Below are 72089 nucleotides of genomic sequence, written 5' to 3' on the forward strand. Positions count from 1 at the left end.
ATACTTAAATTAATTAATTAATAATTAATTAATTAATTAATTGACTACTACAACTTAATTAATTGGATCTGTCTATGTTTTTTCATGGAGAAAAGTCCCAAATCTCCCCTGATGAAAAGTGTGTGAGTTGTGGCGTGCAGACCTAGCATTCGTTTATAATATTGTAGCTGTAGAGTTTCTGATGAATTTGCCACTTCTAGGCCCCATACTTTCCCTCCATAGTGTATATTAGTTGTGCTTTTCAAAAATAATAATAACGAATGTTGTCGTGTAGAAAAGCTAGTATTTATTAGTATTATTTTAATCATATTTACAATTTTATGTTTTTATATAATTATATAATAGTAAATATACAGTATTTACTATTTTGATTTTTACTATTTTGACATTTAATTATATTTACTTTTATTTATTTTTATTATTATTATTTCTTTAATTACTGTGTTTATTAGGATAGCTAATTAAAGTAAAATAATATTTATTTTCCTTCCAGCACATGATCAAGTACAGATACATCCCGTTTACAACTGGCAAGCCAAAGTATGCCACTCCCTCTAGTGGATTGAAATAAGTGTAATCCGAAATTTAGACCTATTTTTTTAATTGTATAGACAGTAGCCTAGCTTTTGAGAAAAGAGGATGGATGTGGTTCAGGATTCTAGTCCTGTTGGAGGAATTCAATAGATACTTATTTGGTTTGACGTTGCAGAGTGAACATGCCATCCTACCTTAGTCTCTAATAGTATGAAAATTGGAGTTGACAGTGCTTTAAATTATTTTAAGGTGTGTTTTTACAGTGTTCCTCTTTGTGAATAAGGAAATAAATGAAATTTGATTCTCGGTTTTTTCAGCATGTACAAGACGAGTTTTTCTACGTGCCATCTAGTATATGACGATTTCTTGGTATTTTCAGTGCAATGATAAAGTAAATTAGTGTAATGATTCGTTCAGACACATGGAAAAACCGATCGGTACAAGGGGAAGCATTCAAACGATACGTGAAAAATTTTTGCTAAAAATCACAGGTAACATGGACTTGTACAAGCCAAGCCTCTAAGCCAAGTATCTTCCTCTATCACGTTAGTTTTATACAAAGCATTGCCTGTTTTGGATAAAACCAATGATTCTGGATAAGGATCAACAAATCTTGAACTTTCACTTGCTTAACGGTAGACAGGCTTTCCACTTTTGCTCACGACACACGAAAAACATCGTTACCATAGGGAAACTTAAAAAAATTCCTAGCCCCAAAACGGACCGGTCCTATGGGAAACACCATTGGTTTTCGAGCGTTTCCCCACGCATCTGAGCGGGTTATAACCGCCAAAATTACTGTAGTAATAAGTGTCTGATCTCACTTTATAAGAAAAATAGAATTAAGAAGCATGAAAATGCCAGAAAAGGCGAAAGGCTAGATGGCGTTGGTGATTTCTCTTTTGTCGCCGAGGTCCACTTTATAATTTACTCCTACTCTTTTGGATCGACTACAATATTTAAAAAACCTCACAGTTTGACCAGGATTGCCACCCTTAATGACTTATAACTATTTTTTGTGGTTTTTTATGCTGCCTAGCGTCTTTTTTTTCTTATCATTTCTAGTGATTTTTTTTCTAAAACTAGTAATTTTTTGTCAAATTTAACGATTTCTCACGATATAACGTGCAAATTCATGATTCAATCGAATAAATCATACAGGAAGGTAATTAATAGAAAAAAAAACAAAATAGTGGTTCATTACACTTCCCGATATGTTCCACATTACTATTTATGGAAATATACCACCTTTGAAGCTTCCGATTTTGCACCATAGATATAGACCCCAGAGCGTTATCATAAAGACGATAAGTGAACAAAATTAATCGCAACTTTGCAAGAATATTCTATACCTGTTTCACAACATTTGCTCAGGTCAAATTCTTTTCTTCTCGTTTTAAGTTTTTTTTTACGCTCTACAACGTATAAGTTCCAAATTAGATTTTCTTCTGTTAAAACCTGTAAAAGTGGATTGGATGTGAATACACCCTCTACATCTGCAAATAGAATAGAAATGGAGTCATTGAAAAATAAGAAGTTGGGTATACATTAAGTATAATTTTCTGAACGGAAAAAGAAATCGAAAAAGAAAATAGGACTTTCTGTTTTGTATAATGAGATGTGTAATATAACTAGATACGTTAAATCGATTGTAGTTTGATGATTGAAGTTGGTAAGGAATAGGGGAGGGGGTTGAATCTGCTCTTGGAATTGTTTAATGGTTTAAATTTTTACTTCTAATATCTAATAGAAACTCCAATAATTCTCTTATTTCAAATTGAAACGCCTAATAAGCGCAGGTAACGTCCTATTCTTTAAGTTTTGGATTCATTTACTAACATATCAAACAGTTAATGGGAAAAAAAACTGTAAGAATGGAGCGATGTGGATTAATAGTAACCGAAACTCTTAAAATGGAATTTTAATATAAATAGACAAATGATCGGCTTATTATGCTGATTCCAAATATATAAAATTCATTAGGTTAAATTTTACTCGTATGGGAAATTTTGCGCTGGGGGGATCTGACAGAAGTCCAATAAGCAATTCTTTTTATTTGTCTTATTTTCTCTTTGCCAACCCAGTTTTGCATGTGGAGATTTTCGTGGGGAAATTTTCAACCTCTTTTGATTTTTGGGGAAATAATTGGAAGGGAGGATTTGAAGGTATCGGAAAAAAGATTAGAGTTTAAAGTCTTTTTTTCAAATGAAAGCATGCTAAGGATAATTTTTCAGGCTGAATCGTCTGCTAGAAACTTTGGGGGGGGGGGAAAGGGGTGATATTCAGAGATGATGGAATTGTCCGGAAGGAATTTTAAGAGGTTAGGATGTATTTTCATGGGAGGAACTTTCCACAGAGGAGTTTTCCGTGACAGGAGAGGTTTTTCATTCAGGGTGAGCCAATTTTACCGGCATTGTTCGAAAAACCATTTGGAAATTTTAGAATTTTTAGTAAACATTTAGAATTTTTAGGAGTCTTTAACAGAAAGTAAGGATCAACATGAAAACGCAAAACGAAAAGAAATAATCTCATATATGAAGGGGTTGCCTCCCTCCTCAATAACTTGCCCTTTACGCTAAAGTTTGACTGTTTATTCCAATTTTTAAGAACGACTCCTGAAACACAAGGGCCATTTAATTAGAATAGGAATCTTTTTTATTAGTGGAAAAAACTGTAGCGTGAATAAAAAGGTATTGAGGAGGGGGTAACCCTTTTATATACGGAATAATTTTTGTTCGTTTTGAGTTTTAGTATTGCTCCTTACTTTCAGTTGAAAAAACTTGTACTTTATTTAATAAATAGATAGTGACCTCTATTTATAATACTAAGCTGACTTCTCGTTATTTTCGATTTTCTGTACATTATTTCCCCCCCCCCCCCTAAAAAAAATCCAGTGGCAAAGTATTTCTCTTCATTAGCCTGAAGTACGTTTTTCGAGAGACTCCAAAGTACTCTTTCAAGTTCCATGCACCACCAAGTGAATATTCCGTTTTTCTGCTTAAGAATTCGAATTTTGGACTTTATTAAAATATTTAGTGAAAACTTCGTTGAACATTAGTTTTGTTAAACAAGTCCTTGGTAGTATTTTTACTAAAAATTATGTAAATATATATATATTTAGAGCACCGGGCCCCGCCACGCGGCTGACTTCTATGTATGGATCCTCATTGTCGCTTATCTTCTTACTGTCAACAATTCGAGCCTTTTCTTGATGTCTTGACGTCACCACAGGCTCGATATAGCCTCCCTGGGAAAAATACTATTTCTTTATTAAAGTCGTTACCTATTTATATCGTTCTTGTAGCCAGAAATGTCAATTTGCCTGTTTTAAGAAGAAAAAAACTATGCTGCCGATTTTGAGGCCAGACCCCGACATGGCTAAGCGACAGGAATGTGTATATCGATTCTCATTGTCACTTATCTTTTAACCCCAGACAATGTGAGCCTCTTCTTGATGCCATGGCGTAAACCATAGGTTCGATACAACCACCATAGGAAAAATACAAAATCTTTCTTAAATTTGTGACCTTTTTAGATCATTTAGTAGCCAGATATGCCAGTTAAGAAAAAAAAACTATGCAGCCGGTTTCGAAGCCGGGCCCTGGCACGTGTTAGCGTTGTATATATTGATTCTCATTGTAAGTAGCAACCTCAAAATGATTCAGCTTTGGTTGCTACTCTTTCCTCGGGAAAATGGAGGGTTTCCCAGGGAACACAGAATGTTGAAGGGTCTTGTCTGCTAACAGCATAATTCTTTATTTTTCACTCGATTTTAGACGCGTTCTGAAACTTTGCTTTCTCGCGATTGCTTGTAATTCTCAGTGCTTCTTATCTTCTAACCGGATATTTCCTTATTTTCGCTGTGGCACATCTTATAGCCGCATATTTCTTTGTTCTTCTTATTTCTTTTTGAGTAGTTTTAATTCTTGCTGCCTTCTTATCTTTGAACCTTATGTTTCTTTGTTCTTCACTTTTGTGTTTGACTCGTTGCTGACGGGAAGAATTCTGACTGTATATATTCGTTTTCATTTATCATTACTTTAAACATTTTTAATACCTTTTACCTTAGCTGCTTAGATTGGTCTTGTCACGTTTAAAGGTCTAGGTTGTTCAATTGTTCTCTAGGGATTATGAAACGAGAATAATTGTTCTCTAGGTATTTTGTAAATAGAAAATTACCCTTGGTATTTTGTACTTAGCTATGTTCTTTTTGTAATCTTGCATGCGTCACAGATATAAAAACGATACTTTCACTCCTGGGGGGGGGGGGAATGGTATAATTTACTATTCTGAAATGTATAAATAAATATGACGTCAATCATAATTTTTCTTATGAATCATGTGTTTCTTGTTTAATTTTTCCTACATCATAGACACTGAAATCAATATAACCACTACTGAGGCATATATGATGTGTGCATGCTTTTCAAATGTATTCATAAATATAACGGCACTGACATAAATCTTTTTTCCAAAATTAATGCTCTTAAAGAATTTTCTCAAACTTCTGACCTATATAGATAATTTTTTTAGGCTAGGAAATCCCAGGATGCCAATTTTCCCGAAAAAACATGGAGTCGTTTTCGAGGAAAAATAAATAAATGCTTACATCAATAAATAATTATTGCCTGTTTAAAGGGATAGTATAGATATTTTTCTCCATGTGAAAATTGAGAAAAAATATAATGGAGAATGCATATATATATATATATATATATATATATATATATATATATATATATATATATATATATATATATATATTTGTGCCCGCTTATTATAAAAATGAAAAAAAGCGGAATTCCAAATGAAAAAAATAGCTAAAACTTAAATCACAGAAACACAATCTCATAAATAGTTGAGTCAGCGGTGAATGGTATAGCTTGCTGAGACATCGCTCAGAAGCTCTATGCTGAACAATGTAGTTGATGGATTGAATATTCCGTATACTGATGCGATCTCCGTGTTTGAGCCTGAGTGGAAGTCCCAACAAAAATTTTGCGTATCAGTATTAAGCGCTCCGTATTTTTCTATGAAAGACAACATTTCCCGACAAAAGACAAATTTTTCGACAATATTTCCCGCATGGTCGATATATACTATTGTAGGAGAGACAGCAGCATTGAAGTTTTGAAATACAAGAGCTAAGAGCTCATATGGCACTTGTGACGAGGCAAAAAGGGCCAAGAGCTCATATGGTATGAGCTCTAACAAAATTTTAAGGACCAATAGATTGATTTAAAAGGAAAATCAGAGGCTTAATGCCGGTCAGGATTTAAAATAAGAGCTCTGAGTCACCATGTCCTTCTAAATATCAAAATTCATTAAGATCCGATAACCCACTCGTAAGTTATAAATACCTTATTTTTTCTAATTTTTCCTCTCCCTTTAGCCCCCCCCCACAGATGGTCGAATCTGGGAAAACGACTTTATCAAGTCAATTTGTGCAGCTCCCTGACACGCCTACCAGTTTTCATTGTCCTAGCACGCCCAGAAGCATCAAACGCCAAATTACTGAACCCCTCCGCCCAACTCCTCCAAAGAGAGCGAATCCAGTACGGTTACGTCAATCACGTATCGAGAACATTTGCTCATTCTTTCCACCAAGCTTCATCCCGATTCCTCCACTCCAAGCGTTTTCCAAGCTTCCCCCCTCCAATTCCCCCCAATGTCAACAGATCTGGTCGGGATTTGAAATAAGAGCTCTGAAACATGAATTCCTTCTAAATATCAAATTTCATTAAGATCCGGTCACCCGTTCTTAAGTTAAAAATACCTCAGTTTTTCTAATTTTTCCAAATTAACCCCCCCCCCCCAGCTCCTCCAGAGAGAACGGATCGTTCCAATTACACAAGGACGGATCGTCCTTGTGCTTATTCTTCCCATCAAGTTTCATCCCGATTTCTCCACTCTCAGCATTTTCCAAGATTTCTGTTTCCCTCCTCCAACCCCCTATGTCCCCAGATCCAATTCGAGTCGAAAATGGAGGATCTGAGACATAGGATCCTTCTATATATATCAAGTTTCATTAAGATCCGATCAACTATTCGTCAGATAAAATACCCCAATTTTCACGTTTTCCGAGAATTCCTGTTTCCCCCTCCAACTCCCCCCAATGTCACAGCATCTGGTTGGAATTTAAAATTAGAGCTTTAAAGCACAAGACCCTTCTAAATATCAAATTTCATTAAGATCTGGTCACCCTTTCGTAAGTTACAAGTACCTCATTTTTCCGAATTACCCCCCCCCCCAACTCCACCAAAGAGAGCAGATCCGGTTATATCAGTCACGTATTTTAGACAGGTTTTTATTCTTCCCATCCAGTTCCATCCTAATCTCTCCGCTTTAAGTAGGATTTCCGGTCCACCCTCCAATGACGCTGGATCCAGTTGAGATTTAAAATAAGAGACCCGAGTTACGAGGTCCTTCTAAATATGAAGTTTCATGACGATTCGGTCACTCCTTCGTAAGTTAAAAATACGTCATTTTTTCTAATTTTTCAGAATTACCCCCCCCCACCAATAGAGCGGATGCGTTCCAATTATGTCAATCACGTATTTAAGACTTCTGCTTATTTTTTCCACCAAGTTTGATCCCGATCCCTCCAATCTAAGCGTTTTTCATGATTTTAGGTTGTCCCCCCAAACTCCCCCCAATGTCACCAGATCTGGTCGGGATTTAAAATCAGAGCTTTGAGACACGATATCTTTCTAATTGCCAAATTTCATTGAGATCCGATCACCCATTCGTAAGTTAAAAATACCTCATTTTTTCCCAACTTTTCAGAATTATCCCCCCCCCCAACTACCCCAAAAAGAGCGGATCCGTTCCGGTTATGTCAATCATGTATGTAGGACATCCCGATCCCTCCACTCTAAGTGTTTTCCAAGATTTTAGGTTTTCCCCTCCCAACTCCCCCCCCCCCCCCCCAATGTCACCAGATCCAGTCGGTATTTAAAATAACAGCTCTGAGACACGATATCCTTCCAAACATCAAATTTCGTTAAGATCTGATCAACCGTTCGTAAGTTAAAAATACTTCATTTTTTCCGAATTAACCGGCCCTCCACTCCCTCCCCCAGATGATCAAATCGGGAAAACGACTATTTTTAATTTAATCTGTCCGGTCCCTGATAAGCCTGCCAAATTTCATCGTCCTAGCTTACCTGGAAGTGCCTAAAGTAGCAAAACCGGGACCAACAGAATTCGCGATTGCTATATGTCACATGGTTAATACCTAGTGCCATAATAAAACGAATGAATGACCTCTTCAATTCAATAGTTTTCCTATAAGACGTTCGGATAGATCTGCAGATTGATTCGGTCAATATAAGCGGTAACAACATACACTCTTTTTCCACATTTATCAATTTTAAAAAACCGTGCTAGGAGACCGAGCTTCGCTTGGTGTGAGGAATTTTAGCCGACTTAAAAGACATTTTTGGGTGTCAAATAGCATTTATGTCTGCCTTATTAAGTCTAATTTGTTATGAAGGATTAATCATCTACAAAAAAAAAAAAATATATAAATAAGCCCATAACTAGCTCTCTATGATGTCCATGTGTCTGGCCCAGCCTTTCCATTCCAAAAATATCGCCCAAATTGGGCTTTTAGGGTGCCACGTGGCATATTCTGACAGCTCTGTTGAGTTAAGCTTTGAAAAAATGATAAAACATAAACTGTGTTGTTTTTCTGTAACGTAGATCCATGTGAGGAGACCAGGCTCTTTTATAGCTTAAGTAATAGAATCAACTAAAATGCATCAGGAGAGAAAGATTTTCTATGGAACTTTTTTTTTAAGAAAAAAGCAATAAGAGCGATGCTTATAGAAACCTGCGAAGGGTGAGGTAAATTTTTCCACGAAAATACAAAAAAGTGCTCTTTTAAAATTACCGCTGGTGTTCCAGTAATTATACTAGCTCAATTAGAGCAAAAAGAAAATAGTTTCTACATTTGTTGTGGAAAAAACTGGGGTTTTATTGGACAAGGAAAAAAAATTCAAAAAAGGGTAAATATTTCGAATAGATCACCGATAATCCGTTTTCATAGTTCGTGGGATAAGCCAAGGGTACCAATTCAAGAAAATATAAGGAGGAAACAAGGATTGTTTTCTTTTCTCTGCATAAATTTGAGAAAAGGTATCTTTTAAAACTTCAAGGGTTAAATTTGGCTTGAGAAAAAACAAAACGCCAATCTAAAGGTATTTTTTCACATCTAGGGGGCAATTTTATTCCCTTCCTATAGGTGCACCTGTATGGAAAAGAAATAAAATGTAAAGAAACAAAATGAATTTTAATTACATTGCTACAGATTATTGTAATTCTAGCGATTTTCTTGTGATTTATGAGCTGATTTAGCTATTTTCTTCAAGAATCTATAGATTTTTTCACCGGGTAGCTACCCTGAGTTTGTTTGTGGCAGCTCAAAAGGCATTAAATCCGATTGTGTTAATTTTAAAGAATAGTAGAAAACAAATAATAAACACTTTTTAGGTTTTTTTTTTTTTATGTTACTAGGACTATGTTTGCCCAAGATATGACCAAAAGATTGTTTTATTTTAAAAACCCTATTCTCAGTATGGTCGCAATATTTTTCAGAAAAGTCTACGCTTCCTGGCAAATGGAAAATTCATGTCTCAAGCGACTTTTGTCCTCAATAAAAAGGGCTTCGCCTAGAAAAAAGAGAGAATGGAAGGGCTACTGAAAACTATAATAAAATAACAGAAACATTGTAAAAAATACGCTGCATTCACAAATAGTCACAAATCCAACAGTGTTCTGGTTTAGGCCAAAAGTCAATTGCCCAAACAGAACATATTCTAACTACTTCCGGAAATAATCGGGAGTTTTAACGGTGGTGGTATAGTGGATGCATCTCTGCTTGGCTATGTCAGGCCGGAAGTTCCAAGCAACCCAGCAAGAAGAAGACTTAGAAGTTGAAATTTTGACTGACTCGATAGGTGTCGTACTCCTTGGTATTAGAAAAAAACTTCGCATTTCAACTGCAAGAATGCTATACACTTTTCATAAATTTTCTAGGAGACTGGAGATCTGATAAACGTGTTCCGGTCGTTTCACCGTTACTTTATATTCCATTGGTGATGGACCATTCAATGGTTGTACTAAAATACTGATCCAAGAAAAAAATATGCTGTCAATACAACACCAAACTAATACTACAGCCGCTAATCAGAAGGTTAAATTTCAAAATGGACCTAATCCAAGGAAAATAAATTTCGAGATGTAGACTCATGGCATGAGTTATTACGAAATATTCAAATGACAGGATTAAAATTCTGATTTAGTATAATCATTTTCAGTGCTCTGAGGTGAACCACCTCGTCAACTAATTGTATGCGAAATTTTCAAACTGAGGTGAAATACTTATTACAACACTAATTTTGCCTTATTAGTATACTGAAAAAGGCCAAGAAAATCCAAATGCTGGAGGACAATGGGGATGTCCAATGATACTGGCGCCAGTTCACAGTCTAGTAAATTAACCAAACTCTGCCCATTGCCCTTGAAGTCTGTTTTAACCAGTTAAGAAATAACTATTGTAGGATTTTCATTTATGCTTTAGAGCTACAGTCTAATGGATAGAGGCCGATCTACGGTCCCTATAAAATTACTTTCAACAACCTCACAATATTTATCATATTCTTGACCATAGAAACCTTAAAATATCCCTGCATTTGGCATTTTCTGAAAAACTTACCGGAAATCTAAATTAATTCGTTTCTTGATGGTGTGTGACGTGGAACACCCTTTTTGGATGCATCTTAATTAGTTGAGATCCCAAAATATCCGGTCCGCTTTCCCGAAAACGACCAACGGCCTGAATATACCTACAAGTTTTCATTGAATTCTCGTTTTCCTAAAGAACTTTTATTCGTTACAATGGATAACAAAATATTTGTGTACCCTCTCTCCGTTTTTTTTTACTTACATCAAATTTCAAAGACAAAGAAGTCACTACTACTGGACTGAATGAATAATAACAAATTAATATTTCAACGTCTAATTTAGGCCTACTGTGCCTATCCGAACGATTGTGAAAAGTAAATATCCTTAAGCGGCGGCTTTTTGAAGAGCATCGGCTTCCATTTCGGATTTGTTCTTTGTTGCAAAACCAGCAAGAAGTTTCTTCACTTCGGCTATAGCTTTTCCTGGGTTCAAACCCTAATAAAAAAAAACAGTAATTAAAAAAACAGTAAATAAAAAAATAGTAATACGCTTCTGTCGAATATTTTTGCAGCCTATTTTGACGATTTAAGTGGATTGATTTAATCTATTTTGTTCCCTGTATGTTCGACTCGACAAATCGCTGGACGACTTAGAGAAGGATCACGGGTTCGACTCTCCGTTCGGGAAAAGTTTTGTTAGGAAGTGTTTTCTCTTGCATTATTAGCATTGAGAGCCCGTTATGAAAAAAATATGCATTCAAGTCGACAAGTTTCTTGCTAAAACATTGCAGAGTTTGGGTAACATTCGAATTACCATTCGTGGTAAGAATTCCTAATAAAAAATTTTCGTTTGAATTGAATTTGTTTTGAATTTATTAATGGAAAAAATAATTCACACCAATAAAAAGAAAAAAAGAACGTTAAAACATGCAAAAAAAGACGGAGAGTTGAGAGTAACAATACTGCGAATGAAATACTAACTTTAAAATGATAAACAATGAACCTATAGACTTTTGGATATCAAGGTTCAGATAGAACACGGTAAATTTGTCTCCATACAAAGCTGATCGGTCGCCCCCTTAAAATTAATCAAATGATAATAATGGAGTCTGACAGAAGGGGTGAATCAATTGAGAACAACCAGGCGACGTTCCTATAAAAATTCTGGCTCGTAGATCTAATTAAAAGCGTAACGCTAGCTCTTAAATCTGATTAAAAGGGAAATACTGCCTGTAAACAGTTAAAAGCGACATTCTGACTTGTATGTTTGATCAAAAGCGAAACACTGACTCGTAAATCTGGTTCAAAATGAAATTTGTGAGTCTTCACAAAAAATAAACTCCTCTGAGTGGAGTTGGGCTAGTCTATATCTACGGTATATAAAATCAGTTTGCTTCTGGAAATTAGTTAGAAAATTTGAATTTTCGAACTTCCCTCATTTTTTTGGATATAGATGAATATGTTTATTTTCACTCAAGGATTTCAAACAATGACTATCATTTGCACTATCCTTGGTGCTTAGAACCGTCACTAATTTATATGAATTTATATGTTATCACAGAAAAGTGAAGATGATCTGAACTGTACATTGACGTTCTCTTGAAAAAAGAAAGAACCGCTGAGAGGTGTTAGAGGGTGGGGTAAATAAATAAATAACTTTATTCCTCACGCCTCTCAATACAAAATTTCTATACAACTGACACCTTTTTAAAAGAAAAATGTTATGGCATGGCGAAGAGCGGATCGACTGCGGCACGATTTCCATTTAAAGTCGTCCTACGTTAAAAGTCTCGAGATATGGTATGTTTATGTTTAGGCCGTTGGAGAAGGCTTCCAGTGATTTCATCTTTTCTACTGGGAATGGTAGTTTGTTCCAGATCCAGATGACCCGGGGTATGAACGAATGATGGTAAGAATTAGATCTTGCAATCTTCATCTTCACGGGCTCCAATTGCAGACTGTGCGATCTTGTGTTGCTTTGGGACTTTTTTGAACAAGCTTGTCTTTCACGTTCCCAAAATTCTGATGAACTATCTTGATAAGGGTTTTTAAGTCTAAGATCGTTCTTCTTGTCTCAAGTTTGTGGAGAGTGAGCCTTCTTAGAGCTTCGTCATACGGAAGGTTTCTGAATCCTTGAAGTCCTTTTACAAAGCGTTTCTGGACCCGTTCTATTCTGTCAATATCCTTTTTGAGATATGGCGACCAGATGACAGAGGCGTATTCAAACTGTGGCCTGACGTAGCTTGTGTATGCTGATATCTTTGAGTGATTGTCAAGGTATCATAGGGATTGACTGAGTAGCCAGAGAGCATTTGACGCTTTACGCACAACCGCGCCGATATGTTTTTCTGGTTTGGGGTCCAAGCTCAGAATTACACCTAGGTCCTTTTCACAGGTAGATTTTGTCAGGTCGATACCTTTCATTTTGTATGAGTACATCGGATTTTGGCGGCCAAGATGGACGACAGAGCATTATGCTAAATTTGGTGAAACTTGCCATTCTTCGAGCTTCTCTGTCAGGGCATCCAAGTCGCTTTGGATTTGTGATGATGCACTAACTTCTCCCAGGAGCTTCGTACCGTCTGCAAACAGGCCGAAGTCGGTTTGGGAAATGGCATTTATGGAAATGTATATGTACATGACGAACAAGACTGGGCCGAGAACACTACCTTGTGGGACGCCACTGGTTGCATCTGTCCATGTGGATAGTGTGTCTGCAACCTTGACTACTATTTTTCTATCATTCAGGTACGCTGAGAGCCAATTTTTTAGCTGTCCCTTGATTCCATAGATTTCTAGGCAGTGGATGAGTTTTCGCAAGGATATTCGGTCGAAGGCCTTAAGTAGATCGATTAAGATAATATCTATTGGAATCCCACGGTCAAGGGTGGACTGGATGTAGTCGTGTATCACTAATAGTTGGGAAACAGTAGAACGATTTTTACGGAAGCCATGCTGATGATCTGAGATGAGGTTGTTCAATTCGAGGTGCGAGTTTAACTTTTCCACTATGACCCTTTCCATGATTTTCAGGAAAGGTGAAGTAAGGCTGATCGGACGATAATTCTCCGGGTCACTCCGCTTCCCTTTTCCTTTGAAAATAGGTGTTACATGGGATAGCTTCCAGGAAGTAGGAAACTTGCATTGCTCGAATGAGATTTGGAAAAGTATTGCCAGAGGTTCACATAGCTCGTCTCTCACTTCCTTCAGGATGAAGGACGGGATGCCATCAGGATTGAGTGCTTTAGACGCTTTCATGCCCTTCATTGCTCTTAGAACACTTCCTGGCGTGAAGCCAATGCTGTGGAGCTCGCTTCCTGGGTGTGAGTCTTGGAGTTGAGGTAAATAGCCATCGTCAATAGTGAACGTGCTGGTGAAGAATTTTACAAGAGCATTCGCCTTATCTAGGCTAGTGCTATGGACCACATCACTTCGATCTGTTAGTGTTGGTAGTTTTCTGTTGCTCACCTAGCTTGCGTTTGCACAGGTTGTAGAAATCGCTTTTTGTTCTTATTTTCTGGAATTCTTCTCGTTCCCAATCTTTGTTGTAGTTTCTGATAGCTTTTCTACATTTTGAGCTGAGTTTTTGAAGCTTGGCGAGTCTACTTATGCTTCCAGAGGCTTTGTAATCCCTGTATGACTTCTTCCGGTCCCTGATGAGCTTTCTTATGTGCTTGGGAAGGAATATCCTTTTGCCAATGTGTTTGTTGTTCCTGAATGGTGTGGTTTGAGTGACGGCTCGGTGAAGTATGCCATAGAAAACTTCCCAGGCTTCGGCGATTGGTAGGTTATACACAAGGTTGTCCCAATCTGTATGCTCTAGTATTATTTTGAGTTTTGTTATGTCTGTTTTATGGAAGTCTAATTTAAAAGTGGGTCCATCATCCTGTGTACGAATTTTGAGTTGTTCAGCACGGACTTGTCAGTGGACAGCATGTTCGTGGTCGCTTGTAACGGGGTTAACGACTGTTTTTGTAACGAGCAGGTCTACCATGGGCGTATTGAATACAACTTCCAAAGTGTCGGTTTGACGCGTAGGCTCGAGGACACTCTGCGCTAGGTTCAACTCGCTAGTGAGGTCAAGATAGTGTATTAGTTGATCTTTTGAGTTCTGGCTTCTCATCCTGAAGGAATGATTTTTACAATCCATTTCAGGTATGTTTAGGTCTCCGCATATCACTACGGATTTAAATTTGTTAAAGATCTTCTCCAGGTAGGCAGAAAATTCACGATCTACTGTCAGTCCCTCTCTCGGCTTCTTATAAGTTGCTGTTGACCGGTACACGGCTACAATTGCCAGGCGAGAACCATCGTTAGAAGTTGGCATAACACAAGTTATGGCGTCTATTGTCTTTTTAGAGAAACTACTGTGCTCGTATATGTGTAAGTTTTCCCTTGAAAGTATCGCAACTCCACTTCCCTGTGGTTTTGCCGTGTTATCCTTCCTAAAAACTTCATATTCTGGTATTCCAAATCTAGTCGATGGTATTTTTTCATGTAACCAAGTTTCAGAAATGCAGATTACATCGTATCGAGAGTTTTCGTAGAGGAATGCTTGAAGCTCGCCGAACTTTCCAACCATACTGTGTGCGTTAAAAATTAGTAAGTTTATCTCTTTTGGCTGTTCGGCTATTGTCTCACATTCGCATTACGCGGTTTGAGAGCAATGGTTCCCACCAGAAGACTGTACTGCTCTTTCGTCTTTGTTTCTCCTGAATTCCGCTCGTTTCTGAATCTGCATGCGTGTCAAATCAGGGTTAGTGTATATGTTTTTTCGTATTTTATCATCAATGGATGTCCTGAGTACTGGAGCTCCCTTCACTATTTATTGGCGCTTTTTAAGGCTCTCTCGGCTGTTGCGTTTTAGTTTGACCAGCAGTAGTTTCGGTTTTCCTCCAAGGTGATTATTTTTGATTTATTAGATTTTTTCTTGGAGCTCATTGAAAGGACCTCTTAGAAATCACTTCATCATTGAATATCACATTTGCACCCCCTCAATCATAATGACTTCCAATGATTTTGATCCATCAAATGACCTTACTGACTGATTTAGCCAGCGAAGATAGAAGACTGTGGTATTTCTTTCGGAATTGCTGGAGTAGGGCCCGAGAGATTTTTTGGCGGCGTTCTTGGCATTGCTACTGCCTAGTCAAAAAAGGTTTCAACAATAGAAAAGAAAAAATATAAAATAAAAAACAGTTTACACCATCTGTGCTATGCGCATGTCTCCGCCAATCCATAAAAAAAAAAAAAAAAAAAAAAAAAAAAAAAAAAAAAAAGTTTCTTTATCAAGTGCTCCAAAATATTCTTAAAATTTGTTAGGTGAAAGCCCATGTTGCTATGTTTAAGTATCAAAGACAATAACCGAAAATTTTCACATATTAGCAGTTTGTTGATTTCCGAAGACAATTAAACCTACAAAGGAAAACCAAAAATATGTGAGTTGTTTTTTAGCTAATTTTTCACAATTCTTTTTTTATTTGACATCCGCTGTTACCAAAAGCAACACAACTGCATATTGAATTCTTTTTCATCAAAAATCGGATTCTTTATTTTCGATATTTGTTACATATATATATATATAAATATATATATATATCTATATATATAAAAATAAGTTGTCTGTCTGTGGATGTGTGGATGGATGTGTCAGGTGACGTCACCTGAAAAAACTGGATTAGGTGACGTCAAAACTGAAAAAACTAAAAAAAGGCAAAAACTACAAAAAAAAACTAAAAACTAATAAAAAAAATAAAAAAGCTAAAAAACTAAAAAAACTATAAAGGTAAAAACCAATAAAAAACTAAAAAAAAAACTGAAAAAACTAAAAAAAGGCAAAAACTACAAAAAAAAACTAAAAACTAATAAAAAAAAGTAAAAAAGCTAAAAAACTAAAAAAACTAAAAAAACTAAAAAAAGGTAAAAAACTAAAAAAAATAAAAAATAAAAAAAAACTAAAAAAAAGGAAAAAACTGAAAAATAAGCTAAAATAAAGGTAAAAACCAATAAAAAACTAAAAAAAAAAAGGAAAAAACTAATAAATGACGACACTCAAAGAGAAAGCGACCAGGACAAAAAACTAAAAAAAAAGGCAAAAACTACAAAAAAACTAAAAACTAATAAAAAAAATAAAAAAGCTAAAAAACTAAAAAAACTAAAAAAAGGTAAAAAACTAAAAAAACTAAAAACTAAAAAAAAACTAAAAAAGGTAAAAACTAAAAGAACTAAAAAAGAAAAAAATAAATGACGACACTCAAAGAGAAAGCGACCAGGACAAAAGGAATGTTCGATTAGCAATCAACAAAGCACCGGGACACAGGGAGTATAAATGACGACCAGGACACAAGTAAAAAAAAAAATTAACAAAACTAAAAAGAAGGTAAAAACTACAAAAAAACTAAAAAGAAAAAAAAACTAAAAACTAATAAAAAAACTAAAAAATCTAAAAATCTAAATAAACTAAAAAAGAAAAAAAAAGGAAAAAAATAAAGGAGAAAAACAAAACTAAAAAACGAATGTATATACAGACCGGTACACCGGGATACAAATGACGACCGGGACACAGGGAATATAAATAACGACCGGGACAGACCGGGACACCGGGATACAAATGATGACCGGGACGCGGGACACAGGGAATATAAATGACGACCGGGACACAGGGACACAACTACAACGGGGACACCGGGGGAAACAGGGGGATAACCTGACAATCTATTTATATGCAAAGACAATGGGACAGCAAAGAATGTTGTATATTCGCAAGTTTTACGTAGTTAAAACCATATATATATATATATATCTATATTCACAGGTGGGACATAGGGACACAACTACAATGGCGCGTAACTATTATGGCGCGTAACGACTTACGCGCGCGGGGGGGCTTGGGGGGGGCGCGAAGCGCCCCCACCAACTAGGTGTTGGGGTGGCGCGAAGCGCCACCCCAACAGCTAGTATATATATATATATATATATATATATATATATATATATATATATATATATATATATATATATATATATATATACATATATATATATATATATATATATATATATATATATATATATATATATTCTTTATTTTCGATATTTGTTACATATATATATTATATATATATATATATATATATATATATATATATATATATATATATATATATATATATATATATAGAGAGAGAGAGAGAGAGAGAGATTTGAAAGCTTCCACTTGATCAGTTTAAACAATCAGATTTCATTTACATTGCCCTTGGTACTTCTAGATGTTTTTTTTTTTTTTTTGCTAATAGAACCTGGAGATGGAATTGTTTAAAGAATCGGGAAAAGTCTGTTCAATTCAATCGATGGTATAAAAATCCCTGGTTCTTGATTCTGATAAATACCCGTCACAGTAGAAAAACTCAATTCAGTTTCTCGGGATATGGACTTACTTTGGGGCACGTTTTTGTGCAGTTCATAAAATGAACTTACTTCGGGGCACCAGCTTACTTTGGAGTTTAACTTTGGGACACGCGCTTCCTTTGGCCTTTAACTTTGGGATATGGACTTAATTTGGGGCACATTTTTGTGCAGTTCATGATGGTGTGACATCTGTAGACTGAGAACGGGTCTAAAGTGAACTAAACTTTTTTGTATAGTTCATAATACGGACTTACATTTGGGCACGAGCTTACTTTGAACTTTAACTTTGGGACATTGACTCACTTTGGGGCACGGACTTACTTTGGTGTATGAAATTACTCTGGAGCACTTTTTTGTGCAGCTCATAATATTGACTTACTTTAAGGCACGAGATTACTTTGGACTTTAACTTTGGGATATTGACTCACTTTGGGGCACGGACTTACTTTGGTGTATGAAATTACTCTGGAGCACATTTTTGTGCAGCTCATAATATTGACTTACTTTAAGGCACGAGATTACTTTGGACTTTAACTTTGGGATATTACTTACTTTGGGACACGGACTTACTTTGGGACACGAACTTACTTTGGACTTAACTTTGGGATACGAACTGACACTGGGGCACATTTTTGTGCAGTTCATAATATGGATTTATGTTGGGGCACTAGTTTACTTTGAACTATAACTTTGGGACATGGACTTACTTTGGGGCACGTTTTTGTGCAGTTCATAATGGTGTGACATCTGTAGACTGAGAACGGGTCCCGGAGCCTCTCAAGACGTTCGGCAGATTTTTCGTCACGGGAGTCGATAATCCATCTATAAGCCTGTAAATACAAACTTTCCATTGAAGCATACTATACATAATATATTATTAGCTTATCGTGAGTGTAAGACTACATTAGAACTTTGTAAGGAACAACTTAGTCGCCTCCAATAAAAAAAGAAGAATAATACCATCTAGCATTACCTCCAAAAATCATAACCAAAATATTTTTTAAATTATATTTAATTTGTTAATCTTTTAAAACTATACTTTAAAGTTCATTAAACACTGATGAAATCGGTCTTAAGCGTAGGTTTTTTTCATGTAGCTAGCCAATTTTAAAATCCAGAAATAAAGAAACAAAATCTTATACCTACGGAAAATTTCAGGTTGTATGCACAGAAATTTTGAATTCTACTTTAAATATATTTTAATGAATATTTAAAGTTTTCTTAATTGCTCTATTACGCCCTTATTAAAGAGTCAAACATCCCTTTTATTCAAACTCCAGTTTGTTTGTTTGTTTTTTTTTTTTGGGGGGGGGGGGCTAGAGTTGATTCAAACTCTTGGATTTTTTTAATTAAAATCAGCTTGGTGAAAATGAATAAAAACTTCAGAGCCATGGCTAATTAGAGTAAAGCCAATACAGATGGTCTCTGTGAGTGCCAAAGCTGACATAACCTTTTTTCAGAACGATATGAAAATAATTCCTTTCATTTGATGGTAGATTAATATGACACAAGAAAAATATCTACAGCCCAAGAAAATATTTATAAACAATATACAATTTAATAATAACAAAAAATACAATAATATATATCTTAAAAGAAAGATATTTTTATTTTCACAAGCTCCAAAAAGTAGAAAACGGTTTAAAAATGAAAGTCTATAGTGTAAGTACAAGTATAGTATATAATATGTATAAGGGTATGAATTTATTCCAATAAGTTTATGAATTTATGAAAAAAAATGAATTGATAGGGGACTGTGGTATTACTTTCGGAAATGCTGGGGCCCGGTCCAAGGGAGCTTTTGGTGGTGTTCTTAGAATTACTAATGCCTAGTTGAAAAAGGTTTGAACAATAGAAAAGAAAAATATGGAATAAAAAATAGTCTGCACCATCTGTACTATGCGCATGTCTTCGCCAATCCACAAAAAAAATATGAATACAAATGTTCCTTTATTGAGTGCTGCACAGTATTCTTAAAATTTGTGTTGGTTGAAAGCCCATGTTGTAAAAATAAAATAAATTAATTCATTATATTATAGTATAAATTATACTGTTCAACGACGGCGTTTAATTAAATATTAAAGTAGTATTATTGTATTTATTGTTGTTATTAAATTATATATTTGAAATAAATAAATTACATAAATTGTATGTTGTTTTTAAATATTTTCTTGAGCTGTCGATATTTTTCTGGTAATGAAAGATTTGGATACAATGCTTTATCTCCAGGGATCCGGATAGCCTTTTAGACTTACATAGAGCATGTATGTATAAGGGTATGAGTTTATTCCAATAAGTTTATGAACAGAAAAAAAGTCTTCAAGACTTTGTATTACTGTGTTTCAGTCACAATTGATAAATATTTGGTCTTTACAATTTCATTCTTTGTAAATCTTTTTTTTTATTTGTTTTTTACTTTTCATTTTTTAAAAGCAAATTCAAATAAAAGTTTAATTAAAGATTAAAGTAGTATTATTGTATTTATTGTTATTATTAAATTTATATATTTGAAATAAATAAATTACATAAATTGTATATTGTTTATAAATATTAGCCTTCTAGACTTACATAGAGCATACATTTTACATAGAGCATTTATGTATAAGGGTACGAGTTTATTCCAAAAAGTTTGTGAACAGAAAAAAAAAAAGAATTTATTCAATTACAGTATTAGCTATACTGTTTAACGATGGCGTTTAATGTTCAAAAAGATGGCATCTGATCACTGTTTGTCATCATTAGCAGTACTTTACTTAAGTGGCAGAGGAAAGATTTGGATACACACCATACCTACTTTAGAACCTTACTATCATTAATTTCAGTCGCATACTAGGAAAATGAAAACATAGTGTATACATAATGGGAAATATTAAACGAAATAATGGGAAATATAACATTTTGGGGAATGAAAACAAAGTATATACGGAATATGTTTAAGCAACTCAAATAAAAATGGGAATAATATTACTCATAAGATTGCAAGCAAGTATATTATATACTCCCCCCGCCCCACTTATCCTCATGATAAACTCTTTTTTCGCTTAGGGCAACATCGGACACATTTGAAGCTGGTATAAGATTAACGATTACGATTATGATTAATATGAGTAAGCCACGATTGGTGTTAATATAGTTAAAACACAGAGGAAAATCCAATTTAGCTGAGCTGAACTAAATCAAAATGATCCAAAGTTTATTCGAACCAAAATGGACAGAACAATATGGCTGAATAGTAAAAAGAATTGAACAAGGTTCGAAGCGAACTTATAACTAGTATATATAAGAAAATAACAATCATGCCCAATCACATACATTTTGTAAACTTTCTCGTCATTTAGCCAGCCATTCTTAAGAAACGAGCTCTTTTCATATTTCCCATGATTTTTTTTTTTTTTTTTTTTTTAGGAAAATGATAGGACCTTTTCTCTCAAGTTCGCTTTAATGCTTAATATCCTTTTCTTTCATACCCTTCTATCCTTTTTTAATTTGTCCTTTTCCTCACTTATTTTATAATTAACCTATTTTTACTATTTTACTCTATCTTTTTACGATTTCTATTAAACTTGTTGTTAATCCTATTATTCGTGTTCCTACCATTGTCGATTAGAAAGCAAAATTAATCCGAATTATACTTTAGAATCTACCTTAGCCAAAGAAATCAAAATATCTCAAAGACGTCGGATATAGAAGGTGAATAAGAATTTAGAAACCCCTTAATAGATCTGAAATTTCTATTGAATAGGTATTTTAAAATCATGAAACGTTAATTATAATTTTTTTTCTGCATATAAATGGCAAGTCCCTTTGAAAAGAACTCTCTTTCATTAAAACTTCACCCCCTGTCCTCTGCTAAGACCCAAAGGGATATATTATTTTGTTAGCGTAAGAACAACTTGTATGTACCCCCTCTCCCAACCCTTTAACGATTGGAAACTTAGGCCTTTAACTTAGGAAAATGATAGGACCTATTCTCTCCAGTCCACTTTAATGTTTAGTTTCCTTTTCTTTCATACTCTTATATATTATTTTTTTAATTTGTCCTTTTCCTCACTTATTTTTACAATTGACTTATTTAATTAACCTATTTTTACTATTTTACTCTAGCTTTTTAAGATTTCTATTAAACTTGTTGTTAATCCTATTATTTGTGTTCCTACCATTGAATTAAAATCTAATTTCAGTTGGAGTTTAAGCATTTCCTATCTCAAATTCGTAATTATTTAGAATTCTTCTCGTCCGTTCAAATCATACAGAGCAAAATTAATCCAAATTATACTTTAGAATCAACCTTAGCCAAAGAAATCAAAATATCAAAAAAGACGTCCGACATAGAAGGTGGATAAGAATTGAGAAGTCCCTTAATAGACCTGAAATTACTATTGAATAGATATTTGAAAATTATCAAGCATTAATTATAATTTTTTTTCTGCGTATAAATGGCAAGTCCCTTTGAAAAGAACTGTCTCTTTCATTAAAACTTCAGCCTCTATCCTCTGGTAAGACCAAAGAGATATTATATTGTTAGCGTATTAGTTTGTTAGCGTAAGAATAATTTGTATAAGCCCCCTTTTCCAACCCTTTAACAATTATTAGGTCTTTGCTAATTTTATAAACAATGGTAGGTTGACTCTTTGACGGCTCTCCAAAGCATAGGTAGCGCATCACACAATCATCTTATGATGATTTTAAAGAACCCATCTACAGGAAGTATTTATGATCTAAAATTTTTAGTAAACTTTCTCGTCATTTAGCCAGCCATTCTTAAGAAACGACCTCTTTTCATATTTCCCATGATATCTTTTTTTTTAGGAAAATGATAGGACCTTTTCTCTCAAGTCCACATTAATGCTTAATATCCTTTTCTTTCATACTCTTCTATCCTTTTTTAAATTTGTCCTTTTCCTCACTTATTTTATAATTAACCTATTTACTTAACTAATTGACAGCATGTACCATTGGAGAAAGGTATTGAATGTACTTACGAAACACCCACTTAATTGAATTTGCTTCAAATATATTCATATCTAAATTTGTATTAAGAGAATAATTTAAAAAAATACAATAATAAAACTAATATTAAATGTACTAGTATTTACTATTTACATTAATATTTATTATTAACATATAAGTTTGATTATATATTAATATAAAATTTGAATATACTAATGAAATACCCACTTAATCGTATTTGCTTTAAAAGGAAGAGTTTTCGATAAGCCAAGAACCGCCAAGATTTTTAATTTTTGACGCCTCTCCCCACCCCCTAATTGAATTAACATTGGTGAAAGTTCTTTCAGAAGGCTTCTTTCACATCCTTGTTCCTTTTTACTTTCTCTTCTGACTGGTTGTTACTACAATTATTCCTTAAATAATCACGAATCAAAAATTTGCTTGATTAGACCCGAAAAAATTCCTAGGATAAACAGGGATACATTTGCGTGGGGCAGGTTTCGGATAATAATAAGATCTAGAGCCAGAGAAGAGGAGTATTCTAGAGACATGGTCGAAGATAAGACAAATGCTTGAAGATATTTAAAGAAGCTGCAGCTGATCGAACAAAATGACCCTCTCAAGTCATTCTAAGGTCTTTTGGTGAGCCACTCTAGCCGTGTGGACGGCACACTTGCAACCCTTAGGATACGGGTTCAAATCCTAGTATGCAAATACCCAAGTTTTGGCTTGTTGTAGGGGTCAGTGGCGTGACTGTGAGCTCAGCCACCTGGGGCGGGGAGGCTCTGGGCTTTTGAGGCCTGATCCTCAATCCAGTTGGGTCCCCCCACCAAAAATTACACAGATCTTCCGGTTCCAGACAGGAGAGCACATCGTTTGGCTCCTAGCAAAAGGCAAAAAAACCATTAAAGTGGTTGAGGATCTTTCAAGTAAGTTAACCTAGGTATTTGACCAAGAAAAATCTTAACGTGTATGATGAAAAACTAGGCTATTCCTCTATGCTGTTCGGCTAAATCTGCTGACTTATTATGCTAAAATGAAAATTAAATATTACCTGCATCAAAACTGCTGGTCCAAGATACTTATCTCCATTCCACCAGTAGGATGGGCAGGCTGTACTGCAACAAGCACATAAAATGCACTCATAAAGACCGTCCTATAAAGAGAAAACAAAAAATAGGTAAAATTAAGGCTCATAATGATCACATGATGCTGACGTGACTATCATAATTTGCTATCTACACGCGAAATTCGTCTTCTTTTATGATGTAAGGTATAAAGACCTTCTTGAAGGTCCGTTCACCTCGTAGGGGTTGTCTGTAGAACATTTATTGTTTCTGGTATGGGCAATCCAGGAAACAATGCACTAGGGAATAATTTAAGATCATTACAGGCCCAAGGAATTTCAAAATCATAAGACAAAATCGTTCAAAGTCACCAGATAAGAGGGGAAATCAGAAAAATTGAAAAAGTCTAGGCAAAACTTTAAAAATCACGATAAAATCCCAAAAACTAAAATCTAAGTGGTCTCATACCAGTAAATTGCAATAGGCTAGTGATTATACAGTTTAAGGCGGAACATATTATTGATATTTTTGACACTAAAAATGTTTTAAAAAACCTGCAAATTGGCTTACAAAACTTCAAAACCCAAACCATGAAACGCCTCAAAACCCCACGTAAAGCCCCAAATTTTATTCAAAAAATGTTTTGGCCGAAATTTTAGTACAAAAATGGATTTTTAAAGGTCTTTTCAAATGAGTACGAACCCAATTTGAGGGAATACATATTTTAAATTGCTTTAGACTTTAGTCCCCCCCCCCCCAAAAAAAACAAAAAACATAAAAGCCAAAATTCCGGACAACAGCTCAAAAATTTCATTTTCTTCAATAATGTTTGGGAATATCACTTTATACTTTATCTTACCTGCTCAATTACACAAAATTAAAGCAACTAAGACCTTACGAGTTTAAATTCACGTAGACCAAACTTCTTAGACAACCCAAAATTGAGATGAAAGTCAATAACATATTTTTTGGGAAAAAAATGTAAGTATCGGTTTCGACAAAACAGGGCATTTGAGACAAGAAAATTAAGAAAATACAGTTGTGAAATCTAATTGTGAAAAAGTACCGGGGTGATTTACTTGCCGTGTCGGTCACCTGGAGTTCTGAAATTTTATTTATAAAGGAAGTTTAAACATCTGACATGACTTGTAAAAAGCAACAAAAATCACATAAAAAGTATAAAACAAATTTGACCAAAACTGATCAGCACTATACAACCGTTAAAAGAATGACAGCATTGATTGCTGTGAAAAGGTATAACAAAAGAGACAAGATGAAAGGAAAAAAGGAAAAGAAAGAAAGGGCAAATTTTAGGAAAAGCATTTTCAGACATCAATTTAATACGTGTAAGAAATTGCAAACAAGATTAAATATCACCAGAAAAGGATAGAGCTAGTCAAAACTTTGACCGAGCTTGGAATTGATAACCATGGTGATTTTTTCCTAACTCTTTAAAACTCTTCTATTCACTTATGGTCTTGTTCAGTCAGTTACTTTCTCATTTTTTTTCCTTGGTGATTAATATTTTCATTGTTTCTGTAGGTCGTAAATTCAAATTTTTAATAACCGAAGTCCATTCATTTCAAAAGATATGATAATCACTTATATTTTTACTTTTATCACAACAATATTTACTTTTCCTTTACCCGTTTATGCTCCTTATTTCTTTCAAGTGACTTTTTAGCAGACGGAACAACCTTCCAGAGGGATTTCTAAAACGTGATAGTGCATTCTCAGCAAAATACTATTTCCAAATAAATGACTCACTTTTAAAATGTTTGCTCAGTAGTGAAATTACACTAGGGGTAAAAAATGAAGTTTGAACACATTGATATGGCTATTGAAAATTTTTATTTCATGGTTTTAGGGGGATATAAGGTTAGAGGAAAAGAAATGTCTGTACATGATACATCAAACCGGGTTAAATAAAAGAAAAAGAGAGATCTAATAACTTCAAAGGCAATACGAACTAAATCAACATCAACAATTTTGATAAAATATATTGTGGTAGAATTTTTGCTAAAAATCCACAATACACCACTTTGAAAGAAAAAACTATGAATTATTACACAGAAGCTTTGGCGTAATGGACGTTCTTATAGCATATTTGAGTTGAAATGAAAGTTGTATTGAAGCAAAAAGAAGCATCCTTTGACCAAAAACTGTGTTTTTGGAATTATTGGAAAAAATGTTCTAAGAAAAAAACGCAGTTTTTGTAAATTGAAAAGTGTAAGCAATAATGTAAAGGAGAAAGCTTAGAAAACAATTAAAAGTAGTTGAATTCCCAAAAATTCAGCTAAAAAAAGAAGAAACAATATCGATACAAACTGTTTGTAGGCCGATCTTTTTAATTATGAAATGCATACTAGGTAAGGATATTATTATCGATCTGTTTTAATCCTTCAACAAATTTAACAGCCTTGCCTTCTAATACCTGATCAGAATACCTGTGGGATATTTTTAAATAGTTAAATTATTTAGTCACAACATTTTTTTTATAAGTAATCTATCATTTCATCTATGACAATACTTTCACATCGATAGATTTTTGGATGGCATTGCCATTGCCGAAGTAGATGCCAAAGAGCCTCATTCATGTTTCGCTTTATTTGTGATTTCACGCTGCTTTTTCTACCCCGATCATGTAAGTAATCGAAAATTGGAGTGTAAGTTTTCAAAGTACCTTAATATGACAGTAATATACAAGAAAGGCGAGTTATATCACTGTTTTCATTACATTTGACATTAGCACCATCTACATTCTTGAAAGGGAGGCTATTTAAACTCATAAGCTGCCAGATGAGCTCCGAAAGGTCTCTGTTACACCTAACATGACAACAGTGACTGAAATGTTTAACTCCAGCGAGCTATTTACCCTAAACCAATTAGTGCCACCCAGATTACAGTTGTCATAGACAATTTGTCACAGTTGTCATTCTACTGCTCAATTCTTCTTTTACTTATCAAAACAACATGCAGTCTGGCTTCAGTCATGACATTTATTGCAGTTTTCTTGATAAATTATGGCTAGTATCAGGGTTCCTTTAAAAACAGTAGATCAAACTCTGTCTTTTAGCATTAGATATTTTGGGAAATGGCTTAAAACACCTTTAGTAGATTAGGTTTTGGAAAAATCTGGCAATTTTCCTCTTTATTAAGGCTCTGACACGCGTACACATGATATTATTCCAAAATTTCCTGCAACAAATTACATTTAAAAGGTTTGAAACATAAGCTTATTTCAAAAGTCTTATCCAAGAGTTCTACACGTTTATAAGTCCCAAGATATCAAAATAAAGAATGGTGCATTTTTGGAAGAATATTGGTCAATCATCAATCATATTTTGATTCATGTGAGAACAGCCTCGAATTTAGAAGGATAGGATTGGCAAAAATATTCAAATTTCCACTCTGACAATAACCCAAAGCAAGTATTATTTAGCTAACCTAACAGGCACACCTTTACGCATATAAAAATTCCAGCAAACGAGGGGTTTATAATCATAATTATGGACGACTATTATGATTTGATCAATTACTTAAGTACAAACGCATCTAAGCCTTAAGAGGAAGCAGAACTTTTTCCAAGGACGGGCGGCAATAAGATATTGTGCAATCATGTTTGGACCTCTGCCTTTTAATTTTCCAAGAAGGAGGATCCTTGGACCAATCTCATTGTGTGTGTGAGGGGTGGGGGCCTCTATGCATAAATGTGATATGGCATAGGATGGGTTTCGAAGTCAGTTGAAATGTCCTACCGTTAACTATTTGTCGTTAGTATCCCTCCGAAGTTCTATGTGTAGTCCTATATTGAAGAAATGAATATTGAGGAAGGATTTTTCAAAGCCAACGGAAATACTAGAAGAATGAAGCGAATATTTCGGGACGACAACCCCCTGTCTTCTTCACCGTTATGAAAGAATTGCTCTGGCGAAATGAATGAAATGCGCACCAAATGAATAAAATTAACTTTTTTCGTCCAGCCTTTGCGTTGGCGTTAAAAAAAAAAAACACGGTCTTCATTTCATAATTTTTTTAGAATAAAACTGGTATCCCCCTATGTAGCCATAAAACAAATAAAAAAAAGGATAAAGATCCTCCTGAAACGTCGATTCGACGTTTCAGTTGCTGTACGTTTTTTACAGGGGCAAGTAGCAAGCTCGTCGTTTGTTATACAGCTGCTACAGCTAAGGTAGGCTTCCCAAAGCAATTTAGTGGGCTGACTAAATTGAGCCAAAGCCCTGACCCGAAAGGCCCAGGTCCTCAGGACCAAGACATACAAGGCGGAAATGAGGTTGTCTTAAATGGCTATTAAATAAAAAAAAAACAGTTTTTTTTTTTAAACTAAAAATAAGGAGCGACAATAAAACTTAAAACGAACGGAAATTACTTCGTATATGAAAAGGGTCGTTCCCTCCTCAACGCCCCGCTCTTTACGCTAAAGTTTGACTCTTTTCAATTCTACATTTTAAACAGTAAAAACTAAAATAAATATAGAATTTAAGTAAATTATTATTGAAAATTCTTTACTTGCACTGCTATCATGTTTCTAAAGGATGCTTCACCAAACCTATGCCTGGAAAGAACAGGGCTTCCATGAAAAGTTTACACTATATCAGCCTAAAGCCAGCTTTAAGAAAATTCTGGTATCCTCTTATGCAGCCATAAAACGAATTGGCAACAAATCATTACTATTCATGGCTTTGGGCAGGCAATGACATGTAATTAACAATATTGGGGTTCTCACTCATAATATAAATGTTAACAAAAGTTGTTGTACCAACCAGTTTCTTTCTATCTTCAACAGATTGCAGCAATTGCTGTTTGCCCATTTGGGCTTCATCCTCTCTTTGAAGCCAAGGTTGGATCGACCTATATTGCTGATAAAAGTTGTTCATATCAGGAACAAGATCTTTGATCACGTACATGTGAGGCAATGGGTAGATCTTTGTTGCCTTGCTTGATGTCGAATCAATTTTGCTATAATATAGAAATGAGGAGTCTAGATTAAATGCAAAAAAAAAAAAAAAAATGGTAAAAAATAGTTTTTACAAAAAACAGTTTTTTTTATCCTAATCAAATAAAAACGGTTTGAATGTATTTAAATACCAAAGATAAAAGGTTGGTGCTCCCACAATAAACTTCAGATTACTTGGTAAAAGAACCATTGAGGTCGCAAAATTGTCGAATCAATTTACAATAATATAGAAATAAAGTGTCTACAACAAACAAGGGCAACCTTCTTTAGAAAAGAGCCATTGTCATAAGGGTGAAATAGTTTGCGGGCGACAAAATTCAATTTCGGAATATATAAACCCAATTTTTTTGGCATTGGCTCTAAGCTAAATGCAAAACAAATAAAATACTACTAATGAGATTCTTACTTTAAAATAAGCAGTTTCCATGAACCAAATTTTCATCTTTTTTCATTTTTATTTATATTTCTAAATCCTTTTTGATAATACAATTTTATTTGAATTCATAGATATTTCATTAACAAGATTTTAAAAAATGGCGGAAAATGTTATATGTTGGCTATTTATATTAAAGATTCTGCCGATAGGAAAATCCTTTGCACATCGACTGAAAAAAAAATTTATACATAAATAAAACTAGCTATAGATAGAAAAAGAATCACATTTTCCGTAGTTTTTGAAATTTTGACAATAAGATCCTCGAGATTTGAAACAAATTACATTCTCGAAAAATAGTATTAAAGAATGGAAATCTGATTAATAAACTTGCTGCATGTCATTAAGTAAGACTTACATAAGCAGTGCTTTTAGTTATGCATATAGCCTAGGGCCATAAATTAGGGCCTCCCACATGTTCTGAGTGCTGTCCTTCTTTCTGTAGATAATAAAATCTGCAGTTTTTCTCCAATTCGCATTTGCTACTTTAAATGGGCAAAATATTTACTTGGTTTTGTATTTGTTTTTAGTAAACACTGAATCAGTTTTGAGTTTTAAAATATAGCTGAATTAGTTTTATTTCTTAGTAGTGAGATAAGATTAAGATCTAAATTAGTTTTGGAATTAGTTAGGATCAAGACGGATGATTCGTATCCCAAGTCAGAAAATATTCTCTTTATACACAACCTTTTCCCTTTTTTAGAATTTAAATAATGTTTGATATTTTCCTGTTTTTTAAGTATTTTACTCGGGTATATTATAAAGCCTATTGTAAATCAATGAGTGGCATCTATGTATTTTACATACTCCTCGATTCTTAATGAAATAAATAAACATCTGGGTTCATTAGAAGTTGGGGCTTTTGTCAGTGTAAAGAATATGATATTTGGACAAAGGATTAAATGAAGCATAGAATGGTGCCCTTTTATTATTTTAGTGTTTTCTTCACAAGTACCAGTCTCCTGTGGTGTTGCCCATTAAAGTGCACTAATAAAAAGAAAAGAAAGAAAAATTGAGATAGCAGAAAAAACCAGATCAAAGAAAAGATTCAGTAAAAGTTTAATGTGAAGAAGATTCCAAAATTATAATTTCAAAAGAAGAAAAGCAGCATAAACTGTGACTGTGATAGAATAAAGAAAAAAAAATAGATTTTAGTGCGACCATCAATAAACGCTGCCGCAAATGATAATGCGGAGTCTGGGAATATTGTAACAATAATTGGATTTTTGTGTAGCCATCAATGAACTTTTACGTAAGATAGACTGCTGTGAAGAATGACGTAGTGTTGAGGAATAAAATAGCGTTGAGCGTTTTTGTATTTTAGCGCGGCAATCAATGGACATTTAGTTAAGATAAACTGCAATTTCGAATAATGCAATTTGGAGGAATAATTTCGGGTTGGTTGGATTTCAGTATGGCCATTATTGGATGTTTGATGAAGATGCCGTGAATAAAAACGCAGCGATGAGTAACACTTAGGTGATGAAGACAGGGTAAACAATGGCGGTATACATGGCAGCAGAGTTCCCGGGTAAGAACAATCCAGGTTATATTTAGCAATTATATCCTCAAGGGATGATAGAAGAAAAAGAAGCAACAGGTACATCTATTCTGCTACCCTGTTCAGTAAAAATAACCCAATAAGCTACACAATCTTTAAGCACTAAGGAAGAACTTTGCCATCATTTGTTGTATAACTACTATAACTAACAACTCACTGCAGTACCAAGCCGCCTGAGGCCAACAAAGCTAAGCACGCTCTTTCTTCATCTTAATCTATTCAAAGCCTCCATCTTCACACCCTCCCTGATATTCTCCACTTCGCTCAGATCTTTCTTTACGACATCCTCCCACCCCAACCATAGACGACCTGCTTTCCATTTAGCCCTAGACGGTTGGCCGAAAAGGACGATCTTAGGCAATCTGTCAACCTTCATCCGCATAGCGTGCCCTAGCCATCTCAACTTATCTCTCATTATAGCCTTACAAAGCGGGTTTGCATCAGACTTGTCGTACAGCCTACCGTTTGTAATACGGTCAGTCAGTCGGGTATCCAAAACAATCCGCAGGCAATTTCTCCGAAAAACATCTGTAGCTTTCAATATTCTAATCTTGGTTAGCAGGCTTACCTTCTTGTTCTTCCAAACTTTTTGACGGTTGATTCCAATATTGTATACGGATTTCCTTGCAACAATATGCCATATTTTGAAAAAAGGAGGAGTAGGGTAAAGCATTAGAAGCTATTAAATCTGCAGTCAAACCTATTTTCTTTGTTGCTGTTAGGTATGCTGAGTTTGAGTTATGAAATGTCAGAAAATCAAACCGCCCTAATGAGTTACTCAAAGTAGTTTGTTTTTCTTTATTACAAGTATTATTGACAATGTGGAGCCTACCATGTAGTGCATTCTAAATGGCAGGAAGGGGGGGGGGCTTTCTTAGAAGAAAATAGGAAAGAAAATTGCATGTTATTGTTTATTTTACCCAAACGTGTCAGACTAAAATCTGATTAAGTTCAAAGACTTTCTTTGGAAAGAGGATCATAAACATAAAGAGGTATATTTTAAACCAAAAGTTATATTATAATTTCCACCAAATATTAATCTGATTGTGGATCTTCCTTTACCAGCTTCCACTGGAAAGGCATTTTACAGGCAATTGATATGCTACCAAATTTAGATGTGCTTTGAGGGATTTAATTCGTGTTTATTACGTCTATATTTGTGCAGAAGAGAGTTTGAGCGAGCAGGAAGCGCAATATCAGTACCAGCCAGCCTGCAGGTCTTAAACTGTGGGAAACAGGCAGCTCGAGTACGTGCATTTTCCACAAGTCAATAAGGAAAATATAAGAACAAAACGAAAACGAAATAAAAAGAACAAAACGAAAATATAGAGAAACCAGAAAGTGTTGCTAGTTTTCTCAGTAAAAAGAAAAGAGTCGGGTGAGGAATACCCTGCGTATTTGCTATTATCCTAACCAAGCCAATTAAAGCGGCTAGGACAACCCTTCCTAGCCAAATAGTCGGAAGGAATCCGTATTCTTTTGGGCCGAAAGTCGAGTCCCGGTGCTGGTGATCATTTGCTTTGAAATAGGGGTTAGTACTATAACTCTCTATGTTCCATAAGAGTCAATCCGGCTCCATAGGCACCTGCAGATAGTTGGGGAAAAACATGGGAAGCGTCAGAGGATCTACCCCAGCCACATATTGCACTCCCAACCGAAAGTAAAGATTCAGGAAATCGGTACCTGCTAAGAATAAAGTTTGCTCTTATAGACTCACCTGATGCAAGCTAATGTATTCACGCCATTGATGTTCATAGCACATGAGCCACAAATACCTTCGCGGCAAGATCGACGGAAGGTTAGAGTTGAATCGAGATCATTCTTGATCTTAATTAGGGCGTCAAGGACCATAGGACCGCACCTTCACAAGAAAAAAAAAACTTGCATTAGAAATCAGAAGAACAAAATTAAAATAGACTTGTTCATTATGGTACAGAGGATATGCGTCCCCCCTCCCCATAGAACCTTCAACTATTGGAAGTTTTTACAAATGAATGATGAAATTGAGCATTCTACATCCACACTCACTTGAGTTAATTTCGAAATTCCGCAGGGATCTTCCCTAGAACTTGCTTTATTTATCATTCATATTAATGACTAGCATTGAGACTTAGGGGTATTAGTAAGAAGGTCTAAATCCTTGGTGAGGTTTGAAATTGAGTCAATTGATTTTCATTATTTGCATATAACATTTCTCATATTGTTTTAGCAAGGAAGGGGAATAAATAGCTAAACGTAACTCAAATTAAATTTATTAGTTGAGTAGATTATCTAGTTCCTGGAATCTAAGGAGCTACTACAGCACATATAAATTGTAGTACCCTACAAAAGTTCAAGACCCCTCATATACATGGAGAAAAGGGATTTGGGCTAAATAGTCTTGACTGAAAGTCCATAATTTCTAATGGGAGAAGTAGTTTACAAACGTTTTATAGGCAAGGGTGAACAATGATGAAAAGCAATAGAAACAATCTAGTAAATATGGCATACTTAGACATTTCTAGGGTGAAGGGAGAGAGCAGTATAGTTTTAATTTCAAATAAATAAGTCAAAACATGACTTACATGAGTTTGCCAGGAATTGGCAATGGACTGTCGAGATAAATTATAACCAAAATTGGAAAAAATAAATTATTTTCAGACCAGTATAACTAATTGATGAAAAAAGGTTTCTGGTGTTTCTATTGAGTTTAAATTATCAAGATTTAACAATCTTCCTGGGGACATCATTCCTTCAAATGCCTCTGTTGATTTCTTCAAAAAGGGGTTTAATATACATTTAAAGCCTCAATGTTTTGGAATGAGGTACTTCAGTAGCAGCATATCAGATACCACTAAGTACATGGCGCCAAGAATATAGGAATAAAAAAAAATAATCTCAGAATGAATTAGGTTCAAAAGGTTTACAAACCGAATGTTTGATGGATAAATCAATTTCTTATGATTTATGTATTTGATCAGGCATATGTAGAAACTTTTTGTTTGGGAGGAGAGGTGGGGATGAGGGCCAATAAACAAATTTTAATATATATTTTCATCAAGAAAAGCCTAGAAATTCAAGAAAATCTAGGATTCTGTGAGAGATCCTTATCCTTTTGTCCCATGCACAACTCCCTGTATTTTTTCCTGGTTTTTTAAGATCATTTTTGAAAATGTACAGGAAAGTAACATTTTGAAAAGGGAAAACAGTAGACTTGATCAAAAGCTGAAATGTAGGTTGTGCTTAATCACCAAAATGAATTGTAAAGAAATACAGAAAACTTACGTGTTGAGATCAACTTCATATGTTTGCAAGTGTGGCTTATCGCCATTCTTATCAGGGTCCCACCTGTAAATGTTGAACTTCTTGATTTTTGCTTCCTTTTTAGGTGGGGCATCAGCTTTTGGTAGAGCTGCTGCAGCTGCATACTTCGCCTGAAGAAAAAATTAATTAATAAATAAAATAACTGAAGAAAAATAATGACTTAATTCTAGTTTAAAACTGAATTAATATTCACTTGTCAAGGCAATTTAGATGCTGACTTAGGAAATTTTGTTACTTCTTCAAACTATGAATAAACAGGGACGGATAAAGGGTGATTTGGCCCAATCGGGCCTCACACTGCCATCAAAATGAACAATTGATTTCCAGAATTGTGAAATGTTCCTAACAATTCCATTGTGTGTTGCTTCTGGAGAGAAATCATTTTCAAGACTGAATAAACTGGACCATCAAACGAGAAAAAATACAGAGAACAAACTGAAAAATGTAAATGTACAATGGGTGATGTTGAACAATTTAGACCATCAAGAGTGACAAGGTCAATCCAAGCAGCTAAGGCAAAAGGCACTAAAATATGTCCTAAGAAATTATAAACAAAAATAAAGATCAAAGAGATATGTATTTAGAACATTAGTGAAACCAATTTTTCAGTTTGTTCTCTGGATTTTAGTAGTGTGCAATGAAAAATTGCACACTACTGCATATTTTTATCAAATACTTTTCATGATTTGATTTGTTAAACTGCTATTGTTACCAGCTTTTATTCTGCTTTGCTGACCCTGTTTATGAAGAGTGGCTATATAAAGAAATCATCATTAAAGGTAATTGTGCTACCAATGCTTTCTGAAAGCATTGCGATTGTTCATTAGCCAAAAGCATTTATCACCAAAAGCATCACCTTTTGCTACATGAAATTGACATCCATGAATATTACAGGGTGACCCAAAAAGATCCATACCTATATTTTATTCAGTTAAAAATCCATTTTTTTTTTACAAATATCCTTTCTATTGCAGGACATGAAAGGTGAACCTTTGGATGATCGTTTGCAGCTATAATTGCCCCAAAAAGTTGTCTTGGACCAATCAGCAGAAGATGTTCTCCCTGGAGACCTATTTTTCGACAAAATCATACCAGAGTGTGCAAATTCAGTTTTGAAAACTTTTCCATTGTCGCAACTTATTTTGCGACCTATTTTGGACGAATGTATCCAAAATAGTTACGGATTTATGTTCTAAAGCCACAGGGGGAACTTATTCAGGCTGGAAAAAGAGGAAAATATTGCATCAGTGAGGGACTCAGTAGGATACAACTCTAGGAAATCAGTGCATAGACGCAGCCAAGAAATCAGAATGACCAGGGAGTGCAAGGAATGCAAGGAGAGAAGAAAAAATTGCTGCAGTAAGGGACTCAGTAGGACGCAGCCCTAGAAAATCAGTACGTAGAAACAGCCAAGAACTCGGAAAGACAAGGGAGTCACTGTGGCATGTTCTCAAGTTTAATTGGACAGTGTAGTCCCTCACTACAGCAATGCTTTCTTCTTTCCTTGCACTCTCTTTCCTGACTGAATAAGTTCTTCTTAGCATTAATTTTCAAGCCTATTTTAGCACCCTGAACTTGCAAAACCTCTAAAACTTCATTCATTTTGCTCACACTTTCATCTAATATGCTTAAATCATCAGCATAATCTAAGTCCAGGAGCGTTCTTCTTCCCCGTTTGATTCTGTGGTCTCCAATTGCCTTTTAACATCTTCACTGCTCCCACCATCTTTACTAATAATACTACCAAGGTAACTGAAGCTCCCAACCTGATCAATCTTTTCGTTACCTAAGGTCACCTGTTCATCTTCACTTATTCCTAGCCTTAGTGACTTAGTCTTCTTAACATTAATTTTCAAGCCTATTTTAGCACCCTGAACTCGTAAAACCTCTAAAAATTCATTCATTTTGCTCACACTTTCATCTAATATGCTTAAATCATCAGCATAATCTAAGTCCAAGAGATTTTTCCTCCCCGTTTGATTCTGTGGTCTCCAATTGCCTTTCCTGTGCTCCTTAAGACAAAGTCCATCAAAATGATCCATATAAAGGGGATAGAACACAACCCTGCTTAACTCCTGATTTAATACAAAAATCAGTTGCTAACCTCATTTCCTACCTTAACCACAGCAGTATTATTCTCATACATAGCACAAATCACTTTAATATATTTTTCTGGTATACTGTATAACAATAACACATTTGTTAATGCTCTTCTATCAACAGAATCATAAGCTTGTTCATAACTGATAAAAGTGAAGACCAAAGGTGTTTGACAATGAAGGGACTTCTCAATTATTAACCTAAGAGTGAAAACTTTGTCAGCACATCATCTACCTTTTCTAAAACATGCATTGTTCTTCCCTTAAAACTTTGTCTACAGCATCTCTCAGTCTAAAAAGTATCATATTACTCAGTAATTTGCTACCTACAGAGACTAGACTAATACCTTGATAATTACAACACTCACTCTTGTCACCTTTCTTATACAGTGGTTTAATTAAGGTATTCCTAAAATCATTGGGTACTTCCCCTTTTTCAAAAATCATGTTCATAATCTTCAGTAGCTTATTCCTAACCTCAGAGCCACCATATTTAAGAAACTCATTAATCATATTATCAGCACCAGGAGCCTTATTATTTTTTAATCCTTTTAGTACTGTTGCTAATTCTTCCTCACTAAACAAATCTTCCTTCACATTCAAGATATCAAAAACTTTTTCAATTTTATCTATATCTTTTCCTGCAACTGTATCTTGGTTTAGCACATTCTCAAAATGTTCCACCCATCTTTCTTTAACTTTTTCCTTATCACTAATTGTGGCCCCAATTCTATCTTTAACTAGGACTAGTCTGGACTGAATAAAATTTTGACAAGAGGTGGGGTGTCTTATCACAACATGTGACACCCCTGGTAAGCCAAGCATGAAGGCCTGAGGCCTACATATTCCAGTCAATAATGCTTATTTTAGGAGTTTAGGAGACAGGCCAAGATGTCTTTTAGCAACAAGTGATGGGTGATAAATTTCATATGGGAATACCAAAGAGGGATTTTTGAATACAATAGGCACTTACCCCCTCCTTCCACATAAAAAAAAAACAAAAGAAAACGCATTTTCAAAATCCAATCAAAAGATCTAGGGGAAATCACCCTTCCATAACTGATGCCACTAATTTTATGCTATTTAAAATTTGGGTAAAATTCTAGTTAATTACCTTCTTGCTATCTCAGAAAGGATTTAGGTTAGGAAAATGAAACTTTCAGGGATAAATCTACAGACTAAAGTATATCACAGGAAGGTATTTTGAAGCAACCCCCTCTACTACTTCTCCCTCAAGAGGGCCCTGACCTTTGATGACCTTTAAAAATACATGTGTTATAAAATGAAATCTTGCAAAATAGATCTTCTGCTTAATTGAAGTACAACAAAATTGTTTTCAGCTTCATAACTTTGCTCAATCCCATTTTAAAAGACTTTAAATATATGCAAATACATTTCCCAAATTTTGAAAAAAAACAACATTGATATGACTCAAAACTCTACTCAAATAGGCAAACAGAAATTGCATTTTTCAGAACTAAGGCAGAGAAAAAGCAACTAGTAACTGAAAATTAAGGTAAATGTTGTTTTGTCAAAATTTCAATAGGTATAGACCTGTCATGTAGGAAAATTTCAGGGCCCTCTGGAGGGAGAAGGAGTGGAGGCAGGGGCTTTAAAATACCTTTTGGGACATACTTTAGTCAGTAGATTCATCCCTGAAAGTCTCATTTTCCTAACCTAAACCCTTTCCAAGATAGCAAGAAGTCAATTAACTAGAATTTTACCCATACTTTAGCCTGTAGACCCATCCCTGAAAGTTTCATTTTCCTAACCTAAACCCTTTCCAAGATAGCCAGAAGTCAATTAACAAGAATTTTACCCAAATTTGAAGTTTAAACACCACGGCCTAGTAGATATCAAAATATAATATTAGCTGAGGCCTATCTGTTATTCTATGTACTTGCCCCAGTCACAAGAACTCACAGAATTCTGATAGCACAGATAGCCTACTTAAAACACCCATTTGTTACATAACACACGAGCTTATGCATATGGGCTAGCTTAGGCTATGCTTATTCCAGCAGAAATTATGATGTGCAAAACCTAGGCTGAGAATATACCCACAATATCACATTGGATTGGTAGCTCTCATCTTTTAATCAATCAACTCAAATATAGGCTAGACAAGCCTAAGCCTGTAAAAAATTATTCAATAAAAACACAGCTGGATTTGTCTAATGTGAAAAATAAAAATGCGATTCAACTCACTGTGGATTGCACTAATTTTGGGATTGAAGAGACTGCTTTGCTACTCATTGTTTCTCTCACCAAAGATAATTATGAATTAAAACCCAAAATCTGACATAAAATTCTCTTAGATTCTTTTACATAACAATAATTTTTTTTAAGAATGCCATCTATTTTGAAAATATAATGAAGAATGATCCTGTCATCTGCAGTAATTATCTTTCTATTTAGTTTCTCAAGACTACCGGTTTTTCTACAAATAAGTTAAATCACAAAATACATATTCTAAAAAAAGTATTTTGAAGTCTTTTAATTAAAATTTTCCTATTACATATCGTAAAAGCTCTTCTTTTACAAACTTTACTGTTCCAAGTGATTTTCTTTCGGTATCTCACTCTATTAGCCAATATCCCGGGGTTCCAGTATATTCTTGATCTGTCGATGAGTACGTTCTCTTTCTCTATCTCTGGGTACAACCATTGAGGCTATTAACTGAAAATCTGGAGCTAAATCAATTTTCTTTGGATCGCTTAAAACTTTCTTTGGATTTTCCCTTTAGCGATTCGTCTAAGGGAAGACCGTATACAATTTCTGTTTGAGGTGCGACTGTTGTGAGCTAGGGAGTGGTCTTTGTGGCTGCTAAGATCTTTTCCTGTTCGTTTAAAGATTTAAGTGAATTGCAAAGTATTTTTAATTTTGTAAAGTACTGAAAGGTAGTACTGAGTTTCCAAGGAACGTAAGACGTGGAAATCGATAATGTCTTATGGTTGCTGCGTATTCTAAAAATGCTATTGACCAAGAAATTTATTGAATGAAAATTTGGAGCTAAATTAATCTTGTTTAGATCTTCCCTCAGGTAATCCACGTAAAAAAAAGATTGCTGACCATGTTTAAGTGTGATGAGACTGTTGTGTTGTGAGTCAGGGGAGTGGTCTTTGTATCAGCTAAGCCGTTGATTTTTGAATTTGACAAAAGAGGGAATAGTTGTGGGAAAAGTGGAAGTCATGGCCAATTGTAGAAAAAAGCCAAGACAGATTGTTGAATTAAGTGGGCAGCCCAGTCAAGGGTTAATTTTATCCGTTTGATTGCCGTTGTTACTGTCTGCCATTTATGCTACACCTTTCCGTGCATGTGTGTCCCTTCACAAATGCCAAACTAGAGTTGTACCTGTTGGAGGTTCTTGCTGGGGAACACACGCAGGTTGACTACGGGTTAAATTACTTGAAAATTTTCCCTCTCATGGCTATCACTCGACAACGCTGAACTAGAGTCAACCCTCTCATGCTAATTCACGGTGAGTTGTGTTCCAACCTGTTGGAGGTTCTCTCTCAGGTTAATTCACGATCGCAGAAAGGGGGAAGCAGCATATTGACAAATGGAAATAACGAGTCCAATTCAAGGCCTACAAGGGCCTCCTGCAATCTGCCTCGACTCTTATGCAAGTGAACTTGCATTTATAAGCCAAGGAATTTGGGCGAGAAACAAAAATTTCAACTGTCTGTAATTGACTACAAAACGTCGACTAGACATGGGCTAAATGGGAACCACAAATGAGAATGAGTATATTGTTGGTATGTGTGAAGCGGATGGTTACTACCACTTGAGCAATGGTCTAACCATTGACGGCTTTAAGGATCAGCTTTTGGTTACTTAAAGTTTTAAAGGAATAACGCAAGATTGTGGGAATAAGCGACGTCTCATGGTCATAGTTTTCCAAGGAAGTTATTGACTGAATATCTAAACTTAAATAAATCTTCTTTAGATGCTGTTTTTTTAAAGGAAGATCATAGACAATCTTTAAACGTGGTGGGACTGTAGTGACTCAGAGTGATAGTCCTTGTGGCAGCTGAGATTTTTTCTTTTTCTTTTGAAATCTTAAGACACTAACGAAACACAATATTGTTATTTCTTGAAAGTACCAAATGATGATACTGAGTTTGTAAAGAAGACCAAAATATGGAAATAAGTAATGTCTCATGGTCGCAGAAAATTCCAAGGAGGTTATTGACCAAGTAGGCTGTTAACAGAACAACTGGAGCTAAATCAATCTTCTTTAGATCTTCGTTCACCTAAGGGAGGATCGAAGACAATTTCTAAGCGTGCTGCAACTGTTGTGAGTCAGGGGAGAGGTCTTTGTGGCGGATTAGATTTTTCCTTTATCATTTAAAGCCTTAAGAGAATGACGAAATACAATTATTACCTTTGTAAAGTACCGAATGATGGCATCAGCCTTTTGAAGAACGTAAGACTGTGGAAATAAGGGATGTCTCATGGTCAAAGTATATTCCACGGAGGTTGTTGACCAAGGAGGCTATTGACTGAAAATCTGAAGCTAAATCAGTCTTTTTTAAACGTTCCCTTGGGTGATTCGCCTAACGGAAGACCGTAAACTATCTTTAAGTATAGTAGGACTATTGTGAGTCAGGGGAATGGTCTTTGTGGAATATTTTTCTTTTTCAGCTAAATTTTTAAGGGAATAAAGAAATACAATGATTATTTGAAGCTACATAAATCTTTTTTAGAGGTTCCCTTGGGTAATTTGCCTAAGAAAAGATCGTAAACAATTTCAAAGCGTGGTTGGACTGTTGTAAGTCAGGGGAGTCGTCTTTTTGGCAGCTTAAATTTTTCTTTTTCATTTAAAGTTTTAAGGGAATCACGAAATACAATTATTATCTTTGCAAAGTACCTAATTAAATTTGAAGGAAATTGTAAGACAGAAAAATTATCTTTGTAAAGTACAGAACAATGGTAATAAGTTTCTGAAGAATCCTGGACTGTAAAAATAAGGGGTTAATATCCCAAAGTTGTCTAGTAAATCTACTCTTGTGTATCACCTTCAAGGATCTTATAAAGAAGTGCGCTTCCTGATTCTACAGGTCACTTTATTTACAATATCAAGAGCCTAGAACTGAAATCTTGTGAACTTAATGACACTAATTTTTTCATTAAATATTGAGTAAAATGAACTAATTTAGTATTTACAAACACTTAAAAAATTAGTCTAATTGCTTCTTTGGTACCAAATTCTTTTTTATATGAGAGAATTGTTTAGTTATAGTTTAAGCGCATTTAAAACCGAAAACGCATAAATGATATTTATTATGTTTTAGATTCAAGAAACTATATTGACTGAAAAAAAAATCAATATTAATTCTTGGGAGCCTAAACAACAATTTTTGATTGCTCTTTGACATTATTATAAAAGAGAAACTATTTTAAAATATTTGGTTTAAAGTGCAGTCTTTAAACAAGTGCAGCCTAAAGACATCTTTCAGTGTAGTCTAAAGACGTTCTCGTCTTTAGAAGTTTTGCAAGCGAGGTATCCCCTCTTTTCTTTGTAGATTACAAACAGAGTACACAAGGGGGACTAGTTGCCCTCCAATTACTTTCAACTCCAAACAAAGGCACTACGGCTGCGGAAATGAGAAAGGCCTTGAGCATCATTTTCCAAAACGTTTAGAAAAACAAAAATCATTTTGGAAAATATGCCTCCCTGTATCTCACGACTTTTTGGCTATCTCATAGTGTGATTTCTATAACAACATTCGTGGTTGTAGAAGACTCATGTACTTTATGCTTCTGCGTTTTTTTTACGACGCTTTGCAATTTTCAGAGGACAAAAGCACAAGAAGACTGTAAAAAAAAGAATGAATATGATTTAGTTTTTTTTTGTATAGCTGTGTTTCCTCTTTTAGAAAGTGGTCTGTCTGACTTAGGTCCCTTGTTATCAGAACGATATAGTGCCCTATAGTAAAAGTAATTATAATTTTAAAATGGTGAAATATTAGGCGAAATAAAATCACATTAGTTCTGTGAACTGTTAATGACAGAAAGAGCTAGAATCAGAATTGACATGTGAATGCAGAATAAGACATATAATTCTATTGACATAGAATCAGGATTGAGGATAACGTCAGCCAGTAGAAAAAAGAAGCGAAACTGATAGAGGCAGATAATTCGTCAGGGACTTCCACCGTCTTTATTACTTGAAAAAAGGAAAATTTACCTTTTGAATTAACTGTAACTGAGCAGAAAAAGACTGAATCAAATAAACCAAAACAACTAAGACAGACTAAATTAAAATCTATGCGCTAACTAGATTAGGCAATAATTCACTATTTAGCGATTGATTTAGCTTGTCTACTAGCCTAATATTCATTAAAAGTGGGGACAAACGATCCTAATTTAAACTGAAGAAAATTTTCATTTGAATCCTTTAATTTAAATTGTTGTCAATTGGGTCTTAAGGATTATATCCAGTATTTTTATTTAAAGCATCGTTTGTATTTATGGATTTTTTTTTAATTTCAATTGCCTCCTAAAAGAGTATAGGAAGCCATTTGCTTCAAATATTTAAAGTGCCTCATCAAAAGAACTACATGACCTGGGTTTTCAACAATATGGAGGGCAAAAGCAGAATCAATATCCTTATTGTTGTTTTAAATTTCATATCTCAGAGAAATTTTGTATTCATGTCATTTTTTCAACACGAGAGGGTGTTTATCCCCTCCCCCGGAAAATACCCTCATGAAATACCTCGCCCGTGGAATATTCCCCCCTATTTTACTCTTCGATAATTTTATGACTTTCATTAGAAGGAAAATGGAAATTTATATTCTCTTGTTTAAGTCAGGGGCAATCGTATTACATTAATTATAGTAAAGGTAAAGACCCATAAGAGTTCAATGTGTTAATATTGTTTTTTGTATTGTATTGCTCATATATTTTTTCCCCAGAAGTACTTCATGTGGAAGAGGTGGTTGAACAAGCTTTGGAGGGGGCTCAGTCAATTGGAAATCAAAAGCTCTTGTGCCTTTTCTAAGATTTATCCTGCTTTTCAACATGTTGTTACTGAATGTGTTATTACTGACTACATTGTCCAAAAGAAATTCTTATTCTAGTTACACGGCCACTGTGTTTCAGCTGTGGTTTTGAAAAAAATCTTTAAATAAATACAGAATTAGCTCTAAGGGAACGGCGATGGGAGGGTGGAGGTGGAAGTTGATATATAACTCTCAGGGCTGTATCCAGGAATTTTATTTAGGGTGGGTGGGGGTGGTCTTCGGAACATGTACGGTGACCTGAATCAGAATCTAAGTCTGAAGGAGAGGAGCTAGATTTGCAAGCAAATCCTGTTGAAGACAGTCTTAATGACTGTGAAAGTAACTGAATGTTCCACTCTAATGATCAATGATCATTATGATCTTTGTTGATCAAAGAAATCAGGGTGTTACAAACCTCTTTTTTAGTTGTATTCACTACTTTTGTAAATAAACAAAAAACAGTATGCATATGATATGAGGAATGTGGCTGAATGCCGCTATTTAAATATACAAGGCTGTTAACGTAACATTTCTAAGGTTTAAACATAGAAAAAATGACTAATATGATTTTAATCCCAAATAATGGGAAATTTGACTGATTTTCAAATTTTTTTTTGTTCATTGTTTTTCCTTACAAAACGGATGCCCGAAATCAGGCACTGTCCAATTGCTGAGGTATTACCCTAGGCACACAAGATTACCAAAGGGATAATTTAGACACTTAATTAAAGCGATTAAACTCTAGATGAAGAGGCATTACCTTTTTCAAGCCCAGGAGAATCAGAATCATTATAAAATTCATTAAAAGCTGTAAGTGATGTTTAAAAAGAAGTTCCTAACTGATCTTGTAGCTACAGGGCAACTCTACAACACCAATTTTACCCTTTATTCCCCAGGAAGTACACTATTTTACCTCTTTTTAACCATTGTAAACAGATACATTTCCTATCTTAACCGCAGCTGTGGTATACCCCTTGTCACTTTAGTGTATTTGTCTAATATACCGTAAAAGGATATGATCTTCGCTAAGGCTCTTCTATCAGCTGGATCAGAGGCTTGCTCATAATCTTTGAGACTAAGGACTAAAGGACTAGCCTTCCCAAAACCTCACTTTTCTTCTCCTAAAACTTTGTCTAGAGAATCTCTCAGTCTAAAAAGTATCATCATACTAAGTGATTTGTTACATATAGAAGCCAGTCCAACACCTTTAAAATTACGAAACTCATTCTTATCACCTTTCTTATACATGTGTTTAATTTGGGTTTTCCTACAATCACTGGGTGCTTTTCATTTGTCAAAAATCATATTCATAATCTTCAATGACTCATTTTTAGCCTATTTGGAATCATATCTAAGAAACTGATTTGTCACACTATCAAAACATGAGGCCTTATTATTTTTTAATTCTTTTGGTACTGTCACTAATCCTTCACCACAAAATAAATCTTTCTTCACATCCGAAGTGTCAAAGACTTTTTCATTTCCCTCATTGTCTTTTCTTATATATCTATCCCGGTTTCTCGCATTTTAAAAATGTTCTGCCCATCTTTCTTTTCCTTACCACTAATTTTGGCCCCGTTCCTATCTTTAACTGTAACAAGTCCCTCTCATTGACTACTCTGTCTGTATTTATTAACATTTCAGTACAATATTTTACTATTATGTTGTCTAGCTGCGTCTTGTCGCGCTGGTGTGGGAATTCTGTGTCTAAGAGGCACAGGTTCAATCCCAGTTGTGACCAGCTATTTAGTTTGGGACGGGGGTCAGTGGCATGACTCTTATAAGCTCAGCCAGAGTCGACCCAGCTCTAAATGTGTACCTGGAGAAATCTGGGGAAGGTAAGCAGGAAGGATGTGTGAAAGCACAGGATGGTTGGCCCCCAACACCCCATTGCGTTTCCTGGATGAAGGGCCATGAAACGGAGATCAGCACCGCCGGTTTGGACCTTAAGGGTCTAGTGCCGTCTACTTACTTTTAGCTGCGTCTTCCAGATCCTTGGCAATTTGATAAATGGACTCCACTTCATACCTCCTTAGTTCATATTTTGATGCCTTCTTCACTTTGTTTACATTCCTCTTATTTTCTTGTGATCTTACCCTCGGATAATTCTCGTACAAATCCCCTTATCTCTTTAGTAAACATAAAGAACTTTGACTAATGCTCCTAGCTGCGTTATTAACTTTCTTCCTTAAGACACCATCAGCAATTTTAAAAATTAATTTCCTAAAATTATTCTATCTATCTTCTAGATTGTCAAATTTTAAACTCTCTAGTTGATTTTTCAACTGTTTCTGGAAAGTTTCTCTCAAATTCTCATCCTAGAGTCTACCAACGTCATAAGTTCCCCAAAGATAATTACTCGTCCAAAATTTCAGCTTTAAATTAACCCTAAGCACTACTATGTGCTGATCTTTACTTTTAACAATAAATACACAAGAAAGTAATAACTCATTTTTTTTAAATTCATTAACGACCAACCATGTTTCATTGCATATACCCGATGAATAATTTAAAGTACGAATTAGCATGATTACCGTTTATTCTTTAAATTTAAGGCATAGGGTGGCATAGCAGCAAAATAAATTAAATTCGGAATTCTGGTGTGAATTCAATTCCTTGGAAGTTATTCCTTCACAGGCGCGAAAATGAAACATTCCTTCATTCTATTTTAGTTTTAATTTTCCCGTCTAACCAAAATTTTTGGTACACCACATTTTGTTGGAAATTCAATGTGATTTTGACTGTTGCCTGTTCCATGACTTTTAAGTCATCTTTTGGAAGTCATTCGGTATATTTCGTAATTTTGATTGCCACATAGATACCAAAAACGTTATGGCCACCACTGGGAAAGAAAGGAAGAAAATTGCTCTTTAAATTCCAATTAATGAGACGTCATTTAGATGAAATATGTTTCTTCAAAACATAGGGCTTTAGACATGTTTTTCCGAAGTCGTGACATTAAAACTTAAAACGAAGAGAAATTACTCCGTGCATAAAAGGGGCTGTCTCCCCCTCAACTTCCCACTCTTTACGCTAAAGTTATTCACTGTTTTATAAAATAGGATTGAGAGAAAGAGTCAAACTTTAGCGTAAAGAGCGGGATGTTGAGGAGGGAACAGCCCCTTTCATACACGGAGTAATTTCTGTTCGTTTCCAGTTTTAATGTTGCTCCTTACTTTCAATTAAAAAAACTTTTTTTTATTTAATTGTTAATATAGGAACATATTTTAAGGCTTCATTTAAATAAGTTTATTCACTTAACAGATCCAAAAATTGTGCTCAGTGATAAATAATTGTACATCAAGTATTATGAGGGATGAATTTAACGGGGGAGTTTGTTTACATAGGGTTCGGGGAATAATTTGTCTAGAGTGTATTGCAATGCCCAAATTTAACATCTCTCGGGAGCCTTCCAAAAGAAAATCAAACAGTTCGTGGTAACGAACTGTAGTAAGGAGTGACCTGGCTTAATAGTAACCGAAACTCTAAAAAACGGAATTTTGATACCAATAGCTACATCAAAAGAATTGAATTTTAATGCTGATTCTAAATATATAAGTTTCATCAGGTTTAGTCTTACCCATCAAAAGTTACGAGCCTGAGAAAATTTGCCATATTTTAGAAAATAGGGGGAAACATCCCTTAAAAGTCATAGAATCTTAACAAAAATCACGACATCAGATTCAGCGTATCAGAGAAACCCACTGTAGAAGTTTTAATATTTTAATGTCGCTCCTTACTTTCAGTTAAAAAAAAACTTGTTTTTTTATTATTTAATTTACATACAGTAATGGTTATTGATAAGTATACAGACGTTTTCAGGGGGATTTTTTTTATTGGGGGAGGGGGGGATTGAGAGGAGGGGGCTATGTGGGAGGATCTTTCCTTGGAGGAATATGTCATGGGGCAAGATAAATTCTATGAAAAGGGCGCAGGATTTTCTAGCATTACTATAAAAAAAACAATGAAAAAATAAGCATGAAAAAGTTTTTTCAATTAAACGTAAAGAGTAGCATTAAAACTTAAAACGAAAAAAGATTATTACGAATATGAGGGGTTCTTCTCCTCTTAAATACCTCGCTCTTTATGCTAAACTATCTTTAGTAATTTCAACTATTTATTCTACGGCCTTTCTGATCCATGGGTCATTCTTAAAGAATTGGGATAAACTTAAGCTTTAGTGTAAAGAGCGAGCCATTAACGAGGGGACAAGCCCCCTCATATACATAATAAAAATATAAGAATATAGAAGTTTGTTACGTAAGTTAATTCTTAAATTACGTATATTTTTTACTAATAAAAACGTTCGTTAAAAATTAAAAGTTCTAGTTGCCTTTTTAAGTAACCAAAAAAATTAGAGGGCAACTAGGCCTCCTTCCCCACCCCTTATTTCTCAAAATCGTTTGATCAAAACTAAGAGAAAGCGATTTAGCCAAAAAAAGGATTAATAAGCAAATTTTATATTAACAATTTATGTGCGGAGAACCAAAATCAAACATGCATTAATTCAAAATGTTCGGAAATTAAATTAAAAAAAACTAGTTTTTTTAACTGAAAGTTACAAAATATGAAAGTTGAAACTGAAAGTTTCAACTTTCAAAGTTTAAAAACTCAAAGTTCAATAACTGAAAGTTGAAAATATGAAGGGGCAAACCCCCTCATATACATAATAAAAATATACGAATATAGAAGTTCGTAACGTAAGTTAATTTGTAAGTTATGTACTCAACGTCCCGCTCTTTACGCTAAAGTTATTTACTATTTAATAAAGTAGAATTGAGAGAAAGAGTCAAACTTCAGCGTAAAGAGCGGGACGCTGAGGAAGGAACAGCCCCTTGCATACATAGAGTAATTTCTGTCCGTTTTAAGTTTTAATGTAGCTTCTTACTTTCAGTTAAAAAAAAACTAGTTTTTTTTTTAAATTTAATCATCCACAGGTTCAATGCCGGTTTTCTAAAGAAGAAAGGGTATAAACCTAAATTAGGGACTATTATAAAGGAATCATGTTAAGAAAATTTTTCTTAATTCCGATTATGCAGAATTTTTGTAGTTAACTAGTTGTGACTGGATATCCACTGTACTTTACCCTTTCCCCTCTAATGTGCAAATAGATAGCCCAATTTTTATATATATTTCCATGTATTTCCCATGCCACGCAATCGAAACGAGAACGACCCTTGTTTAAACCCTTGTAACCGTAAATTTAATCAACTATGACCAAATCAAGAAACGGAAAAACACACTGGAAATAAATATTTTAGGCAAAAACAGAGGCGCCATTTGGACCAAATCTTGGGGTGGGCATAAACTCCATCTTGGGCCCCCCGACTGACTTCGTGTCGCTTAATCATCTAGGAAATGGGCATTTGACAGAACTCGAGAATTTTATTATGTATCTTACCTACTTTCAAATTTTGCAATAATTAATAGCAAATAGCGTAATTACCCCAAGGGTCGTCAAGTAATTATGCTCTTTGGTTAATAGGTGTGCAGTAATTTCAAATCAATTGGACAGAATGGATTATATTGGACATAATGGATTATTATGGCCGGCAAAGGGCCCTTTGTGGTGGAAGCTTGGGCCCCCTGGAAAATCTGGGGTGGCGCCTTGGGGAAAATCCCCAAATGGCGCCTCTGGGCAAAAATCAGCGTATTTAGGGGTGGGGGTAAAGTTCAGTAAAGCTACAGTCAAAACGTGAACTACTCTGCATATTATGGATTTTTTTTTTCTCGGGTTATTTTCTTGAAATGTCTCCTTCTCAATTCTCTATGTTTACACCAACGAAGAAAGCTGCTTCTGAATTTGTCTTATAATGTTAAGCACCAAACCTGTATCAAATATGCCGAAATAGCTCAGTTGGGAGAGCGTTAGACTGAAGATCTAAAGGTCCCTGGTTCGATCCCGGGTTTCGGCAACTTTTATCTAAAATTGCTTCTATGTCGTTTTTGTCCTAGACTCTGAAAAATATTAAAATTAAGCAGAACGGCCTAGTGAATAGTATTCCAATAGTAGAAATATTTTGATTCATATTTTGAAATATAAATATTCATATTTTGAGAATTTTGTAAGAATTATAAGTCTTCCACTTGAAATATCAGTAACAAGCCGATTTCATTTTTAAGAGAAAAGGTGTCAATAGATTCAAAATGGGTTTCAACAGAAATTGGCAATGAAACTGAACCTACTTTGCAAATGGTCCTGGATTTTGGGAACTGGTATAGGATCTGCTTAAAATACACAGCGGGTAAAAAAGGGTGGTGGGTAAAAAGGGTAAAGTGGGTAAAAAATACACAGTGGGTAAAATACAAAGTGGGTATAATACAGTGGTTTAAAGCTGATTCAATTTAGGACAACAAGTTTCAAATCCAAGTTGCCGCATTATTTTTGAACTTGAGTTGCACATATTTCGCATATAGCCAAAAATAATTATAATGGGTCAAGTTTTTGATGATCTTTATTTTTTATTATACTGGTTTTAGATATTAAAAAAAAAGTAAAAACATCTTGCAATATTTGCATGATTGGTACTTGTCAATTATTCAGAACACACTTAAGAATTTGGTCCGTAGATATGTAAAAACCGGTTTCTTAGCCACAAAGACAAATATTTGCATATTAGGGGGGGGGGGTTAAAGTATTTATATAGTGTCAAATTAGTAAAAAAAATTACTTCATAATATGCAGAATAATTTTAGCTAACGCATTTTGAATGCAGACCCGCTATACTTTGCTTTATCCTCCTCTAATGTGCAAACTTACAGCCCAAACTATATAAGTTCAATGCATTCTGTCACCCGTCACTTAACATTCGGATCCAAATTTTTGAGTGTGTTCTGAATATTTAACCAGTAGCGCATAATCCTTAATTTCACTAAACATAAGCACAAGGACGGCCATTAAAAAAACTTATTTATCGAGTTAAACGACCTCCGTAGGCCAAACACATACGCAGGGGTGGATTTTTGGTCCTTTCCATCCCAGAAATCTAAAAGTTTTGTCAAAATTCCAGATATTTCTCACTCAAATTGTTAAATAACATTTATTTTCAATGATTTTTTTTTCTCCCCACAAGAAATATCCTACGTACGTGCTTGCCATGAAGGATAAGGAAGATACTGGTGGTACAAAGGATGAACCACGATTGGTCCGAGCTCTAGGATGCGAGCTTGAGCCTGAGTACAGGGCTCAGGGTTCAATACCAGCTGCCACAGGGCCGAGTGAAGAAACATTGTTATTCCATAGACTAGAAAGTTAAGAAAAAGTGATTTCGGAAATCTAAAGTTAAGGCCCGGCGAGTGAAATCATCCTGCTTTACGAAACAAAATATTCAATATAAAAATCGGTATTGGAATATTTTTCTTAACTCAAATATAAAATATCTTTACAAATTTAATTAGAAACTATTTCCTGGGTTTTACTGTATGATTCAGTTAGACATCCCACCGGGTGGCTACTCACAAAAAGGACAGACCAGGTATCCCCCCACAAGTTTTTATTCAATAAATTATTTGACCACAAGCTTGTTTATTCAAAAAAAATAAAAATGGAAATCAATAACACGTTGCGTTCGTATTAGCAGTTGCTTTAGCACCGGTTAAATTGGGCGAGCTATTTCCTATCAAATACTCCAATGGCAATAGCTGACTCCAGCTCGCCAGATCCCACGACCTTTGTGCAAAACTATACCTTGAACTCATTGGCTGATTCTGGAAGTTTGGTAGAAAAAGGGAGAGTTACTGTATCCTGTTTTCTGAAGAGCTGGTACAAGATTTTAACAGATGGGAGTCATCCAGACGGAGTATTCTGGATGCCCGGTGAGGCATTCGTGCATAGCCTACCGACAATTGAAAATATTTGTGGTTAAAATAAGCCTATCTTATCAGTTTTCAGACAGTTTTTGAATGTATTTTCGTGTTTGTGTTAAGTATCCACGGAAAAAAGTGGCATCTTCGATTATTTAACTTAAAAATTATCGTAACCTATTATCTTTCTCTTTAAAAGTGTAGGCCTAGCTATCAAATCGACTATCAAATAACAGTTAATGATGGGAGTCAACGTACCGAGTATTCTGGATGCCCGGTGAGGAATTCGTGTCTGTTTTCATAATAAGGACAAACGTTGTGTTCTCGCTTTCGTACTTTGCCCTAAAAAATGATAAAGAATGACAAAAGACTCTGAAAGAAAACATTGCATTGTTAAAATATAAGGATCACGAAATACTTTGACGCACAGGAACTTCAGTAGTCACTTATGCTTGAAAATGACCCTGTTTCATTTTACTCGAGTTTACAAAAGAGAAAACCTTTAAAATGTGTTTTTTCGACATTTAATCTTAAAGGAAGCCTAATTGGTTCCTGTGTGAAATTAAGTATAGGTAAAGGTTTTTTTTAACTAAAGGTAAGGGTGATTATTATAATTTAAAACGGACAATAACTATATTGTTTATGAGGAGGGCTACCCCTTCCTCAATCCCTCATTTTTTTTACTCTATTTTTCCGGTTTGGAAAAGTTGCTTATTCCGATTCAACGGCTCTTGTGTCTCAGTTGTTGTTCTTAAATAATTGGAACAAAAAGTCAAACTATAACGTAAAGAGTGAGGGGCTAATGAGGTTGCCCTACTCATATACAGAATAATTTCCGTTTGTTTTAAGTTGTTATATTGCTCTTTACTTTGAGCTGGAAAACTTGTTTTCTTATTTGGGTTCTGGCCAATTTTCAAATGATGCCCAATCCTAACCAAAATATTATGAGGGGCCCCGGTCTCATAAACCAATATTGTGCCGTAAAATTGCTTATATAAAATATTGCAAATGTATTGGTAGCGTCCCACCTCTTCAGTTTTCCTGTTTAAGGATAAAAATGTTGGATTGTAATTTCAATTTTGGATAAATGTTAAAATCTAGAACAAATTTTCGACGAAGAGTAGTTTTTTTGAATAAGTCCTTAATATTATTTTTGCTACACAATTTAGTACGGATATTAAATGGGCATTATTACTCATATGGATGAAAATTCTGCATAACTTTTGACTGTTCACGTGACTGAAACCATTGCAGTCCCTACAATAGGATCCTCTGAAGTTTAAATACATTGAAACATTGCCTATGAGTTTAAAAAGAGGAAGACTACAGGTTAAAATCGTTGAAAAACAAAGGTATTGGTGGTACTTGCCCCCCCCTCCAAAAAAAGTACTTGGGACGTTCATAATGCCCTACCCTGCCTTTTCCAGCTCTGTGCTGGTAAGTATATGAATTGAATAAATTATTCCAAATAGAAAAGCAGTGTCACCATGAGAGGGGCACTATTACCCTCCTCCTTTCAAGAATCAATAACAAAGGTATGGACCCTAAATATTCCCAAAATTCAAGAAGGGCTAGATATCAGTTCCCTTCCCCCTTCTCTATATTTACTGGAAGGCAAACTGAGAGCTAAGATATAAGCAGTGATGGGTAAATGGGTATTGGTTGGACGTTTGAGGTTCTAAAGATCTTCTATGAATACAAGGGATGCACAATTTGCATAACCGGCTTACCTAGCAACCAGATTTGGTTAATAACCTTTCCTAGCAATCAGACTGCTTATACTACAATGGATACATCATCTGCATATTCACAGGAGAACCTTTTTTGCATATACCAGCCGGTACATGCTAAATATTCAGTAATCCCATGACAGTTCTATGAATAAATTTTTATCTGGGTTGAATGGAACTGGCTTATATTTCTATAAGTTTCCTACACTGAGTGAATGTAAAGCGGGGATTTAAAATGGATTATATTAAAAGGCGTTGAGAATAGAATTTTAACATTATTTAAATATAAATATAAAAACGAAAATAAATAAACAAATAGAAAAAACAAAGTAAAAAAAATATCACAACAAAATCGTTTAAAAAAATCATGAGTGGCACATATATACCATTTTCATTTTGTATTAATTGCGTATCAGCTATAGTGAGAGGGGTTGAGTAATTGTTTAGGTTACGGATAGGGTAGATTCCTAAAAAGAATATTTTAATGGACGAACTGCTTACTCTTCATGAGGTTTCAGTTAAATGTTGAAAGAGGTAGTGCATGGGTAAGAATGAAATAATTTTTTTCTCTATACAGCTAAAATGTTACCCTCCCGTATCTACTAGCACAGAGGTCGAAAAGGCAAGGCAGGTGACAATCAGCTCCGCCAGGAAACTTCTTTGGGATGGCAAATACTGCTAGTAACTTAGTTTTCAGCAATTTTAAATGGTACAATTATGAGCGTACAGTTACAGATTTACACATTTTAAGAGCAAATATTCAGGGACTTAAGGGGCCGGTACCTCAAATCATATCTTGATTAGGCCTGGGTATAATTTAGAAAAAATATCAGAAATTAAATAAAAAAGAGCTTTTCAAATGAAAGCAAGGAGCAGATTTGAAACATATTTGAACAGATTTTTGTTTATATGAAGGACACTGTTTTTGTCTTAGCTCTTAACTCTTTACTGTGAAGTTTGGCTTTTTTCCAATTTTTAAAAGAAAATTTCCCATTGGAAAGATAAGATTTTCAAAGCACTAAAAAAGTTCTATAGCTTATATACTGATATATATATATATATATGTATATATATATATATATATATATATATATATATATATATATATATATATATATATATATATATATATATATATATATATATATACATATATAGAGTAATTTATATAAATATATAGAGTAATTCATATTTGTTTCAAGTTCTAAACTTGCTCCTTACTTTATTGGAAAAAATTCTATTTGTTTAATTATATATCATAAAACTGTAAAGTTTCTTGACTACAATACTTATGGTAACGTAGAAAAAACAATCAATATTTTAAATATCTTTGTTTGGATTTTGATGGGTAATCGAACAGTTCGTGGTAACGAGCTGTAAGGAGCGACCTGATTCAATAGTAACCGAAACTTTAAGAAACGGAATTTTGACACCAATGGATATATCAAAAGAATTGGCTTAACATGCTGATTCAAAATATATAAATTTCATTAAGTTTAATCATACCCATCAAAAGCTAAGAGCATGAGAAAATTTGTTTGATTAAAAAAAAGGCGGAAAAACCCCCTCAAAGTCATAGAATTTTAATTGAAATCACATAATTGGAGTCAGCGTATCGAAGAATCCTACTGTAGAGGTTAAAGCTCATTCCTACAAAAATGTGGAATTTTATTATTTTTGCCAGAAGAAAGATCACGGATGCGTATTATTTTGCGGGTGTGATAGTATCGACCCAGTGAGCCCAAAACGTCGAGAGAGGGGTTATTCTAACGAAAATGAAAAGTATTAGTGCCCTTTTTAAGTGCCCCAAAAAATTGAAGGGCAACTATGACCCGTCCCACGCCCACTTTTTTCCCAAAATCGTCCGATCCAAATTTCTAGATAACTTTTTTCTTCAGCATAGTTGAAAAGCCAAATAACTATGTCTTTAGATATAAATGACCCCCTACAGCCCCCTGGGAAAGATTTTAAGTTATTAAATTTGCCCACAGTTTTATTTGTTATTCGAAAGTATGCATACATTTTTCGGGTTGGGAGGGGAGGACAAATTTTCTGATGGGAGGATTTTGCACAGGGAGGATTTTCCGTGGAAAGGAAAATTTCCAGTGGGTGAACTTTTCAAGGGAAGTTGTACAGTGGGCGAATTTGCCAAAATGCCTGTACAAAATTTCTTTATATGTCTTTCTCTTTACCGATTCAATTTTGAGCATGGATGGGTTAATTTCCAGGGTAAATTTTCATCTGAATTGAAATGCCCACAGGACATTTCTTTGGGGAGGGGGAATTTTCCTTGGAGGTGGAGCCAGGTATCCTGGCACTATTTAATAAACTATGAGAAATTAAATCTAAAATGATAATAATAAAATAATAAAAAAAAAAAAAAAAAAAAAAATAAAATGATAATAAAAAACAAAAAAATGTATTCATTCAGAGGGTAAATACAAAAACTCCCTTTAATCCGTCCAGGAGAAACATTTCTGACTACAATGGCTTCATATATAAGCTCTTGGACACTCTTGCAATGCAACCAAAAGTCGACGGCATATTTTTACAGAAATAACCCCTAATTAAGTTGTTTACTCTGTGTTTTCTATAATTATACGAACTTTCTTGTGTATTCATAACAGCAAAAGTAACTAATAAACAAATACATATATAGGATCACCATGAATAGCTGATTCTTCGATTGAATGTCATCAATAGTTAGGCTCTTATACTTTCGTTATTGTCAAGGATCGTTATTTACTTACCATTCATTACTATGAAAAACTTTTAGTTTTTTTTGCTCCAACCAAATCACATAGAAAAAATGTTTGTGGAAAAGTGCAAAAGGGTCACTATGCCATAAATTAGAGCTTATATCTTCCTTATCTATTGGCAGGTGGCCAACAATGGGACAGCACACATTTTTCTATAGTTTGTACCTATTCAGCTCTTTTTTCTTTGGTTTCCTTATAATTACTTTATAGTCCCAAATTTCCAGGGGAGGAACATCCGGATTAGTAAGAATCTTATAGGAGTGTGCATAGTAGAGGATTTGGAGGAGAGCAGCAATGTTTCAGTTTTGTACAGCGGTGCAAGACAACGACGATCGAAACGAAGCTTAGCGGAGGTTATGGAAGCATATTAAGCTGATATCCGACTAATAAGTACAAAAGAAAAAGATTATAATATAATTCGTTTTCAGTAAAGTGCCACTGACACACTAGGTTTTAGAACACGAAAATAACATGGCTGCGGTTAAGGTAGGAAATGAGTTTAGTAGCTGGTTTCGTTTTAAATCCAGAGTTAAACAGGGTTGCATCCTATCCCAATTTATATGGATCTTTTTGATGGAATTTGTCTGAAAAAGCACAGCAAAGGTAATGGGACGCCAAGGAATCAAATGGAAAGGAAAAACTCTCCTGGACTTAAATTATGCTAATGATTGAAGAATCCTAAATGAAAGTATTAGAAGCATGAATGAACTTTTAGAAGCTTTGCAAATTCAGGGTGCAAGAATATTTGTAAAAGTTACTGTTAAGGAGACTAAGTCGCTAACGCTAGGAAAAAGTAAAGATTAAAAAATGATGTTGAGCAAAAAGAAGATGGATCAAGTGTACAGCTTAACTGAATTAGGCTGTATCATTGGTAAAAATGGTGGATACAATGAAGATGCTGAAAGTAGAATAGCAAAGGTCCAGTGTATTTTTTCAAAGTTGAAAAAAGTTGGGAAGAATACGAAGTTAAGTCTGCGAACCAAGGTTATAATATTGGATGCTACCTTTGTACTTAGTGGTGAAGTATGACAGTGGTGAAGTATGATTCTGATGCACGGTAGCTCCGATAAATGGGGGAAGACTTGCTAAATGTTTTTTGGAGAAATTGGCTACGAATCGTTTGGGGTACCCGACTCTATTTCAAACAGTAAGCTATACGAAAATTGTGGTTCAAATCCCACTTTCTAGCGCAATACTGGGAGAAAGGTTTAGATGGTTAGGGTGAGTTCTGGAGATGAAGGATAACAGATTTCCAAATATTGTCCTTTTTAATCAACTGTGTATGGCCAAACAAAAATTTTTGTCTCTAATTGGGGTGAGAGGGTATCGTAAGGAAAGCTTTAAGAGATATAGGAACTTCCTAAGATGTTTTAATAGATCGGTATAGAGGAGGAACATGCGTATTTGTGTCAGCCTTAGATGACTTGGTGCTGCAGTGAGTTGCTGGCGGTACTAGTAGTATAGGTCTTTTTTTCCAGGCCAGAAAATGTTACTGCACCAATTTTGAGACTGAATGGAAAGTAGATCGTCCACAGTTGGGGGGAAGGATGTCACAAAGAAAGATTTTAAGGTAATGGGAACTTCCTGGGAAGGTATAAAGAGGGAGGCTTTGAATATATTGGGGTGAAGGATAAGCGTGCGTAGCTCTGTTTGCTTCAGTCGTTTTGGCGCTGCGATGAGTTGTTAGAGGCTACTCAAACATAAGGGTCGGATCTTTTGAATCAGAAATACTTTTAAAGAACTTCGGAAAACCCAAATCAAAAATATATTTGTCTACTTTATTTAAGTGGGCAATAGTTGCATATGCAATATTTTTTCTTTTCTAAATGGCTAAATAGTTTTTTTTTTAAATTGGTGCAGTAACACTTTCTGGCCTGAAAAAAAGACCTACTACTAATACTGCTAGAACCGCCAGCGACTCACTGCAGCACCAAGCCATCTAAGGCTGACACGAATACGTATTCTCCTTCTCTATCCCAATCTATTAAAACATCTAATTAAGTTCCTATATCTCTTAAAGCTTTCCTTACGATATCCTCTCACCAAAATTAGAGACAAAACTTTTTGTTTGGCCATACACAGTTGATTAAAAAGACAATCTTTGGAAATATGTTATCCTTCATCTCCAGAACTCACCCTAATCATCTTAACTGTCTCTCAGTATAGCGCTAGAAAGTGGGATTGAACCAAATTTTTCGTACAGCGTACTGTTTGAAATATAGTCGGGTACCCCAAGTGATCAGTAGGCAATTTCTCCGAAAAACATTTAGCAAGTCTTCCCCCATTTATTGGACCTACCGGGCTTCAGAATCATACTTCACCAATGTCATACTTCACCACTACCTACAAAGGTAGCATCCAATATTATAACCTTGGTTCGCAGACTTAACTTCGTATTCTTCCCAACTCTTTTCAACTTTTGAAAAATACACTGGACCTTTGCTATTCTACTTTCAGCATCTTCATTGTATCCACCATTTTTACCAATGATACAGCCTAATTCAGTTAAGCTGTACACTTGATCCGTCTTCTTGTTGCTCAACATCATTTTTTAATCTTCACTTTTTCCTAGCGTTTGCGACTTAGTCTTCTTACCAGTAAGTTTTACAAATATTCTTGCACCCTGAATTTTCAAAACTTCTAAAAGTTCATTCTACTAATACTTTCGTTTAGGATTCTTAAATCATCAGCATAATTTAAGTCCAGGACAGTTTTTCCTCTCCATTTGATTCCTTCGCGTGCCATTGCCTTTGCTGTGCTTTTTCAGACAAAGTCCATCAAAAAGATCCATATAAATTGGAATAGGATGCAACCCTGTTTAACTCTGGATTTAAAACGAAACCAGCTACTAAGCTCATTTCCTACCTTAACCGCAGCCATGTTATTTTCGTGTTCTAAAACCTAGTGCGTCAGTGGCACTTTACTGAAAACGAATTATATTATAATCATTTTCTTTTGTACTTATTAGCCGGATATCAGCTTAATATGCTTCCATAGCCTCCGCTAAGCTTCGTTTCGATCGTCGTTGTCTTGCACCGCTGTACAACACTGAAACATTGCTGCTCTCCTCCAAATCCTCTACTATGCACACTCCTAGAAGATTCTTACTAATCCTGATGTCCCTCCCCTGGAAATTTGGGACTATAAAGTAATTATAAGGAAACCAAAGAAAGAAGAGCTGAATAGGTGCAAACCATGGAAAAAATGTGTGCTGTCCCATTGTTGGCCACCTGCCAATAGACGTTTACCTTTAATAAGAAAAATATAAGTTCTAATTTATGGCAGAGTGACCCCTTTCCAGTTTTCCACAAATATTTTTTATATTTGATTTGGTTGGAGCAAAACAAAACCACAAATTGTTATAGTAATGAATGGTAAGTAAATAACGATCCTTGACAATAAAGAAAGTGTAAGAACCTAATCATGTTCGTAGTCGGTATTTTGCCCGATGTTTTCTATAGAGGACAACTTACGCTCATTCTGAAAAAGGGAAGCCAGCTAATATATGACCCTCCTATCGCCCAGTTACTTTGTCGCCATTTTCATGTAAGCTTTTTGAAATGCTTATTCCGCTGAATTTTAGAAACTGTTGTCAAATGCCAAACCACCAGTTTGGCTTTACAGTAGGTATTGGTTACGTTGATGCTCTGTTCGCCCTTGCTGTTGTTTTGTCTGATTCTGAGGCAACGGGTGACCCATTAGTTATTGTTCTTTTTATGTAAGCGGGCATTTAACTCGTCGGTGCATGCGCAGATACTTTTAGAAGCGTATAAACAAGAGCTAAATCTGTGTACTGTCAGAGCTGTGTATCATATCTACATTAACCTTAGAGCGCAAATTAAAATACCCTCAAGACCAGCTGACTCCGTTGTTGTACCGGTTCATAAAGGGGTCAGGCAGGGCTCAGTTGTATCTCCAAGTTTGTGTAACAATAGCGTTCTGCCGGAATAACCACAGGTAGCTACGTCTTGTGTTTCAAAAGGGATCGAAGTTTCATTGATGACGTATGCTGACAACCTCCTTAATTTGAACAGATCTGCCAATCGACTATCGAAGAATTTTGATGTTTTGAGTGGTGAATATAATAAAATAGGTTTATCATTTAATGTGTCTCAATCGGCCGTACTGTTCTTCAACGCGGGATATTACGAGGAAGAAATTCCTTTAGGTGATTTAGATGTTAAGCTATGTGAGAGCACTACCTACCTTGGTTTACAAATCGGTCGAAATTTCTACTCCACAGGCACGTTTCTTGATCGACACGTAGCGGTGAAAATCAGGATTGCTTACGGTTCAATCATTGGTAACAGATATCGATTCTGCCATAGATAGCTTGCGTCGCTGTATAATGCCATCGTCCTCCCACATGTGCTGTATATAACACCTTTTTGGAATTATTTGTCGTCTAACCAGTGTAAAAAAGTAAGAGTTCTGTTTTTTCGATTCGCGAAACTCCTTCTTAGACTTCCTCCGTGAACGACAAACTTGTATATCATGTGCAATTAAGGAGTGTCCGATCCAAACAGTTTGGATTAACCGGGTCGTAGACAATTTCCTGGAATAGGCTAAGGGAAGGACGAACCCGTGGCGCGTGGCTAGCTATCATGTTTCAGTATCTTTATAAGTGTAGGCCTATATAGTGTGTGTATACTTGTGGTTATGTTCGCAATGTGATTTTCTTTTCTTTTTCCATTCGTACTCCGATGTAATTCCAGTGAACTTTCGGGTAATAAAAGCACTTACTTACTTACCTACTTGAGGAGAACGATAGGCTATTTGTTTATTTAAAGTTTGTAAGTAGTTAAAAATTTCATTTCCAGGTTGGATTCCAAAACGATCGTGAAATTCCACAAATTAATATTTGGGACCATTGAAATAACAACTCCAAGCGATCCCATGCAGTAATAATTGTATACACCACATTCTGTTTTCTTCATTTTACTTAGTAAGTTACCTCGAGAAAAACCTCTAAAATTAGGAACATGACCTAATTCACTCGGTATTTCAATATTTGTCAGCGGTGTCATGTGATTTTGGATTCTTTCTGACGCTCCCTTATTTGGAAGCGAGCCTTTCTTTGAATTGTGAAATATCAGATTTAACAACGTTTCTGGGTCTTCCACGCTGTTTAGGTACTTTAGCCACTTCTACTTGTATTTTCTTGGGTCTATCACATATTTATGATCTTCAAAACCACTTGAGATCCAGACCCAACGATTTTGTGCGTATTTGTTAATTTTAAACTTCGATCTTTCGTTAAAGTCCCTGGTAATTTTAAACATCACCTGTAGCCTTTGAAAAATCAGTAATTTTTACAACAATTTTCTTTCCAGCATATATACCTAATGCAGCAGCATCACATGTTAGCAGCATCAACTATTGCAGCTGCTAATGGTATTAAAAATGGAAGCAAGCCACCATTTTGAATCAGTTAATGATAAAATATAATTTTATAGACATCTTTATGCTTTGTTTTTCCCTTGCTCAATTTGTCCAATTGGTTTTCTTTTATGCAATATGTTAACAGGTTCTTTAACAACAATAATATTTTCTCTTCGAATTGGGCAATTTTCTTTTTTGTTAATTCATCTTATTATTTTTACTCTTTACGAGGAGATAAATGAATGGAATTCAATAAAGTTAGCTTTTTTTATTGATTTATAATTTATCAAGAAGAGATAAGAAAGGTACACTTAGATGATATTGAAGTAGTTGTTTGTAGGATAAATAAATATCACATCCTTTATTTTCATTTTTAAATTTTTCAGTCTTAGTCACATGTCTTTTATGAAGTAATAGTTTAACAGGTTCTCGTTTATTCGCTTTTGTATGCGTAACTGGCACATTGCATTATTATTTTATACTGAAATGTATTTTATTTTTTTTGAAATTATGATAAATTCTATGTTAATATGTTCTTAATGTATACTGAGTTTCTGATAAGCTTTCCATTTTTCCAAATAATACAGTTTTATGATTCTTTAATGTTATTTTATCTTTAACGGTATTCTTTTTTATACCTTTCAATTTTTTCTTTGCTTTGGTTTTATAGTCATCCTATTTTAAATAATCGTATACTTTTGATCTTAGAAGTACAAACTCTGACATCATTGTTCCAGATAATTTATCCTTTATCACGCCTATCACGCTTTTATTGACTGCAGGGAAGTCATAAGGATTATCTTTTTTTATAATCTGAAATATCAAATTTTTGTTGGAGGTCAGCTTTGATGTTTCTATTTTGAGAATTCTCACGTGTTTGAGAATTCTAATTTTTTTTTTTAATTCTGCATGAATAAATCGAAGTATATTACCAGCCATATGGTCTTGATCTAAATAAAAATTATTATCTACTATATCCTTTCCCTTGCTACACTAGGATCCGAGGCACTAAGTTCGCTCGTAAAGTAGACTCGCCAGTCGTTTGGTCACAAGGCATGGACTTAGGCTTTCTTGGCGGTCTTTCACGCGATCTTTCCATAGACGACTTGGATCATTGATTATTCTCTCTGTATATTCATGTTTCACACATGTACGATGCTTCTTGAGGGATTTCTCAAATTTAGTATTGTGTGTACACGGAGACAATTCAATGCACCGGATTTTGGTTGACTGCTTACCCTCCATACTGAGAACCAAAACTTAGCATCTTGACACGCTTTCACTAGCTTTCGATTCTTTGAGAACCCAAAGATTTCAGTATGTTTACGAATTTTCCTAACGGGAAAATCAGCTTTTTCTGCGGTTAGTAGTGCATGGTTGATTTCAGCGCAAAAGCCATTGACCTGTATTTTAGTTACTTGGATATTCCTTTGCAGGTTGGCTTGTAGGAGATTATACGGTACATTGATCTTCTGAACCATCTTGTAGAGCACCGTCTTATAAAGAGGGAAGTTGGCCTTTAACCAATCCTTTATTTCGTACCACTGTGAAGTACTTTTTTCCTTAGGAATACACATATTAGCACATGCTTCAATGGGGAAATGGTCGGTGGAGTGACTTGCCATTAGCACGATAACTGTGGCACCCACGTTTAATGTGCATGCAACATGGTATATATTTGAGACTGAACCACTAGTGTGTACGAAAGTAAAATCATTGTCTTTTGGAAGTACAGGATACCGATTTTCCAGTGTGCTTAGGGTCAACTGGGACCGAGAAGACGAGTCGTTGGCTAGATCACAGTAGTGGTCTCCGATTACAACGCATTCCAGTTTGGACAACATAATGGTCTTGAGGCACTTTGCAAGAGCACGCACTGCCTTTGTAAATGAGTTATCTGATTCTTCGTTACTGAAGTTTGTGGGGAGGTAGACATTGACGATCGCAAGATTTTCAGCTTTTATAACCATAGAGTTTTCAGCTGTATGAAGACTCCCAGAATCAACTGCAGAGCTACATATGATCGCTAGTCCACCAGATGGCCTTCCACGTTGACGAGACTTTGCCGGGACAAAATAAAATGTATGATTGTCTGAAAACCAGAGTAGACTGAGACCATCACTTGTCAGCAAAAGTTCTTAGATACATAGAATATTGACGCGGCAACATAATTCTTCAATTAAGGGGATTCTGTGATTCACACCTCCGTCCATGTTCCACAAAACAATCTTATTACTTGCATTCTGTTCATTCATCGGAGAGTTTTACCTTTCCAATTTGCTAATTCATCTCAGGACATTGAAATGACTGACAGGTATGTTTTGTCAATTTATAAGCTTCAGAGCCAATAGGATTCCTGCAGGGGGTAATAGTATTTGACGTATGACCTTTGACACTGCAACGGAAACAAACCGGGGGGTTGGAACACGCCGTTAAAACGTGACCAAATATCTGGCAGTTATAGAATCAAACAGTTCGTGGTAACGAACTGTAGTAAGGAGCGACCCGGCTCAATAGTAACCAAAACTCTAAAAAATGGAATTTTGATACCAATACCTATATCAAAAGAATTGCATTTTAATGCTGATTTTAAATATATAAGTTTCATCTAGTTTAGTCTCACCCATCAAAAGTTACGAGCCTGAGAAAATTTGCGTTATTTTAGATAATAGGGAAAAACGCCCCCTAGAAGTCATAGAATCTTAACGAAAATCACACCATCAGATTCAGCGTATCAAAGAACCCTACTGTAGAAGTTTCAAGCTCCTATCTACAAAACTGTGGAATTTTGTATTTTTTGCCAGAAGGCAGATCACGGATGCGTGTTTATTTGTTTTTTTTTTCCTAGGGGTGATCGTATCGACCCAGTTGTCCTAGAATGTTACAAGAGGGCTCATTCTAACGGAAATGAAAAGTTCTAGTGCCCTTTTTAAGTGACCAAAAAAATTGGAGGGCACTTAGGCCCCCTCCCACGCTAATTATTTTACCAAAGTCAACGGATCAAAATTCTGAGATAGCCATTTTATTCAGCGTAGTCGAAAACCTTATAACTATGTCTTTGGGGACGACTTACTCCCCCACAGTCCCCATGGGAGGGGCAACAAGTTACAAACTTTGACCAATGCTTACATATAGTAATGGTTATTGGGAAGTGTACAGGCGTTTTCAGGAGGATTTTTTTGGTTGGGGGAGGGGTTGAGAAGAGGGGGATATGCTGGGGGAACTTTCCATCGATAATTTGTCATGGGGGAAGAAAATCTCCATGAAGGGAGCGCAGGATTTACTAGCATTATTTAAAAACACAATGAAAAAATAAATATGAAAAAGTTCTTTCAGCTGGAAGTAAGGAACAGCATTAAAACTTATAACAAAAAGAAATTATTACCCATTTGAGGGGCTCACCTCCTCCTAATACCTCGCTCTTTACGTTAAAGTATTTTTGGTAATTTTAACTATTTATTCTACGGCTTTTGTGATTCTGGGTTCATTCTTAATGAATTGGGACAAAATTTAAGCTTTAGTGTAAAGAGCGAAGATCTGACAAAGGGGCGAACCCCCTCATATATGTAATAAAAATATGAGAATACAAAAGTTCTTTACGTAAGCTAATTTATAAGTTACGTAAATCTTTTACTAATAAAAATATTCGTAAAAAATTAAAAGTTCTAGTTGCCTTTATAATTAACCAAAAAATCGGAGGGCAACTAGGCTTCCTCCCCCGCTCTTTTTTTCTCAAAATCATTCGATCAAAATTATGAGAAAGCCATTTAGTCAAAAAAAAAAAAAAAATGCAAATTTCGTTTTAATTGTTCCTCTGCGGAGAGCCAAAATCAAAACATGCATTGATTCAAAAACGTTCAGAAATTAAATAAAAAAAACAAGTTTTTTTAACTGAAAGTAAGGAGCGACATTAAACCTTAAAACGAACAGAAATTACTTCGTATATGAAAGAGGCTGCTTCCTCATCAACGCCCCGCTCTTTACGCTAAAGTTTTTTACTGTTTTGAAAAGAAGAATTGAGAGACAGAGTCAAACTTTAGCGTAAAGAGCGGGGCGTTGATGAGGAAGCAGCCTCTTTCATATACGAAGTAATTTCTGTTCGTTTTAAGTTTTAATGTCACTCCTTACTTTCAGTTAAAAAAAACTTTTTTTTTTATTTAATTTCTGATCTTTTAAAAAGGTACGAAAATTCTCCAATCGGAAAACGTTCAAACTCTAGTTTTGGCGGACTCTTCATCGCCAGACCTAGCTGATAGCGAGAAGGATTGTACAACTTATAGGTTCGATTTCCACCATACTGCTCTGCCCTTTTGCAACCTGAAACGCAGTTTTCACCTTATCGTTATCATATGTAGTCGGAATGTTTTTGATCACGCCTATAAAAACTAGAGATTTCACCCTAATTTCTGCCCTTTGCGACTTCTGGTTGATAGAAGAGGCAATGCTGTTTGCCTTGTCCTTCGTTTTAATTACAAGCTGCCATTCACATCGGCCTCTTTTCAATTCAACATCATCGACAGACAGGTCTTTTCCACATATTCTCGTCAAAAATTGTCTTCGTTCCTCTGGCGTCGTAGCGGGGGTGTTCAGAACTACGGAATAGGGTAGTAGAGGAAGTCTATCTGGTGCAGGATTGGGCTGGTTTCCGTCACTTACAGATATCCGGGAGGCCATGGGATTGGGACTTTGTTGTAGTATTCGAGAAAACCAGAAAAATGCCGTAGCATTTCATTCACTGTCGATATAACACATGCGCCTACTTCTGCTCCACTGGCCGGTACCTCTTGCGAATCAATGTAACGAACTTCGGAAGTTCTATTCTTTCCTTAGCACATCTTGCAAATAGCCTAGCAATATCCATTAAATTGTTCTCATCTTCGACGTACTTCGTAAATCGATCACCGGTTTTGGCCTCCTTGGTCAACAATTCTTTTGTCTTTAAGATTGAGTCCGTAACAAAAACTCCATAGCTCATTTCAAAAACAATTCATTCTTTATTCCGCTAGTAATTGAACTCTATATGTAGTTAGAGTATAAGGATTATACTCTACCCCATGCTTAAGCCAAGTTTCTGACATCATCCAGGAACAAGGGAAGCGTAAAGGCCCACTCATTTACTCCCCGCAATTTACGGATAACTCAATACCGGCAGGTACAGTGCGGCGCTTCTGGTGGTTTCCTTCCTCTCTTCTGCTTGTTCTGAGAAAAAATCAGAACGTTAATGATATGGGAACAAAGATAGTGCTATATGACTTTTGCAATATAGATGGCGGGTCAGTATACTTGAGAAAAAAGATAGCACTAATGAAAAGACCCAGAGAGAGAGAGAGAGACCTATTCGAGGGAAAAGAGAAAATCTCTCAAATAAATTTAACTATACATCTGTCATTAGAGGGTATAAATCATTTTGAAAACTACCTCAAAGCAATGCAATAGCCTTACCCTATTGACAGCAAACAAGCAAGCTCAGCTTCAATAATTCTGGAGTTTGTCTATGTGAATTGCTGTCATTTGTAATTATGTAAAAAAGAAACATAAGGGAATGGAACCAAAGAATTTATTTAGAATCCATTTTCAAATATATATGGAAGAAGAGTTAGAAAAGATAATATTTGTTTATCGTAGAAGCTTTAAACATTATAGATGTGTTAGTCATGATTTCTTAATATTCAAATTTATGTTTAGTGCTTCAAGCTTATCTACTTTTGCTGTGTTAACCCTTGCTTTTTTAAATCTTGGAAAATTTCTTATGAAAATACTTAAAAAATATCTTCGAATAGCAAAAAACGGCTAAGAAGAAAACTACTTATTCATTCTATTCAGAATCGTTTGCTATATGTAAATCAGATGAATTGACTAATACAGAAGGAATTAAACAAGAAAATAAATTACACAAAATATTACGGTTTTTCCCTTTGAAAATTCTATGAAACAAATGAAATTAAATGGTTAAAAATACTAAATAAAGTCTGTAAAGTTCAAAACATAAATAAAATCCTTCCTTGATCTGAGGCCAGATCGTATGTACATCATCAACTGCTACAAGAGGTAAATGTAAGAGTATTGACCAGATCGTGTTTACACTATCAACCGCTACACCTTTTAACAGTGAGAGTATTGGTCATTTCGTGTTTACATCAACAATTGCTGCACCTATTAACAGTGAGAGTATTGACCAGATCGTATTTAAATCAACAAATGCACTACAAGGTAACAGTGACAGCATTTATCAGGTAGTATTTATATCATCAAACTGCAAATCGCACTGGGAGGTTCAAATTAAGCTATGATGGACGAAGCCATTGAAATAGAATTATCTTTTTACTGCGATTATATCATCTGTAAAGGCCGTTGTCATGATTTCAAAAATCCTCTTCAGTCTAATGCAATCAATTTAGAACATGTGGACACCAGAATAGATGAGGCAAATCTGGAAGAGATAAGGAGAAAAATATCGAGTGAAATGAATGCAAATAGAATAGAGAGACACTGAGCTTTAGGTTGGTCAAGTAAGAAACTAGTGGGAGAGGAGGCACCACTACCGCCCCGTGAAAGCTCAAAATCACAACGATGGTTTGTGAAAAGAGGTACACTATACCAGATAGGGATCGTGAAGAGCCAAATAAAAGATGAAGAAATTCAGGATCACCCTACAGGAATTCTTCACATTCCTTAAGAAGGGTTAGAGAAGATTTGTATAAAAGAAACATGGCATACAAGAATTCATCAACATTCTGGAAGTACTTCCATTGAACAATTTATGCCAGATCTTATTAGTAATGGTACTTATAAGAATGTTTTGCTTATTACCATGTTAGTTATTTTTTTACCATATTAATTTGGTCTTAGATTTTCATTAGAGCTGGATAAAGGAGTGAAAAATGAAAAAGACTTTTATAATGGTCAGATATGTATGAACGGGATTTTTCAAAGGACATAATAAAAGTGCTTTAGAGCACAACACACCTTCAGCTAGATGGTAAATTTCGAGTGTTTTAGTTTCTGGTTGAGTACTGAAAATTTAGTGAGACCACATTTGAGTAAAAAAAAAACTCAGCTACCTGATAAATTGCGAATGTTTTAGTTGCTGGCTAAGCAACAAATAATCTAATGAAAGCACTTTGAGCACAGCAAACTCAACTAGTAGGTAATTTCTAAGTGTTTATTTTGCTGAATGAATATAAAAAATAGTAAAAGAATTTTTGCGTAAAACAAACTCCGCTAGTTGATAAATTCCATGTGTTTTGATTTTTATTAGAGAACAAAAAATTTAATAAAATCACTTTTGAGCACGACAATTCCTGCTATTTGATAAATTCCGACCGTTTTAATTACCGACTGGGTATCAAAAATTTAATAAAAGATCTTTTGAGTACAACAAAATGAGCTGGCTGGTAAAGTCCGAGTGTTTTATTTGCTGATTCAGTGACAAAAATTTCATGAAAGCAGGTCTGATTACAACAAACTAAACTACTTGATAATATCCAAGTGTTTTAGTTACTGGCTGATTACCAGAAGTTTGATGAACGCATTTATGAGTACAAAAAAACTCAACTAGTTTGTAAATTCAGACTATTTTAGCTGCTAACTGAATGCTATAAATTTAATAAAAGCACTTTTGAGTGCTAAAAAACAAAATTAATTGATAAATTCCGAGTCTTTTAGTTATCAACAAGGCATCAAAATTTCATAAGCATACTTTTGAATAACTCGGCTATTTGATAAATTCCGTGTGTTTCACATGCAGGTAAAAAAGGAAAAAAAAATAATAAAAGTGCTTTTGATTACAACAAATTCAGCTTGTTGGTAAATTCAGAGTGTTTTAATTACCGACAGGGTATGAAAAAATTAATAGAAGAACATTTGTGTACAACAAGCTCAGCTAGCTGGTAAATTTCGAGTGTTTTAGTTGCCAATTCAGTAACACAAATTTAAGGAAAGCACATTTGAGTACAGCATACTCAACTACTTGCTACATTCTGAATGGTTTAGTTACTGGCTGGTTGCAAAAATATTGAATGAAAGCATTTTTGAGCACAGAAGAATCAACTAGCTGGTAAATTTCGAGTGTATTAGTTGCCAAATGATTTCTGAAAGTTTAATAAACTTGCACTTTTGAGTACAACAAACTCAACTACTTGATAAATTCCAAGTCTTTTAGTTACCGACTGGGGATCAAAATCTCATAAAAGCCCTCTTGAGTAAAACTAACTCAGGTACTTGGTAATTCCCAGCTGTTCTAATTGCTGGCGGAGCACAAAAATGAATGAAAACAATCTAGAGTATGGCAAACTCAACTATTTGGTAAATTCCGAGGGTTTTAGTACAACTAACTCACGTGCTTTGTGAATTCTGACTAAATGCTAATTGAGCTTAAGCTAGGTTCGTTTGGATTCAGTAAGCACTTACGTGGCTTGCTAGGGTTCGGAATTTGTCAATTAGCTGAGCTTATTGTACTTAAAAGTGCTTTCATTAAACGAACCTAGAATAAAATCAGTTAACTTAATGTAAGCAAGGCAAAAAACCAGTTGTGCTACCATCCACAGCATTAGTGGAATAAATGGTACCACTTGAGTAGTCAGAAACAACGCCATCTATGACTGTAAATGAATAATTTGCAGAACTAACGAAATTTATCAAGTAGTGGAGTATTTGTAGTCTAAAGTGATTTTGTTAAAATTTGGATAATTAGTCAGCAACTAAAGGACTAGGAATTTAACAACTAGTTAAGTTTGATGTACTCTAAAGTACTTTTATTAAATTTTGGGGCTCAACCAGCAGATAAAACAGTCGGACCTTTATAGTAGCTGAGTTTGTTGTACTAAAAAATGCTCTCATTACATTTTTGTTACTCAGTGAGCACCTAAAACACATGGAATTTATCAAGTAGTTCAGTTTGTTGCATTAAAAAGAATTTTCATTAAATATTTGTTATTCAATCAGCAGGTAAAACACTCAGAATTTACCATCTAATTGAGTTTGTTGTACTCAAAAGTGATTTTATTAAATATTTTATACTCAGTCGGTAACTTAGAATCTACCAAGTAGCTAAATTTGTTGTACTCAAAAGTGCTTTAATAAATGTTTTGTTCTCTACCTGCAAGTATAACGCACATGATTTATCAACTACCTGAGATTGTTGTACTCAAAAGTGCTTTCATAAAATTTTCGGTATTCAGTAAGCAACTACAATACTCGGAGGTAACCAACTAGCTGAACATTTTGTATTATAAAGTGCTTTTAATAATTTTATATGAAAAATCCTGTTCATACACTTCTATTGACCGTTAAAGATAAGTTTAATTTATTTTTTTTACTCTTTAATCCAGCTGAAACGCAAACCAAAGACCAAATTAATATGGTATTTTTTTATTGCAAATGTTAAAGCAAAACATTCATATAAGTGCCATCAGCAAAGATATTTAGCATAAATTGATCAATGAGAGTTCTTTCAGAATAATAATGAATTTTTGTGTGCCATATTTATTTTATACGAATCTTCTTAATCATTTTTCAAGGAAAGAAAAGAATTCCTGTAGGAAGAAACTGCCTTTCTTGATCTTTTCCTTTTTTCTTCGTGATCCCTTTAAAGTATACTGTACCTTTCATGGGGCGGTAATGGCGCCCTTTCTTCCACTAGCTTCTTAAATAAGCCATCTTATACTGAGTTTCTCTCCATTATAATTTAGCTCATTTCATTAATTATTTTTCCCTTCATTTCTTTCAGATTCATCTCATCTTTTCTAATGTCCAAATTTTCTAAATTGATTGCATTAGACTCACATCAATGGGTGAAATAATGACAACGGCCTTTACAGATGATACAATCTTAATAAAAAAAGACAGATTAAGGTTGAAGCTGTTTATTGCTCAAATTTCACTATTACACATCAATAAGACTAGAGATGGGGGAAGGGTTCTATGATATACCATACTTTTTACTGCTTTGGATGCACATTTCATGATTGGTATCTCCTTGGTATCCATTGTTTATAGAACTTCAGTTTTTGCATTCAAAACCGCGTTATTAAATTTTATAATACACATTCAGCAGCCAAAATACCGGGATTTATCATCTATCGGATTTTATTTTACTCAAAAGTGCTTTCATTAAATTTTTGATGTTTAGTCAGCTGCTAAAAAACTTGGAATCTACTAACTACTTAAGTCCGTCGTGATAAAAAGTGCCTTTCATAGATTTTGATGCTTGAATTTATCAACCTCATGAGTATATGTGAACAAAAATGCTTTTATTAAGTTTCTTGTACTTAGTCGGCAACTATGACACTCTGCATTTACCAACTAGCTGAGTTTGTTGTCGTCGGAAACGCCTTTATTAAATTTTATTTTCATCCAACATAGTTTAGTTTGAGCCTAGCTGTGTGATTGCTTCTGGTATCAGGTCTAAAATAAAGACAGTTTAAGCTTAAAGATGTTTAGCGCTTAAAAGTTTACTACTGCAGGTCCATAGAAAGAAGGGTCCTATGATATACCATACTTTTTACAGCATTGGATGCACTTATCACAATCGGGTATGCCCTTTGGTATCCACTGTGCGTATTATTTCAGCTTGTTGTATTCAAAAGTGCTTTCATTATTTTTTTTTAAACAGTCAGCAAATGGAACACCCGTAATTTATACACTATCAGAGTTTGTTTTACTCAAATGTTCTTTAATTGAATTTTTGATGAACAGTCAGCAACTAAATTACTTGGAATTTACCAACTACCAGAGTTTGTTGTGATCGAAAGTACTTTTTATTAAATTTTTATGAAATTTAATCGGCAACTAAAATATTCTGTATTTACCTGCTAGATTAGTTTGTTGTAGTCAAAAGTCCTTTTACAAACTTTTTTGATAGTCAGTAAGCAACTAAAATATATAAAATTTACCAACTAGCTGAGTTATTTTCGTTGTCAAATTTGCTTTTATTAGATTTTTTTCACAATTAGTCAAGAACTAAAACATTCAGAATTTAGCAAATAGCTACGTTTATCAAAATTCTCTATATACAGTCAGCAGCTAAAAGACTGTTTGTGTGTGTGTGTGTGTGTGTGTGTGTGTGTGTGTGTGTGTGTGTGTGTGTGTGTGTGTGCGTGTGTGTGTGTGTGTGTGTGTGTGTGTGTGTGTGTGTGTGTGTGTGTGTGTGTGTGTGTGTGTGTCTGTGACTTTGTGTATATGTGTGTCTATAAGCCTCTGTGTCTATATGCTTGTTTGTCTGCGTACCTCTGTGTCATTGTTTCTGTCTGTCAGCTCTATAAACTCCAAAAATGATCAATCATATCGCAATTTTTTTTATTTCATAACATTTTCTTTCAAAATATTTTCATTTTCAAAGATATAATAATAATAACATGGTTATCTAACTATTTTCACGTACCCATTAA

General features: G+C 34.9%; 1 protein-coding gene and 1 non-coding gene across 2 annotated transcripts; one reads left to right on the forward strand and one right to left on the reverse strand.

The window, feature by feature from the left end:
* Positions 1 to 10406: 10406 nt before the first annotated feature.
* Positions 10407 to 38373, reverse strand: LOC136043778 (succinate dehydrogenase [ubiquinone] iron-sulfur subunit, mitochondrial-like). The gene is made up of 7 exons (XM_065728693.1): positions 38227 to 38373; positions 33881 to 34029; positions 32334 to 32477; positions 28429 to 28624; positions 23632 to 23733; positions 18335 to 18457; positions 10407 to 10716 (listed from the first exon to the last, which is right to left on the reverse strand). The coding sequence occupies exons 1-7, from the start codon at positions 38272 to 38274 to the stop codon at positions 10606 to 10608; spliced, it is 873 nt and encodes a 290-aa protein (XP_065584765.1). The 5' UTR covers positions 38275 to 38373; the 3' UTR covers positions 10407 to 10605.
* A 10497-nt stretch (positions 38374 to 48870) lies between these two features.
* Trnaf-gaa (transfer RNA phenylalanine (anticodon GAA)) lies at positions 48871 to 48943 on the forward strand. Its single transcript has one exon. It is a non-coding gene; the product is annotated as a tRNA-Phe (tRNA).
* Positions 48944 to 72089: the final 23146 nt, after the last annotated feature.

The sequence above is a fragment of the Artemia franciscana genome, unplaced genomic scaffold, assembly GCF_032884065.1.
Source record: "Artemia franciscana unplaced genomic scaffold, ASM3288406v1 Scaffold_980, whole genome shotgun sequence".
NCBI lineage: Eukaryota > Metazoa > Arthropoda > Branchiopoda > Anostraca > Artemiidae > Artemia > Artemia franciscana.

Excerpts from the sequence above, each read along its gene's own strand:
- LOC136043778 (XM_065728693.1), bottom strand. The coding sequence starts at position 38,274 with ATGAGTAGCAAAGCAGTCTCTTCAATCCCAAAATTAGTGCAATCCACA. Across the intron at positions 32,478-33,880 it reads TATGAAGTTGATCTCAACAC|GTGCGGTCCTATGGTCCTTG; the intron begins GTAAGTTTTCTG and ends TTTCTTGTGAAG. Across the intron at positions 23,734-28,428 it reads TTGAAGATAGAAAGAAACTG|GACGGTCTTTATGAGTGCAT; the intron begins GTTGGTACAACA and ends TTCTCTTTATAG.